General features: G+C 39.3%; 1 protein-coding gene across 1 annotated transcript; it reads left to right on the top strand.

Moving 5' to 3' along the window:
* Window positions 1-20,524: 20,524 nt before the first annotated feature.
* On the top strand, window positions 20,525-56,576 carry FZD6 (frizzled class receptor 6). The gene is made up of 7 exons (XM_059901971.1): window positions 20,525-20,696; window positions 21,663-21,995; window positions 43,088-43,284; window positions 45,240-46,257; window positions 49,094-49,242; window positions 50,424-50,852; window positions 55,067-56,576. The coding sequence occupies exons 2-7, from the start codon at window positions 21,819-21,821 to the stop codon at window positions 55,233-55,235; spliced, it is 2,139 nt and encodes a 712-aa protein (XP_059757954.1). The 5' UTR covers window positions 20,525-20,696; window positions 21,663-21,818; the 3' UTR covers window positions 55,236-56,576.
* Window positions 56,577-72,089: the final 15,513 nt, after the last annotated feature.

Below are 72,089 nucleotides of genomic sequence, written 5' to 3'. Positions count from 1 at the left end.
AAACCCAATATTGAAGGATAAAAAGAAAAATAATGTAAAACAACTTGAAATATTTATTAAACCGTTGCTACTTGGCTAGGCATTCTGCTGAACACTTGGCATGTGCTAGCTCATCTAATCTTTCGAATGTCCATGAGGTAGATAATTACCTCCATTTTACATTTGTAGAAAGTGGGACTCAAAGAGTTTATAAAAGCCATGTAAGGACTAAGTTTCAGAGTTAGGATTTGAACCGAGGTCTGTCTGGCTCCAAATTGCTTTGAGTAACAAGGCGGAGAGGATGTGTAAGATTACACAACATGATAAACAGCTGGTTCTACCTCATTTATGGCACGTAAAGTCTTCCTGAGTGAGTGGTTTAGTTCTCCTGAAATTTGAAACACCAATGAGACAATTTTGCTGAACTGTGATGAGCTTTGCCTTGAGTATGTGCTTTATACTTAAATCAATAAATACTCAGCAATACTCCAGATCTTGGGTATGCACTATGTATTAATTGTGCGACTTCAAAGTACTGAACAGATAGTGCTCCGCTGAGGGCTGTGTTTTCTGTCAGGTGCCTTTAGGCTCTGGGCTTGTTATCGGTGTGAAAGGGAAAATGGTCCATTTCCAAAACAATCAGAGGCATCCTCTGCAAAACATGCTCACTGGGAAGAAAGCAACTGAGTATTAAAGGGACAAGGGAAAATAATGGGGGAAAATCTGTTGATTGCAAATCAGCAACTGTCAGTCTTAAAGTCAGTAACATCTTGTTATAGATTGAATGTTTGTATCAGCCCCAAATTCATATGTTGAAGCCCTAACCCCCAATGGGATGGTATTTGGAGATGTGGCCTTTGGGAAGTAAATAAGGTTAAATGAGTTCATGAGGGTGGGGCCTTCATGATGAGATTAGTGCCCTTGTAACTTATAAAAGGAAACCTGAGAGAGCTCCCTCTCCTTCTCCCTCTCCCTCTCCCTCTCCCTCTCCCTCTCCCTCTCCCTCTCCCTCTCCCTCTCCCTCTCCTTCTAAGCACATGCACTGAGAAAAGGCCATGTGAGCACACAGTGAGAAGGTGGCTGTCTGCAAGCCAGGAAGACAGCTCTAACAAGAAACCGAATCAGCCAGCACTTTGATATTGGACTTCCCAGCCTCCAGACTGTGAGATATGAACTTTTGTTGTTTAAGCCACCTAGTCTATGGTATTTAGTTATGGCAGCGTGAGCTAATACACATCTTAAGTTATAAGAGTGATTACCCACAGGCTAAAGGCTCTTTGGCTCCTGTTTTATTTCCTATTTTTTCCCAAATAGTGGCATATCCTTAAATATTGAGTTTTAACCTTTCTAAGTATTTCCTTGAAATTTTCTAAGTGAAGCTAATGTTAATTGCAATTCATGCATCACTGGATTTATGACATCTTAAGCCTGAGCTAATCAAGCTGGGAAGGCCAGCAATGGGGCCCAGGAGGAGGCATGAGGAATGGGAAAGAAGGAGAGGAAGAGAACTACTGTCTCTTCACCCACAAAGTAACATTTGTTTGGTCCACATCATATGGTTGTTGCAAGAATCAGAGGATCTACATTTCAGCAAGTGCTTTGTATTCACAGTACACCATATAAATGAAAGGAATCATTACTGTTTAATAAGCCAGGGAAACAGTTCACTAAATTATTAGTGGTCTGAGTTACTGTTCAGTTCTTATGTATAGGATCATGCCTAAATGTTCCAAAGAAAATTATGATCTTTGAAAGATTGGTGTGTATTATAAATATAAACTAATAATACAGTCATTAACTGGCATAAATTATCCTGCTACTGTGACTTAATGACATGTCAACAAAAATCTAAAGTACATAATAAAATTTTCTCAATACGTTGACATAATTTGAGACAGAATTGAGACAAGGATATAAAAGCACTTTGTTAACTGGAAAATGCCAAACAGGTGCTAATTATTATTATCAGTTGAACTAAAGTTTTATTTATCTTCCTCTTTTTTTTTTAAGTTCATGTTGAAATATATCAACCAATTTCCAATTCAGTCCCATGACAGTATTTATTGGTGCCATCTGCTGGAAGTTCCTGAAAAATTGATGAGGTTAAGATGAACCAAATGATAAACAGCACAGTACACAGCATTTTAAGTACATGCGTTCCTCACATATTAAAATTCATGTAGGTAAAATTCCTGGCATGCATTTCTTGTATTAAAATTTGCTATGCAAAACATTTTGATGTTGAATAGATGAATATATTTCATAAATTGTAACGTTCAGTCATTGCTTCATTCATTCAACCATTATTTTGAACTCTGGCTGTCTACCAGGCCTTGTGATGAAAACTAGGGATGCAGGGAGGTGTAAGTAACTGTCTCTGCTCACAAGGGGTCAGGTCCTCCATTTAGTGGGGGTATGACAGATCCACAGGCAACTAAATGTAATGCATTGGGCTAAGCAAAGACTCCATGGGGGGAACTGGGGAGGGAACCTCTCCAATACAGGAGGCGATGGTCTTTTTCACAAAATATGGAAATCCACTATCTTTGCATAGGTGGAGGAGAGAAGAAAGAATTATAGAAGAAAAATCAGACTTGAGAAAGTGAAGCCATCAGACAAGCAGAGGTAGGAATAAAAAAAAACAAGCTTCCTCCAATTCTGTGAAACATCACAGGTGTCAAGTGGTCTCCATGAACTTGAGTTCTATTTAAATTCATCTAGCCTTTTGTCTATTAAATGCACCATGGATTTCATTATAGAGTGTATATATTCTGAAGACATATATTTATCATAAAACCCCAGCATAATTTGCCCTGCAATGAATTCAGACAAAGCACAACTCTATGAGCTTTCATTCTCCTCAGAAAGCCCATGCCAATCAGTTCATTAATCCCACAATAATGCAACCCTGCATTTTAAATGACTGAAATTTTTGGACCCCGCTTATGGAACTCTAGGAGGATTTACAGGTATGGATAATAAAAGTTGTCTTTAGACCAGTAGTAATCAACTTCAGTGTGTAGCAAAATCACCTGGAGGGCTTCTGAAAACACAGATCTGCTGGGCTCCACACTCAGAACATCTCATTCAGGAGGTCCTGAGTGGATCTGATAATTTGAGTTTCTAAGAAGTTACTGGTCATTCTGACCAGTACACAGTAGTACCTCATTGTAGTTCTGATTTGCATTTCTCTAATAACTGAGGCTTACTATTGTTGCCAGAACTACTGACACATCACTGAGGCCCAGTGCTGCCACAGCTGCCACCCACTGCAGCAGCAGCTGTGGGCCACTAAAACTGCCTAATGGCACTGGAGTTTGTAGCCATTCTCCCCTTCTCCCACCTCCCATCAGTGTCTTACATTGGCACTGGGAGTTTATTGAAAGGAAATGTAGTTTTCAGGATCTAGAATTCAGCACTGTCCAGTAGAACTTTCTGCAGTGATGGAAATGTTCTATCATCTTTGCTGTCTGATACAATATCCACTAGCCACTTGGGGACTATTGAGTGCTTGAAATGTGGCTGCTATGACTGAGGAACTGAATTTTAAATTGTGTTTAATTTTAAATTAATATAACTTGAAGAATCACATGTGGCTAGTGGTTTCTGTATTGGACAGTGCAGATTTAGCATCCTGCAATGCAGAGCAGATCACGGAAGGGCTAGATTGGAGCTGAGAGCAAACAGGCAAATGACTGGTAGAGGGTCAAAGGTCAGAGAGACCTGGATTCCATCTTGCTCTCTACTTACTAGTGTGTAACCCTGGGCAAGTTACCCGATCTCTAGAAGCCATCTGTAAAAATGGCAATGATAATAGTACTTACCTCCCAGGATTAGAGAGTTATTAGTAGAACCAAACAAGATGACACAACCATTCAGCAAATGCCTGACTCATGTTAAGTACCAAATAAATGTTCATTATAATTATCATCTAAAATAAATATTTCCAAAATTTTTATTGGGAGGGAGAGGGTAAGATACAGGAAGTCTTTAGAGAGATGGTAGTCTAATTCATTTCCCAATGTTTCTTTTAGCTGTAATTCTGTGCATATATTTGCTGAACATTTTCCTTTTCTATGTTATTCTTTGTCTCTTTGTCTAGCAAGAGATTTTAGTCTTTCTGTCCTTCTTATAATATATATAGACTGTTTGGTTGTTTTTTGTTTTTTGTTTTAACTTGACTGATAATTACCATACTATTAAAGCCATACTATTATGGAAAACTGACTTAATTATCATACGTTATAGAAGTTCACAACTATGCCAAAATAACGTTTGTTGGACTTGACACAGTGATAGAAGTTTTGTTGCTTTTTACTGTTTTGTTCCCCGGGGTGATTTCTCTGGCACCACTATGACATGCTATGAGGCTTTAATCACACTTTATTACACTGTATGTTTATGTTTACCTTTTCCTTATCATATTCTGAAAGATTTGTAAATGTTTTATAATAGTTCTAATATGATAATTTATTACAAAATATATTATTTTGTGCCCAAACTAGCTATCTTTCCCACAATCTTTTCTGCTTTTTGATGGTTTGGACAAACAGAGTAACATCTGGATACTTATTTTTTACGCAAATAACATTGATATGGCCTATATGTTGTCAGCTGCTTAGAGAACAATATTCCAGTTGAAAATGACAGGAATTTCACAAGACATAGCCATCCTTGCAAGGGTGTTGGAGGAGCACCTTATCTTGGCTCAAATCAGAAACAGTGCTAATGAGACACACCCAGGAGTGAAATCATTCTCTCATGAGTGTAAAAAAAAAAAAAAATATATATATATATATATATATATATATATATATATATATATATATTTGCTCAACTACATTGTTAAACATGGTACATTTCTTAGATAACTTATGAGGGAGCCCCACGAGGAAAGGGTAAACATAAAAGGAATGTTGAGCTTTAAATGGAACCTAACACAACAGTAGCAAGATGAGGGGGCTGTGATTAGTATTCCCTGATGACATGTCCATGTCACTTAAGCCAGTCAAAGTCGTGTACGCTCTGAATTTTTCCTGTGTATATGCTATTAACACTAGTGGGAGAGCTTTACATTAAGTTAAAAAAAAAAAAAAATCACAGGGTCCCAGTTCTGCCATCCTCCTGTCCCTCTCATGTTAAATCTAGTCCTCACGTCTGGGAGAGTGGTCCTTAAGGACGTCGTTTGCTAAGACTAGGATCAATTTTTTTTTTTTTTTTAAAGCAGTCTAAGGCACTAGAACATAGAAGTCAGTAATTTGCTACAATCTTCCTTTCTAACTCTGAACAACATTTAAGCCAATGGCGGGAGATTAGCCGCAGGTCATCAGTGAGTGTTGTCTTTCAATTTTAAGTTATTTCCACATAGGTTATGCATACGAGACTGTCACTTGAAGAAAATCAGAAGAAAGCACGTGAGAAAATGCAGATGAGATGAAGAGGCAGTCAAACAGTTGTTTTCCTACACTTTAGAGGACACAGAAAGGAAAATGTAAGAAAGCTTATTCAGCATTTACCTGTAACATTTGACAGTGCTATTACCGCTTTCCAAAAGAGACTCTGTCTAGTTGCCGTCCTCTGAGCTACAGCTGCTGTGGCGCCCTTTAGCACTGTGTGAAACTCCTGGCATGATGCCTGGGCAAAAGAGGGCAATTTCTCTCTAACTTTGGCTTTCTAGACCACGATTCTTGATTATCAACAACAGCGTGGCCTGGCACATTCGTGAGGAGCTGAGACTCACAATATGAGATCATTTAATCTTGGAAGGGCTTTGAATTTCCATTTTCTTGCACTCTCTATGGTCATCCCAACACTCCTACATAACTCTACTTCTGATAAAAGGAGTAAGAGAACCTGGAGGAAGGGAATCGCGGGCTATTAGAGCTGCAAGCTATCCTGGGGACCACAGAATCCATCCCCTCCCTTACACATTAAGGTAAAGCTAGAGTGGCTTGACCCAAGTTTTCTTCTGATTCTTTCCATGATGCCATGCTGCACATCATGAAAAAGCATCAAGTAAAATTCACAGCGTCCATCTAGTAGAGAGTGGGCAGTGGAGGGACTCACTAGGCATCAGGCACCATGCTAAGGGTTTTACGTACATTCTCTCATATATTCCTCATACTGAATCTATAAATTATTATTATTCTCATTCTGCAGATTTATAAACTGAGGCTTTGAGAATTTAAGTCACAGAATAGTAAATGGCTGAGCCAGGATTCATACCCAGTTATGTCTGACTGGAAAGGCCATTTATTCAAATTGCTACACCATACTATATTATCTGTGTACAATATAACTCATTCTAAAGAAAGAAGCATTGCCAAGAAGTGGAGAGTAATTTGAGACCCCAGGAGACCGTGAGATCCCAGGAAACATATCCGAGACCGTGAGATCCCAGGAAACATATCCAGGGCTACAATCATCCCTTGATAATAATAATAATAGTGATAGTTGCCATTAACTGAGGGCCTACTAAAGGCCAGGCACTTTATATTTGTTACTTCATTTAATTATCACAACCACCTTGTGAGGTAGAGATATTATATACCCAATTTTCACATGAGGAAACTGCGAATTAGAGAAATTATATAAATTTTCCAAATCACGTAGTCGGCAAGTGGTAGAATGAAACTTTGCTTTAAATATGAGTGCTTTGAAACACCATGCTCTTACTCATATTAAGATGAGTGCCTGGCCCATGGAATCTGTTTCATAAATATTAAATGCATGAACAAGTGAATGAAAAAAATGCATGAATGGGAACTAGAGTATGTACCTGTTATGTAATGCCCAAGTAGGCCTTAATTAGAATCTCTTGAAAACAAATAAGTAATACATACAGAATGTACTGTTTTGCTCCAAAAGGTAGAACTGGGACAAATCATTGGAAATTGCAGACTTCATGTGGCTTCCTGTACAGGAATCTGGCTTCAAAAAGTTCATTGCCTGGATGACCTTTAATTCTGTGATTCAAAGATTCTGTGAGAGTCAGTGTCTCTACAGAGCCATAATAAAGAAAAGCGTTTTAACAATGAGAGCTGCCGGGTGAAACAGTGACCTGCCCATTTTTGAAGGTGTTCCAGCTACATGACCACCTGCCAGAAAATCTGTAGAAGAAATTATTAAATTGGGCACTGTAGAAGATTGTTTGCAAAAAATGGCTGCAGTTATTTTCTTCCCTTTTTCCACTCCCCTTTGCAAGATGACATTGCAGCTCTGCCCATTGAGAGATGGCATTTCCCCACCCCTTGAATCTGGGCTGGCCTTGTGAACTGCTTTACCAAACAGAACGCAACAGAAGCAATACTATGCCAGTTCTGATTCTAGATCTCAAAAGGCCTGGCAGAGTTTCACTCTCCTTCTAGAAATTTCTGAGACCCATATAAACAAACCCTAGCTAGAGTAATCTGCTGGAGAATGCCAGGCCATATGGAGAAGTATCACAGCCAATAGCCATCCAACCCCTGGAAGCAGAGTCACCTAGCTGACCTGTAGCTGATCACAGATACATGAGAGAGCTTAACCTTTAAATTCATGGGCAATAGTGGTTGTTGTGTGTTTCTCAAAAGCACCTCCTGAGATGAAAGGAAGAGACAGGGAATACCCGATGTCTCAATCAGAATAGGTCATGCCACCATCATCTACCTATATTCCAGAAGGCCTCCAGGGGCTTTCTTCAATGGATTTAGTGGTCAACATTAATTGGGCATCTTACTACTCTCCAGGCCATAGTTTTAATGCTTTATGTAAATTAATTCTTAAGCCTCAAAAGACCTAGTGAGAAATGTATTATTATTGAACTGATTTGACAGATATAGAAACCACGCCAGAGAACTGAAGGCACTTATCTAAGGTACAGAGTTAGTACATGTCTAGCCTATGTTTTGAACTCAGGAAGTCCAAAGCTACAGCCCTAGATGTTAGCCACACTACTCTGCCTCTTGCTATCTGACGTAAAGGAGAAGATTGCCTGCAGGAACTATATATAACTTCACAAAACCTGGTAGTTGTAAATACTCCCCCAATGCCTTTCACCAGGCTCTCTTTACAGAGCCTGGGATGTCACCGAATACCCCATTCATTTTCCAGGCCTCTCCCATCTCAAAGTTGTTTTTCTTACTTCCCGTTTCTAAGGAATTTCATTGTTATACTTAAAGTTTAGAACCATGATCAGGAGAAATGTTGTAAAAGACTCATTACCCAAAGCATGGGAGCAATTAGAAAAACAAAAAACAAAAAACCTCCTTTTCTAAAAGAGAATCAATTTTCCAGTATGAGAGTTTCCATCCTACCCAGGAATGAAAATGTGCATAAATTAGGTTTAGAAAAATACATGAGATAGGCTTATGCAAAAAGGCTTAACCAGGGAATCAAATGCTAAATAAAATGACAAAAGCAGATCTAATAATCATGCTTAATGTCCAAGATGTGTCGGGTTTTTTTCCTCCATGATACAGTTTCCCTGCAGCTCATGATATTTACAAAATGTCTTAAATCACTGTTTTTCTTGTTGAATAAAATGGACTGCCAATACTTCAACCATAGGTAAACCAGTCCAACAGGAAAAAAGCCAAGGAATATATCCATTCCAACATTTTTTGCAGTCTGCTAGAGTATAGCTCTTTGGGAGAACTCCAATTGCCAAACTGGATGAAAAATGACCAAGACATACACACTTTTCTAGAAATTTCCTCTGCCTTATCTAATTTTTCCATTAGAGCAGGAGGTAGTACTCATTTCCCTCCCATTCTGTGTGTGTTTAGAGACCTCTCGTGGGAGAGTGGGTAGTCTCTGTCTCTTTCCACTCCCATCCCAGTGCTAGGGATTTGACCCTAGCAGAGTAGTGTGAATGCCTGTGTATCTGCATGAAGACCTTCCTTTTATTTTACCCATTTGTCTAACTAATTATATTATTCTGTAATCTCAACTCCTTCTTGCCTGTGGCTTTTTAAGGTCCCGATAGGGACTCCTAACTTCACCTATCCCTTTAGACTAACCATCAAGCTCTCAAAAGCAAGATTCCAATCTTCTGGGAAGTTTTCCTGGAACCCTTTCTTTTTCTTTTCCTCTTCCTTTCTCTTTTTCTTTTTCTTTTCTTCTTTTTAATAGACTTTATATTTCAGACTGGCTTTAGGCTCAGAGCAAAGTAGAGGGGTAAGTACAGAGAGTTCCCATACACTCCCTGCCCTCACACACACAGCTGCCCCACTATCAACATCCTCGCCAGAGTGGTGCGATTTGTTGCAATTGATGAACCTACATTGACACCATCATCACTCAGAGATCATACTTTACATTAGGGATCACTCTTGGTGTTGTACCTTCAGTGAGTTTTAACAGATGTCTAATGCTATGTATCCACCAGTGTAGTATCATGTACAATAGTTTCACTGCCCTAAAAATCCTCTGTGCTCTTCCTATTCATCCCTCCTTCCCCACTAACCCCTGGCAACCACCGATCTTTTACTGTCTCCATAGTTTTGCCTTTTTCAGAATGTCATAGAGTTGGAATCATACTATAGTTCTGTAGCTTTTTCAGATTGTCTTCTCTCAGTAATATGTATTTAAGATTCCTCCATGTCTTCTCATGGCTTGATAGCTCATTTCTTTTTAGTACTGAATACTATTCCATTGTCTGGATGTACCACAGTTTATTTATCCATCCACCCACTGTCTCAGTCAGCTTGGGCTGCTATAGCAAAACACCATAAACTTGGAGGCTTAAACAACAAACATTTATTTCTCACAGTTCTGGAGCCTGGGAAGTGCAAGATCAAGGCATCAGTGGATTCGGTGCTCTTCCTGGCTCACAGATGGCTGCCTTCTGGCTGTATCCTTACATGGTAGAAAAAGAAAGCTCTGGTGCTCTTCTCCCTCTTGCAAGGAACTAATCCCATCATGGGGGCTCCACCTTCATGTCCTCATCTAAATCTACTTACCTCCCAAAGACCCCACCTCCTAATAACATCACATTAGAGGTTAGGGCTTCAACATATGAATTTGGGAGTGGGGAGGGGACACGAACTTTCAGTCCCTAACACTACTGAAGGACATTTTGGTTGATTCCGAGCTTTGGCTATCACAAATTAAATTGCTGCAAACATCAGAGAGCAGGTTTTTGCATGGGCATAATTTTTCAACTTATTTCAGTAAATACAAGGGGGTATGATCGCTGGATCATATGGTTGTATGGAAAGTTACCGACCAGGATCCCTGGACGCTTTAATCAATAGAAATTGATAAGAGGTCAGACAAGGAATTCAGGCAAGACTTTACTGGGGCTCATGCTGCAGCACGAGGGAGCGAAAACAAGTATGAGGTGCCCTTGCTTGCTCCCCGAGGGGTGGCAGGGGGTGGGCTGGTTCCTTAAATGGGGGGAGGGTGGGAGTGGATTGGTGGGTCAGGCTGGAGGGGCGGCTTAGGTGGTCCACCCACCTCCTCGTGATGCCGTGTGCAGGGATCGCGCATAGTGTCCTGCTTTTGCTCCTGGCACCTCAGAAGTGGCGGTTGGGTTTGGCCTTTTGTATCTTGTTGTTCATGATTTACCCCGACTGCACATGCACGCAGTTATTTTTAGTCCCTTGTAGTTTCTTTGTATTCTGTTGCTCGAGGAGATCTTTGTCCGGGTGCAAGCACTGCAGCAAAGGGTCCCAGGTCCCAGGTCCCATCCTATCTCAGTAAGAGTATGTGTAGTTTTGTAAGAAGCTGCCACACAGTCTTCCAAAGGAGCTGTACCATTTTTCATTCCCACTGGCAACTGAATGAGAATTCCTGTTGTTCCACATCCTTGTCAGCATTTGGTGTTGTCAGTGTTCTGGATTTTGGCCATTCTAATAGATGTATAGTGGTATCTCATTGTTGGTTTTAGTACTGTGTTTTTCTTTTTTCTTTTCTGTTGTATATATACTACATTGTAAGATTTTCCTACAAAATGTTTTTATAAAGATAATATATGCTCTATAAAAGTCCCCTTTGCACATCAGCCTCTGCCTTAGACTCTAATATTCTAACCAGCCACAAGGGACCCAACATCAACAGTTTCTTATACCTCCTTAGAAGTATATCTTTTTATCTCTCCTCTGCATCTCTATCCCTCCCACCATGTCCTGGTCTCACCCAACTCAAGCCTAGACCTGTCAGTGTGTTTTTGTTTTTAAATAATTAAATTTATTTAGGAAAACTTTCTGTAACTTTGATATTTGTTTTATAATTACAGTAAGCCCAGAGAAACGATTTTACAATCTCTGGTGTCTCTGGTTGTCAAACTACCCATGTAATTCTCTTACTGTCATTTTTGCTACAGTGGATTTATTCATCAAATTCAAATACAATATTTATTTTATCCAGAGTTTTTACTAAAATGGAAATATTTTATTCATAAAATTCCTGTTTAAATCACCTCTCTTTTTTAAATAAAATATTATCCTTAAGATTGTAATCCATTCAATTTGAGCAAAAGTATAGTTATTTAAGTAAAAAGTGCATGTTCAAATTAAAAATGAAAGTGATCATATGAAATTATATATAAAAAGAGACTGAAATTGACCCAAATTTTTATTGTGGTTTTAGTTGTTCATTAGTAGGTTTATTTGGAGGCCGAATCCACCTTGAGTGTGGATTCTACTTTCCGATAAGGCAGTGTGGGAAAGAAAATCCACCCAATGGAAGAGGGTGATAACGACCACCTCCCCATCCGCCATCCTCACCCTCCACCTCCACCCCAATGGGAAGAAATGCCTCATCATTAATGGAGAAGGTGAAGGGCCAGGCCAAGCAATGTGGGAGAAGAATTTCCTTTTCCCATGAACTCTCCCTTTGGCAGCAAGGGCCTCTAGATTGGAGGAAGGGGTGGAGGGCCAAAGACTGGCACGGCTTTCCCTGGCTTGAAGATTTCTGCAACAAGAACGGGCATGTACGTGTCCGGCTCAGCACTCCATTTCCCCTCAAATTAATTAATTAATTAAAGTTTTAAGTTTTGCCAAAGTTATACAAACAAAAGTTAACTAGTTCTACAAGGTTTATTATTAATAAGAACATAGGTCAGTAGCCTCACCTCCTGTTATTTCCCCTTACCTAGAGGAAATCAGTTAGACTCTTCTAATTGTTATTAACTGCCTCAAAGTCCACCTGAATTACTCCATTTCTCCCGCCTCCACTATCTTGTTTTCCTTCTTTCAAGAGGAATGAATTCTGATTGTAAGTTTCTTGAACCTTACAAATTTTAGGGACTCTTTTTAAGAGAAGGTCAGATTTCAAATATAAAATTAAATGGAGCTCTCAGGCTTGAGCTTCATTAGCTTCATGGTAAATCTGCCTCTGCCTTCCAGTGAAAACACACAAGGTCTATTGTTTTAAACTATCCTGTTTCCCAATCCACATACCATGTCTGGAACACCAAATCTTACATTCCAGTTGCTTCCGAAAGTCCACCTCCTCTATAAAATCTTTTCTACTGAACAGCAGAAACAGTGACATTTCTTTAATTCTAGTTTCTTTAAAATTTAATTCCATATTTTCCTCCACTTATCACCCTACAACACATACTTATCCCATTTGTTTTAAGTCAATTTTAGAAAATGACATATAGTCATGAGCAGCCCATGATGCACAATTAGGTATAAAGTTGGCTTTGCATATCAAAGGACATTAGTTATTATCTTTATCATTACATTTGAGGCAGAAGCCCTTTTCTAGGTGCAAAAAGATTTAGGGAAATACAATTTCTAGTGTTTGACTTAATATAGCTAATCGGCTAGAAAAAGGGACAAAATATTAAATATTAAAGATGACCAGATGGAAGGTAGTGAAGCCACTAAAAACAAAACCAAGTAGGGTAAAATCACAGGCACAAAATGCAACTCAAAGCATTAGTAGAGCTGAAGCTGGTTTTCGTTTGCATTATGAATCTCTTTACTTGCAAATGACAATACCAGAGCTCCAACAAGGCAATCTTATACATCAAACTGTCATGAAAATATGTGGCTCTTTCCTGCAGTGTCATGTTACTACCAAAATTTTTATTTTCCAGTAATACTGGAGGTAGTAATTAGAAGGTGTATTATTTCTGGCCAACCATAATGGATACAACCACAGCAAAAGGTTAATTGTTATGCTACAAACACTGCAGTAATTAGCTTTTTTTTTTGAATAGATCTTTATTAGAGTATAATTGCTTCACAATACTGTGTTAGTTTCCGTTGTACACCAAAGTGAATCAGCCATATGCATACATATGTCCCCATATCCCCTCCCTCTTGAGCCTCCCTCCCATCCTCCCTATCCCACCCCACTAGGTCATACGGCACCCATGAACCTAATTGCAGAGCAGTAATTAGCTTTTATAGCAGCGCTCGACAGGCAACATACTTCAAGTGAAAGCTTTTAGATAAAGGTTATCCTCAATGTTGTGCCCATAGACTCCCCTAAATTAAGTCAATAAGCCATCAAATTCACACGTGTCACCTGGAGGGACTGGAGCCATGGGGAGAGCTTTCAAGGGTTAGACCAAGAAGAGTTTGGGAGGAAACTTCAGGAGGGAAGGAGCCCATGCAGCCCAAGTTCCTCTCTTTCCTTCTGTTCTTTTCTATGCCTCTGCTCAGTTCAGACTCGTCCAGTGGAGGTCCCCCTACTGCTGTTTGCTCCTCAGCCCCCTAAAGCCTGGGCATCACGTGAGTGGTCACAAGCAGGCCTACCCACATGTTTGTAGGCCCCAGGCAAGAGTACAAAGGAGGGCACCGTGCTCTATTTTTTTTTTTTTTATGGAAGTAGAGTTGATTTACAATGTTGTGTTAATTTCTGGTGTACAGCAAAGTGATTCAGTTATACGTGTATATATATTCTTTTTCATTCTCTTTTCCATTATGGTTTTTACATTCAGGATACTGAATATAGTTTCCCATGCTATACAGTAGGACTTTGTTTTTATCTATTTTATATATAGTAGTTTGTATCTGCCAATCCCAGACTCCTAATTTATCCCTCCCCCACCCCCTTTCCCCTTTGGTAGCCATAAATTTGTTCTCTATGTCTGTGAGTCTGTTTCTGTTTTGCAAATAAGTTCATTTGTGTCATATTTCAGATTCCACATGTATGAGATATCATATGGTATTTGTCCTCTTTCTGACTTACCTCACTTAGTATGATAATCCCTAGGTCCATCCATGTTGCTGCAAATGGCATTATTTCATTCTTTTTTATGGCTGAGTAGTAGTATTCCATTGTGTATATATACCTCATCTTCTTTATCCATTCATCTGTCAATAGACATTTAGGTTGTTTCCATGTCTTGCCTATTGTAAATAGTGCTGCTATAAACATTGATGTGAATGTATCTTTTCAAATTATAATTTTGTCTAGATATACGCCCAGGAGTGGGATTGCTGGATCATATAGCAACTCTATTTTTAGTTTTTTTGGAACCTCCATACAGTTTTCCATAGTAGCTGCGCCTCTATGTTTACATAGTTAAAAGTCATAAATCAAGCTAACAAACTGTTAAATATGTTCAATCTTCCTACCTTTATCCTAAGATAAAAATTTTTGTAATGTATAAAGCTATATTTTAATTAGTATGGACAAGCTATCAGCAATGAAAAAATTTAATTATTATCGTGTGTGTCTGCATAGTCTGGTGAAGGGCTGTAGATGTTTGGATAAGTCATAAAATAAAAATTCACACAACTTACTCCATGAAATTTATTTTCTCCCCTTCATTTCAGCAAAATCATTTAATGATGCTGTTATAATCATGATTTTCATATTGATATAACCAGTGTTCTATTAATAATAATGCCAAATTACATAATATTGTAGCTTTGGAATTTTTAAATTTAATTTTTTGGAGAAACTTTGTTCCGCTAAGGCAGTAGCAGTTGGAATTGTCAATCAAATTCTTAAAACAATACTTATTTTAGAAAATGAAGGATTGGGGTTTCTGGTCTGGCATGGAAAGAGTATAGACACCATCACTCCATCCTAACAAGTAAAAAGCTGAACAAACTGAAAATCAACAACTCTTCTTAGACCTGTTAGAGAATTGAGATCACAAAGCAAACTGCTGCTCCCAAAATTGGAGAGACAAACAGGCAGAAACAGAGAATCACAACTTACTGGGCAGAAACCTCCAGGGGAACCAGTAGGCAGTATGAAAACCTGAACTGTAATAGATGAACTCCTGGAGACTCAGTGCAGAAGACTGCTAGAGTTAAAAACTCCACAGGGACCCAGTCTTTGGGGGATGCCCACACTTTTGTGAGTTTTATTTTCTGAAGCTCTACCAGATTCTCACAGTGAATATTGGAGAAAAAGCCCCTTACATTTCTGGCAGGGAGGAAAAGAAAAGGAAACAATTTGAAATATGTCAGAGCATTCTGTTCTTAACCAGACCTGCTCTTCAGAGAAATTATCTTACCAGAGGCTGATCTATTGGGGTTTTATCAGAGCCTAACTGACCGGGGGAAGAGAAATACCCAATCCCAGCCCACTCTAGCCATACTATCCCACCTAATGGGGATATAAGCTGAGAAGCACTTGTGAAGTTCATAGCCCAAGGCCACAGGCTCACTAAAAGACTGAGACCTAATCATAGGTCTATACAATGCTTCCCACACTACCCCCACCTTAACACCACAGCACTGAAGCCTGGTTTACCCAAGTTCCTTTTACCCAGTACATCATGTCTGACTTTCAACAAAAAGTTACATGGCATACTATAAAGCAAAAAACCCAATTTGAAGAAACAGAGCAAGCATCAGAACCAGACTCAGATATGGCAGTAATGTTGGAATTATCAGACCAGAAATGTAAAATAACTATGATTAATATGCTAAGAGCTGTAAATGAAAAAGTAGACAACATGCAAGAGCAACTGGATAATGTAAGCAGATAAATGGAAATTCTAAGAAAGAATCACAAAGAAATGCTAGAGATCAAAAACTGTAATGGAAATGAAGACTGCCTTTAATGGGCTCTTTAGTAGACTGGACACAGTTGAGGAAAGAACCTCTGAACTTGAGGATATGTCAATACAAACTTCCAAAACTGAAAAGCAAAGAGAGACAAAAGATTGAAAAAAAAATTGAATAGAAGGTCCAGGAACTCTGGGACAACTACAAAAGTGTAACATATGTGTAATGGGAATACCAGAGGAGAAGAAAGAGAAAAAGGAACAGAAGAAATATTTGAAGAAATAATGACTGAGAATCTACCCCAAGTTAATGTCAGGCACCAAACCACAGATATAGGAAGCTCAGAGAACACCAAGCAGGATAAATGCAGAAAATAAACATTACACCTAGGCATATAAAATGCATACTGCAGAAAATTAAAAATAAAGAAAAAATCTTGAAGCCAGAGTGGGGGGAAAATCTTACTTATGGAGGAGGAAAAACAAGAATTATATCCAACTTCTCTTCAGAAATCATGCAAGCAAGAATAGACTGGACTGAAATATTTAGTGTTAAGAGAAAAAACCCACCAACCTAGAATTCTGTATCCTGCAAAATCATCCTTCAAAAGTTAAGGAAAAATAAAGACTTTCTCAGTCAAACATTGAGGCAATTTGTTGCCTTGCAAGAAATGTTAAAATAAGCTCTTCAGAGAAAACGAAAATTATATAGGTCAGAAGCATGATCTAATAAAGGAAAGAAAAGCATTAGAGAAAGAATAAGTGAAAGCAAACTAAAACTTTTATTTTTCTTATTCTTAATTGATTTAAGAGATAACAGTTTGTTCAAAACAGTAATAGCAACTACATATTCAATGATTATAGCTTATGTATAAGTGAAATAAATGACAGCAATGATATAAAGGGTGGGAGGGAGGAATTAAGAATGCTTTGTTATTATAAGGCACTTGAACAACTCCTGAAGCAGTATAGTGTTATTTGAAAGTGGACTTGGATGAGTTGTAAACATATATTGCAAACAATAGGGCAACCACTTTAAAAAAAAAAGTAAAAAAAGAAGTATAATTGATATGCTAAGAAAGGAGAGAAAATGGAATTATACAAAATGCTCAATTAAAACCACAAAAAGCAGAAAAAGAGAGGAAGGAAGAAATAGCAACAAGACCAAGGGCAATGAATAGAAAATAGTATCATAATCCAACTATATCAATAATCACTTTAAACATCAATGGTAAAAATCCACTAATTAAAAGGCAGAGATTATCAGAGTAGATGAAAACACAAACCCCAACAATGTGTTGTCCACAAGAAACCCATTTTAAAAATAAAGACACATATAGATTAAAAGTAAAGGAATGGAGAAAGATATGCCACACTAACACTAATCAAAAGAAAGCTGGAGTAGCTATATTAATTTCAGAAGAGCAGACTTCAGATTTATCGTAGGTATACAAGGCTGATTCAACATTTGAAAATTCATGTAATCCATCACATCAACAAGCTAAGGAAAAAAAATCATATAATCATATCAATATATGCAGAAAAAAACACTTGATGAAATCCAACACCCATTCAAGATAAAAACTCTCAGCAAACTAGGAATAGAGGGGAAGTTCCTCAACCTGCTAAAGAACATCTACAAAAAACCTACAGCTAACATCATCCTAAAAAGCTAGACGCTTTCCTGCTGAGATTAGGAACAGGCAAGAATATTCCTTCTCACTACAGTATTCCTTTTCAACATTGTACTGGAAGTCCTAGCTAATACAATAAGACCAAAAAAAGAAAAAAAAAAGAAAGAAAGAAAGAAAGAAAGAAAGAAAAAGTATACAGACTGGGAGGGAGGAAATAAAATTGTTTTCGTTTATAGATGACACGATTGTCTATGTAGAAAATCTGGAAAGATCTACTAAAAAAAACTCCTGTAACTAATAAGTGATTATAGTATGCTTGCAGGATACAAGGTTAACATAAATCTCATCGCTTTCCTATATACCAGCAATGAACAAGTGAATTTTGAAATAAAAAATACAATACCAATTAAAAACAAACAAATAAGCAACCCCAATACCATTTACATTAACATCCCGAAAAATGAAATACTTGAGCATTAAACTAACAAAATATATATAAGATCAATATGAGGAAAACCACAAAACTCTGATGGACGAAATCAATGAAGAAATAAATAAATAGAGATAGTTGATGCTCAGAGATAAAAAGACTCAATATTGCCAAGATGCTAGTGCTTCCCAACTAGTGCTTCCCAAATCTATTGATCTATAGATTTAATGAAATCCCAGTCAAAATCCCAGCAAGTTATTTTGTGGATATCGACAAAATGACTCTAAAGTTTATACGGAGAAGAAAAAGACCCAGAATAGCCAACACAATATTGAGGAAGAACAAAGTTGAAGACTGACACTACCAACTTCAAGCCTCACTACAAAACTACAGTAATCAAAGCAGTGTGGTATTGGTCAAAGAACAGACAAATAGATCAATGGAACAGAATAGAGAGCCCAGAAATAGACCCATAAAAATACAGTCAACTTATCTTTGACAAGGTAGCAGAGGCAATACAATGGAGCAAAGATCATCTTTTCAACAAACAGTGCTGTAACAACTGCACATGCAAAAAAAGAAATAAATCTGGTCACAAATCTTACACCTTTCACAAAGATTAACTCAAAATGAATCACAGACCTAAATTTAAACACAAAACTATAAAACTCCTAGAAGATAACATAGGAGAAGATCTAGAAGTCCTTGGGTTTGTGATGACTTTTTTTTTTTTTAATTTATTTTATTTATTTATTTCTGGCTGTGTTGGGTCTTCGCCGCTGCACGTGGGCTCTCTCTAGTTGCGGCGAGCAGGGGCCACTCATCGTTGCAGTGCGCGGGCCTCTCACCGCGGTGGCCTCCCTTGCTGCGGAGCATGGGCTCCAGGCACATGGGCTTCAATAGTTGCGGCACGCGGGCTCAGTAGTTGTGGCTCACGGGCTCCAGAGCACAGGCTCAGCAGCTGTGGCGCATGGGCTCAGCTGCTCCGCGGCACGGGGGATCCTCCCAGACCAGGGATCGAACCCCTGTCCCCTGCATTGGCAGGCGGACTCCCAACCACTGCGCCACCAGGGAAGCCCTGTGATGACTTTTTAGATACAACACCTGAGGCACGATCCATGAAAGAAAAAATTAACAAACTGGACTTCATTAAAATTAATAACTTCTGCTCTGTGAAAGATGAGGTCTAGAGAATTAGGCGTTAAACCACAGACTGGCAGAAAATATTTGCAAAAGATATATCTGATAAAGGATTATTATCCAAAATATACACAGGACTCTTAAAACTCAACCATAAGAAAATCAACAACCCAATTAAAAGACAGGCCAAAGACCTTAACAGACACCTCATCAAAGAAGATATACAAATGACAAATAAGCACATGAAAAAATGCCCATATCTTATTTCATCAGGGAAATGCAAATTAAAATAGAGATATCACTAAACACCTGTTAGAATAGCCAAAATCCAGAACAGTAACAACATCAAACCTTGGCGGGGAGTTAAACACCAGGAACTCTCAAGCATTGCTGGTGTGAACGCAAAATGGTATAGCCACTTTGGAAGACAGTTTAGCACTTTTTTTTTCCTTTTATAAAACTGAGTATACTTTTACCACATGATCCAGCAATCTGGTTCCTTGCTATTTACCCAAAGGAACTGAAAACTTACTTCCACACAAAAACCTGCACACAGATGTTTTTTATAACAGCTTTATTCATAAGAGCCAAAACTTGGAATCAACCAAGATGTCCTTCAGTAGGTGAATGGATAAATAACCTGTGGTCCATCCAGACAATGCAATATTATTTATCACTAAAAAGAAATGAACTATCAAGCCATGAGAAGACATGAAGGAATAGTACTGAGTGGCAGTGGCCAGTCTGAAAAGGCTACATACCGTACGATTCCACTGGAAAAGAGAATGTATGACATTCCGGAAAACACCAAACTTGGTGACAGTATGAAGATCTGATGATTTTCAAACGTTAGAGGGAAGGGATGAATAGGTAAGCACTGTGAGATGACGCATGGCACAGCTGGTACTACAAACTGGGTTGACTCCTAAAGCAGTTGAACTTTCTATTACGGTTCTGCATCAATAAACCACAGGACCTGCCAGGGCTGAAATCCCATTGCCACCTGTGCCTCCAGTTGGTGACCAGACTCCCTGAATTAATAAAAGGTTTTTTTGGTTTTTTGTTTTGTTTTGTTTTGTTTTTGTTTTTTTAAGACAGATACCCAGCAAGTTACCCACTCTCCAACTAAGGTCACTTGGGCAATTGACTTTCCAGAGCAAATTGGCCCCGTTTAAGAATTCTTGGCTCCTGAAATTCGGAATAAATTGGGTTCTTCTAAAAGAAGTTTTATTTGGGATTCTAGGCTGAACCCCTCTGCACGGCACATAAGAGACGGCAAAGTGGAGGGGGCTCCCCGGCCCAAAAGCTGGATCCCGACACCGCGACAGCGTTCACCCCAGCCCGGCGGGGCCGGCCCAGAACCAGACCCGGCCGGCACAGCGCGGGCGAGGCCCTGGCGGAGAGCCAGACCCGCCGCTGCCCCCGCGAGCCGTGACCTGCCCGCCAGACCTGGCGGCGCAGTCTCGCGGGATTCCTCAGCTCTCGCTCCCGGTGCGGCTCCTGAGGTGGCTAGAGTCCCGGACACTCCCGGGAGCCGTCTCTGGTCGCGGGGGTACGGTGGGCTGGACGGGGACGGGGAGGAAGGTGCCTTCGACCGCCGCCCGAGGTGAGGGTCCTCGGGTCCCGACTGGGCGGGCGGCCGCGGCCGGGCGGGTGCCGGGGTGAGCGGGGGCGGGCCTCGAGGGGTGCGGGGCGGGCGGGGGGCGCGCGCTTGGAGCCGCAGGTGCGGGGAAGGCGGCGGCGGCGGGACGGTCCGCACCGGCCAAAGTTTTCCCGGAAGTTGGGGAAAGGCGATGCTGGTCCCCGCGGGGCCACGGGCAGGTGCCCGACGCTGGGCCCGGGGCAGGTGCCCGGGGGTGGGGCGAGTTGCCCTGCCTGGCGCTGGAAGTCGGGGCACCGGTGTGTGTTGGGGGATGGGGTGGGGGCGTGCGATTATTCGTGGCTCCGGGCCCACAGCCTCCCTCCCACCGAAACTCCGTCGCCGCCGCGGGACAGCTTTGCTCATTTCCCTTTTCCGTGAGATCGCTACTCCCCCCAGCCCTTGAATACTAGTTTCGCTCCTCCGCAGTAGGAATCCTAGAAGTCTCCCTCTAGTTGGCCTTTTAAAAAACGTAAAAGTATGTTTCCAGAAGAGTGCCACAAAAACTGGCCCTTTAGAGTCTTTAAAGAATTGAAGAACTCATGAGATCTTAAGGAATTTCCCCGGGACTCGGTTTTCTCGTGCGTAATAAGATAGCCAACAGGGGCTTTTAGGTTTTACAGTTCTTTTAGTCCTTCTTAACTTATTCCCATCCCCACCATTTTCTCCATCTCACTCATCCAGTGCCCCCCTTTTACCCTGTGTTCCGTACAGCGCAAGCCTCCTATCATCCGTTCCCTAGAGATGAGACTTCCTCAGCAGGCGATAGATTCTGTGCCAAGGCAGGTGGAAGAGGATCTCGATGGGACGAAATTTTCCGTCGTTTTTCCGGTGTTAGTTACCTAGGGTGAAAAATCTTAACGCTGCACTTTGACGTACGCATTTGAGTCTATGACAAACGTTGCTGATACACCCTTTTGGTTGTTTTTACAGTAATTGACCCAGAACCCATTTTCAGGAAAAAGAGCTTCCTTCAAAATGGTAAAATAATTAAACGAGGAATTTGAGCATTTTATCTTTGGATGGAAATCTGAGAATGAAAAGAGCGATTAATACAAGCCATGTGGTAAAATTAGGAATTTGAAGAGAATGGAAACGTTTACATTTTTGTGGACATGTATGTTTCTACCCCTCGTACGAGGGCACAGTCTTTTCACCTGTGAACCAATTACTGTTCCCAGATGTATGAAAATGGCCTACAACATGACATTTTTCCCTAATCTGATGGGTCATTATGACCAGAGTATTGCGGCTGTGGAAATGGAGGTGAGTAGTCCTTCGTATCTTTATGGAAAAATAGTTTATGCTCTGTTCTGGAATAAACTAAAAATAGGACCTTTTTATTAAAAAAACCACAGACACAGTAAGGGATTTCTTCAAGTTGTATATAAGTCCTACTTTGAATAAATCCCTTTGAGAATTAAATCTCCCTACTAACTTACGCTCGTGTACATCTGTGGCCCTGCTTAGTGGATTTGCTTAAGATCGAGTTCATTTTATACGAAGTATAGTTATGAATGATTTTGCAATGTCTTGCACCTGTCAAATATTTTGCTCTCCTGAGTAAATTATGGTAGTTCCTCTAGAAATGTGAATTCTGAATTTTTCCTAATTGATTGAACATATAATCTATATTGCCTGGACTAAAAGTTCTTGGACTACATGTATTTTCATAAGTAGTTGTTATGTTCACTTGACCCTGTTTTTCTGAAGCAAATCAATGGCTAGAAGATTTTGGGGCTGTAGATAGCGTTTTGCTAAAAAGTGACTTTTTTTTTTCTTTAAGCATAGTGCTTCAGTATTCTTTGTAAGATACCTGTTTAAAAAAAAAAAATAACATCAGGGGAGGAGCAGAGTGACACTAAAGATTGCCTCAGGTGCCTCAGTAACCTGCCTCTGGTTTAGAGATACGCAGATTGCTAGGGAGGTGTGGGAAGAAAGAGTTACCTGTAGAAACCTGTCCTCTCCTACAGGTCTGTTAGGTGGATAACTTTCATGAAGGAAAGAAGACTAATGTTTCTGTAGTTTTTTTCCAGAAAAACTGAGGATGGTAAAGGCTTTTCCCCCTCAGATTGTTTCTAAGAGTTGAAACCCCGGCAATTTTAATATAGACACAGCTTTAAAAACTGACCAGACTTGATTTCGCAGCTTCTAAAGTCTTCCATTGTTGTTTAGTTGAATAGTTGTCCAGCTACCTCATTGTAGACTCATGTCTAAAATAGGAAGGCTTTTGAATACTAAGTAGAAGTACTTTTAAAAGATATTGCAAATTATATTACTATAATCTTTCAATGGTTTTTCAGACCAGTGCAAGGTGGGTGTCTTTTTGAACACTGAACAGATGATGTGGTGAGACTTCCATTGGTTAATCAGAACCATTTTGATTGTTTAATCTGATTAAATAAAGTATGTAGTATGAGTAACTTCAAGGAATAATTATAACCTTCATTCACATTTTTTCTGATAAGTGTTTTATAACTCATATCTTATAGAGTTCTTAAAAATTTTTTTAAATCTGGTCTCCTTTTTGTATAGTAGCTACATGCATTTTGAATGCTGACATTGACCTTATAAATTCAGATAATTTAGAATTCCTTATCATAGAGTACCATTATGAAGATAGGGAGAGATGCATCCCTGCTATTAAATACTATAATTATAAGATGATAAGAACTAGTTTTTGTTCTAGACATGTCTTTTTAAAACCAATTGTTTCTGACCCAAAAAAGGTTCTTTTTCATTTACCTAGCTTCTTTCCCAGGTAGTTTTGTGTCGGGACTTGATATCAAGAAGGCATTTTTGTTCTTACCTCCTTTATTTGATTGCTGACATTACTAATCTCTTCATTATATAATCTACACTTTCTCTTAGCCTTTAATATTAAGTTTTATTCCATAAATCACATTTCAGTTGGTTTAAGGATATAAAAGAAAGCCATCAAGCAGTCATTTAATACCAGCATTAACCTAAGTTTACAAAAAAAGAAAGGGAAATGGAAAGGCAAAATAATATCAACCTAAATCAGACTTTAAATCCCTATAAATTATCTTTTTGGTTCAGTGTATTACGCTTTTCCTATTGCCCTGTCCTTATTTGTCCTTAGCCATTGGCATTCTCTTTTAGTTCCTGTATTGAATGTCCAAAATTCTATAATTCGAGAGTTGTAAGTGACTTAAATATCATGCAGAGCTTCTTATCCTCTTTTGTGCCATTGACCCATTCTCAGAATTTTAAAATTTAAATAACATAAGTAGGATTACAAAGGAAACCAATTATATTGAAATATACATCTATTTATAGCCCAGGTTAGGAAGCTTTGAACCTGTCATTATATAGGTGAAGAAACTGAAGCCCAGAAAAGTTATGATTTGTCCAAGATCTGAGGGCTATAATCTGATGCAGTCTTCTCTGTCATCATGGACCATAATGTCATCTTTAACGGTTTTTGTGGGGTGTTTTTTTTATCCTTGACCTTATTGGATAAAAAAGAAAATATTTCCTAAGATTAGAATGTCCTGTGTTAATTTCAATCTTTGCTGCTTCTTCCTAAACTTCATTTTGATAAAAATTAAGCTGGGAGATTTTTTTTTAACCTCTAATCAGCTCTACCTTTCTGTTTCTCATCCATGCCTTGAATACAAAGTCTTGTCAAAATTTTTAGATCAAACATAAAATCCTTTGGCTTCAGCCTGTCCCCTCTGTTAGTGCCAAAGTGATTTCAGTAAAATGCAAATCCATGCAGTCCACTCTGGGGTTAAAATTCGTCACCATTTTCCTAAAGCTGGAGAAATAAAGACCTGACCAGTGCAGCACCTAAGGTTCTTTATATGAGACCCTGCCTTCCTGTCCAGCTTCCCATCTCGTTGCTTCCCATGTTACACACTCTGCTTCGGCCAAGCTGACCTGTTTGTAGATGTAGAGCTCAGGTCCATATTACTCCCTCTCACTTCCATACAGTTGCACATATTGTATCCACTGCCTCCTGGGCTCCTTACCTACCCTTCTTCATCTGCTCAATTTCTTTACATCTCAATTAAAGCAATAACTCTGTCTAGTGAAGCATTCCTTTCACCTTTCTCCCAAGCATATTTAATCAGCTCACTCTCTACACTCTGACAGTACATAATATATACAACTGTTCTTATACTTACCGTGCTGTATTGCACTTATTTACATGGCTCTCTCCCTAGCTTTTGAGGTTGTTGAGAGTAGGGATATTTATTCATTTCTATGTCTAATGCCTAGTACAGTGTACAGTGCCTCTGAGCATGGTAGATGTTCAATGAAGGCGAAATAAAGGAAAAGAAGATGTTTCTTATTCTAATAAATCATCAATGAGAATTTTCCCTCCACATCTTTACCTTCCACCTTTATCTTCTGCAGAGTCTACGTGAAAGGCACTAATATTTTTATTTTTTATTTTGTTTATTTTTTATTTTTTTAAACATCTTTATTGGAGTATAATTGCTTTACAATGGTGTGTTAGTTTCTGCTTTATAATAAAGTGAATCGGTTATACATATACATATGTTCCCATATCTCTTCCCTCTTGTGTCTCCCTCCCTCCCACCCTCCCTATCCCACCCCTCTAGGTGGTCACAAAGCACTGAGCTGATCTCCCTGTGCTATGTGGCTGCTTCCCACTGGCTATCTATTTTACGTTTGGTAGTGTACATATGTCCATGCCACTCTCTCACTTTGTCACAGCTTACCCTTCCCCCTCCCCATATCCTCAAGTCCATTCTCTAGTAGGTCTGTGTCTTTATTCCTGTCTTGCCCCTAGGTTCTTCATGACCTTTTTTTTTTTTTTTTTTAGATTCCATATATATGTGTTGGCATACGGTATTTGTTTTTCTCTTTCTGACTTACTTCACTCTGTATGACAGACTCTAGGTCCATCCACCTCACTACAAATAACTCAATTTCGTTTCTTTTTATGGCTGAGTAATATTCCATTGTATATATGTGCCACATCTTCTTTATCCATTCACCTGTTGATGGACACTTAGGTTGCTTCCATGTCCTGGCTATTGTAAATAGAGCTGCAATGAACATTTTGGTACATGACTCTTTTTGAATTGTGGTTTTCTCAGGATATATGCCCAGTAGTGGGATTGCTGGGTCGTATGGTAGTTCTATTTTTAGTTTTTTAAGGAACCTCCATACTGTTCTCCATAGTGGCTGTATCAATTTACATTCCCACCAACAGTGCAAGAGGGTTCCCTTTTCTCCACACCCTCTCCAGCATTTGTTTGTAGATTGTTTGATGATGGCCATTCTGACTGGTGTGAGATGACGTCTCATTGTAGTTTTGATTTGCATTTCTCTAATGATTAATGATGTTGAGCATTCTTTCATGTGTTTGTTGGCAATCTGTATATCTTCTTTGGAGAAATGTCTATTTAGGTCTTCTGCCCATTTTTGGATTGGGTTGTTTGTTTTTTTAATATTGAGCTGCATGAGCTGCTTGTAAATTTTGGAGATTAATCCTTTATCAGTTGCTTCATTTGCAAATATTTTCTCCCATTCTGAGGGTTGTCTTTTGGTCTTGTTTATGGTTTCCTTTGCTGTGCAAAAGCTTTTAAGTTTCATTAGGTCCCATTTGTTTATTTTTGGTTTTATTTCCATTTCTCTAGGAGGTGGGTCAAAAAGGATCTTGCTGTGATTTATGTCATAGAGTGTTCTGCCTATGTTTTCCTCTAAGAGTTTGATAGTGTCTGGCCTTACATTTAGGTCTTTAATCCATTTTGAGTTTATGTGTGTGTATGGTGTTAGGGAGTGTTCTAATTTCATACTCTTACATGTAGCTGTCCAGTTTTCTCAGCGCCACTTTTTGAAGAGGCTGTCTTTTCTCCACTGTATATTCTTGCCTCCTTTACCAAAGATAAGGTGACCATATGTACGTGGGTTTATCTCTGGGCTTTCTATCCTGTTCCATTGATCTATATTTCTGTTTTTGAAAGGCACTAATATTTTTATGTGGTTTACATATCATCCACCTTTGATCTGCCTGAGCCTAGTTCTAATAAAATACATCAGTTGATATCCTCTATGTTCTTTCCCATTATTAGCTTGACACATGTTTATTTTGAATTTATTTAAAAGATTAGATTTTTTAACCATTTATATTTATTTATATGGAGTGAAAGAATTAATCTTTTGATTGGACCATTGTATTATAAACTATATGTGTCAGATTTCTTTTCAAACATTGTACTTTAGTACTTAATCTCTAGTCCAGTCAAACACTAAATTATAACTGAATATACCTCAGCTTTTACTTTTAAAAAGTGTTTTATAGTTTCTCTAAAGAACTGATTGTGTTTTACACTTCCAACCCAACTGCCTTTGGCTCCTGCTGGTCCCGGTTGAATTTCCAGTGTTTACTATGAATTAACGTTAGGATGAGGGGCTGCAGAATTATCTGATGATTATGGCAACCAGTTGTGCCTTCTTAGCTACCAAGAATTTCATGTAAGTCAAGAGATCTATTTCCCTCCTCTTTTATGCCTTAGTTTTCATTATGTGTGATGGTTATCCTGGTTTATAGAATTTATAACATTTGTGGTCATTGTTGATCTGTGATTATGTGAGATGGTTTAGGGCAGTGGTTGTCAAACTTTAGTTCATAGACTAGCAGGTTGTGAGCTTGTTAGAAATGCAAGCTCATGGACCCCATCCCAACCTACTGAATCATGATCTGTGAAAGTAGAGCTCAGGAAATTGATTTAACAAGCTGTCCAGGTGTTTCTTATGAGTGTTAAAATTTGAGACCCAGTGGTTTAGAGCAGGGAATGCAGACATTTTCTGTAAAGGGGTAAATAATAAATATTTTTGGCTTTGCAAAACATTCAGTCTCTGTCACAGCTATTCAACTCTTCAATTGTAGCCAATACAAATGAGTGTGGATGTTTCAATAAAACTTTACTTATAAAAACAGATAGTGCATCACTTTTGGCCCACAGGCTGTAGTTTGCTGAACCCTGGTTTAAAGTACTTGAAAATGTTCTTAAGGATTACACACATAAAGCATGTAATAAAAATCATTATTGTGCATTCTTATTAATATGTTACCATATGTGTATGTGTTATTTTCTTTCCAGATAAGTTTTAAGTCAAATTTATCACAAACCAAAGGATCTGACTGAGATATCCTGGTCCTTTAGTTTTGTTCCAGAGATTGCTTGAAATAAGGGACTTTAATTTTTTCCTTATTTTATTATCTGAGACTGAAGTCATTTGTATTATTACAAAGAGTTAATTTACAATTCTGAATAGTAACTTGACTTTGTAATGAAAAGGATGTTGTACAGTCTAACTCTCCCAAGTGGAAAAACAAATGGTTGCTGGTTTCCATTGTGTTGCTTTTTGTTTCATATCTAGAGCATTGTTTCTCAAATTGTGAGGTTGATGTCCCTTGAGAGACTGATTTCATCCAGAAAGAGCTGAGATTGATCTAGGGAAAATGGAGGCCAGAATATTGTATTTTTCTTTTTGAATTGCCTTCATTAAGGCCTAGGCAAAGCTAAGTCGTGTATTGTGTTTGGAACAGCATGTGGTTGTTCTACTTTTGAACAGTCTAAAGGGAAGTGAGCCAAAAAAAAAAAAAACTCCTTTCCTTTCCACCTGTTAATATGCACTAGTAAAATGTCTCTAATCAATTAAAAGTAAAGGGATGGAGAAAAACTGTATAAACAAACTTTAAAGAAAAATTGTTTCTCTTGGTTTTTAAACATATTCATCTGCTTTTAGATGAGTCTAGTGGATCCCTTCCTTTCCTCCTTATTCTCCACTCTTCTACCCCATACAAAAGGAAAGAAAATGTTTAGTGTGACTAACCTCTTTATTTTTCAGGGAAGACTTTCTGAAAATAGGTGTAATTATTCTGAAAGTAAGCTATCGAGTCATTTAAAATGAAATAAATATACAAAAGTATTCCAGATCAGTTGTGTGTATAGTGGCTACTGTTGGGTTTTAAGTGTAGAAACTATAAACTTACCTTCCTTTCTGACATTGTACTGCAGTAGTAGGGAAAGTACCTTGACTAATTCTGAGTCTACAGAATCAGGGTTAGACCTGTATGTGAACAGAGGACAGTATTTCTCCTGGGAGTCTCTGCTGATAGGCACAAAGTCCCTAGGGTCATTCCTTGTTATTCCACAGTCTAGGATATTATTAGTTATGCCTTCAGGAGAGCCTGTCCACAAAGAGACATGGTTCTTTTAGACCATGGGAAGACTGTTGTGTTGTGATTTTTTCCTTTCCTTGAGAATGTGGCATGTAGATAATGAAGTTTTATTAATCTAGTTTGTATATATGTATGTATTCATTCATTAATGTTTGTTGAATGTGTACCTGATGTGAATTATAGTTTTTCAAGTTACAAGTCTTCTTCAAATAAATTCGCTGCCCCTTTCTCTCTCTCTCCTCCTTCTGGGACCCTGATAATGCAAATTGTTAGTATGCTTGATGTTGTCCCAGAGGTCTCTTAAATCAAACCGTCCTCATTTTTTAAAAATTCTTTTTTCTTTTTTCTGTTCAGCTTGGGTGATTTTCACCACTCTGTATTCCAGTTCACTGATCTGATTCTCTGTATTATCTAATCTACTGTTGATTTCTTCTAGTGTATTTTTTATTTCAGTTATTGTATTCTTCAGTTCTGTTTAGTTCTTCTTTATAATTTCGAACTCTTTATTAAATTTCTCACTGTGTTCATCCATTCTTCTCCTGAGTTTGTTGAACATCTTGTGATCATTGTCTTGAACTCTTTATCTGGTAGATTGCTGATTTCCACTTTACTTAGTTCTTCTTTTGAGGTTCTGTCTTGTTCCTTCGTTTGGAACATATTCCTCTGTCTCCTCATTTTGCCAAATTCCTTGTGTTTATTTCTAGGTATTGGGTCGGTCAGTTATGTTTCCCAGTCTTGGCGAATTGGTCTTATGTAAGAGACATCCTGTGGGGCCCAGTAGAACACTCCCCTCTGGCCACCAGAGCTGTATGCTCTAGGGGTGCCCACTATGTGGGCTGTGTGGACCCTTCTGTTGTGACAGGGCTAACAACTGTGAGCACCCTGGTAGGTGGGGCTGGTCCCCAGCCCTGCTGGCTGCAAGTCCCTACCTTGTATGGTGGCTGCCAGAGGTAGTGGTACCCACTTACCGCTAATAGGCTAGAGGGAAGACTCCAAAATGGTGCTTGCCAGTACCAGTGTCCCCGTGGTAGAATGAGCTCCCCAAAATGAATGCTGCCAGTGTCTATTTCCCCAGGGGGAGTCCCGGCCTTCTGCCTCTGTGGGAGCTTTTCTAAGATCAGTAAGAGGGTCTGACCCAGTCAAATTACTGCCTCTGCATTGGGACTTGGAGTGTGTGAAGTTTTGCATGTGCCCTTTAAGAGTGAAGTGTCTGTTTCCTGCATCTCTCCAGCTCTTCTGTATGCAAGCCCTGCCAGCCTTCAAAGCTAGACATTCTAGGGGCTCATCTTCCCAGCGCGGGACCCCCAGGCTAGGGAGCCTGATGTAGGGCTCAGACCCCTGGCTCCTTGGGGAAAACCTCTGCAATTGTGATTATCCTTCCATTTATGGGTTGCCTACCCTGGGGAGGGGGTCTTGACTGTACTGTATTACTACCTCTCCTGCCTGTCTCATTGTGGTTCCTTCTTTATATTTTTAGCTGTGGAAAATCTTTTCTGCTAGTCTTCAGGTTGTGTTCATCAATAGTTGCTCTGTAAAGCTGTAATTTTGGTGTGCCTGTGGGAGGAGGTGAGCTTAGAGTCTTCCTACTCCACCATCTTGGCCACACTCTCTAAGTTACAAGTTTTAAATTAAATAATTGACTCTTCAGTGGACAGATTATTTTGCAGTACCAACCACCTACTATATATCTTTGTCTAATTTCTAAAGGAAAGGTCTTTTGGAGAAATAGTTTAAAATTTGTAGTGCTCGCTAAGAACTACTTAAAAAATAACAAGTTTTCTGTTGTGGAAATAATGCAGATTTCTGTTTTTTATTCTTGTATTGTATTCCAGGCCCTGGTTTGCATTTTTTAAAAAGAAGTTGACTTGCCTGAGATTGGTCACATTCATGATAATAAGTGGCAGAGTTTGTACCACTTGATTATACAGTAGTCCATTAACATTCTCAAAGAATTTACTCAACTCTCCTAACCACTTTGACAGTATTTGCTCTGTGAAGTGTAAACATTTAAGGACCCCTTTAGATCTTTAGTGAGTCTGTTGCCTACCTAAGGCACACCACTTTTTTTTTCAATCATTTTTTTAAACTTCTTCACTTTTTTTCAATTTTCATTACTATCACTAGAGGTTGGCTTTCTTTTTGGTGACATTTTTTTTTTTTAATTCTATTTATTTGTATTTATTTATTTATTTATTTATGGCTGTGTTGGGTCTTCGTTTCTGTGCCAGGGCTTTCTCTAGTTGCGGTGAGCGGGGGCCACTCTTCATCGCGGTGCGCGGGCCTCTCACTGTCGTGGCCTCTCTTGTTGCAGAGCACAAGCTCCAGACGCGCAGGCTCAGTAGTTGTGGCTCACGGGCCTAGTTGCTCCGTGGCATGTGGAATCTTCCCAGACCAGGGCTCGAACCCGTGTCCCCTGCATTGGCAGGCAGATTCTCAACCACTGCGCCACCAGGGAAGCCCTTGGTGACATTTTAAAGTAAGAAATAAAGCTCTTACGACTTCTTGAGAGTTACTGTGTGACACCATGAGTAGAAAGCACAAATCCTGAGATGAGAATCAGATGCTTTACGGTCACTTGGCCTTGGTCACTAGTAAAGTGGCTTCTTCCATGTACCAGGGGGATTCTGATTCATGCTTCAGAAAAGTGACAAATGTCTATATAACCTGCATCTTTATTACTAAGGGAGGCAAGGTGCAGGCAAGATACTGCCACAAGCCCAGTCTGCTTAGACTTAGCTTTATGTATTTTTTAAAATCAAAATATTTTTCTTCTTTTGATCCCTCTCTATTAGCCTTTTAACCCAGAGTTTCTCTTCAGGATCTTATAGCACCGGCAACCCCGGGTCTATACTATGGTCCCTTCCATTATCATGTCATTAGATCATGGGAAGCTAGCTGGTGTGTTTTAAGGAAAAGGTGTAGTATGACAGAAGTAGGCATTCTGAGAGTGTGAGCAGTACGCTCATGCTGCTTTCCCGTGTCTTTAAATTCTACTCCGGCCACTTGAAGAGGGAATGATATTGGCTACACCTGATGTCATAAATAGGTGACTAGAAAACACCCAGTTCATGAGAGGTCTTGGGCTGATTATCTCTAGATGTCCCATAGTTGTGTCCAGTATCTACCAGGAACCATTAGCAGAATCAAAGTGGAAGGTTCCTTTTATTTATGTAGGGTTAATCTCCTCATTGGTACATACCTATGGCCTCACCAGCTTTATGTCCTAATATGATGGGCCAGCGTGATGTCCTGTGAAATAGTGATATGGTTAGAGTCTCTGGTCAAATGAAATTGAGGCACAGAGCTGAAGAGCTGATATTACTCTAAGGCGGTGCTTCTCACACTCTGGTGTGCTTCAGAATCGTCTGAAGGGCTTGTTAAAACACAGATCACTGACACCACCTCCAGAATTCCTGAATCAGTAGATCTGGGGTGGGATGGAGAATTTACTTCTAACAAGTTTCCAGTGGGGCGTGCTGTTGCTGCTTCAGGGACCACTCTTTGAGAATGACTGCTCTAAGGCAAGTTGGGGAAGATGTGTTGCTGTCCTTGTTAGGTGAAAGTAAATTCCTTTTGGAGGAAAAAGCATTGGCCAGATTAGAGCTGCATATGTGTTGCCAAGGCTGTACTGATTTGCTATAGTAAAGAGACCACATCTGGAAAAGTACCTTAGTTAGCCATTTGATTAAGGTTGCTTAAGACAATGTATTAATAACATATCCAGTTAAAATGGACAGGTGCCACCGATTACTACCCCTGAATCTGTTTTTCATGGTGTCACTCATCTCTGAAGGCCCTGTCTACAGTATTGCTTTTGATTTTCTATCATGGTAGAGGGAGACCTCTAATGTTTTTTGTTTTGCCACCCCGACCATAAAAATGTTTATCCAGGAAGCCAATATGGTGATTGTGCTATTGTGAAATACAACTATTTGAAGTATACACACCTGGGCTTGGGAAATTACACTGGGTTGGGTTTGGGATCTGTTAGTTCGCATCCTCCTCCGGAGTTGCCCCTGTGTAATCTGAAAATGACCCCCATACACAGAGGGCAGGGAGAGACTGAAGAAGAGGCAGACCACTCCAGATTGGTAGGTGGCAGATTTAATAAGCAAGAAAACTTACTTATGAGGCTTGTCTTGGGTGGCCACAAGGTGAGTAGATCTCCGCACTCACCTGCCAGAATCTTAAAAGTTTATATAGAGGCCTTCACTGGGCTCAGTCACACATACCGTCCAGGTGATCTCAGCACCACTTTACTATCTCAAGGCTGAGGCCTTGGGCAGCTTGTAGTGCGGGGGAGGCCAGTGGAACATACCTTCCAAGGACAGGAGAGGGGATGAGGGACTTCCGTTTGCCAGGGTCCAGCTCATGGGTCGTGTCCTCTCGATTATCTCCTCCAACAGGGTCCCACCAAGCCCCTGTCAAAAGCCCAGTCTCTGAAGCTAGCACGTTGAATCTAGAATCAGTACACGCCTATCAGTATTAGCACCATCTAAAATTTTGTTCTTTCCTCTGTAATCCAGCACCCTCAAACCAATATAAATGTATAGTGTCTTACAAATAATGTATAATCCTTTTTTTCAGATTTAATTTTGACTTGACCCTCCCAGGGCATGGTGGGGTAGAACACTTCTTATAGATTGAGACATTGAAGCATGGTGGGGATGGGGTATGAGGCTATTTATTTGCTTCTTACAAAGTAAATCTTTCAGATGAGTGCCTCAACAGACCAGGGATGAGGGTCTGCTTTGAGGGCTGGGGGTTCAGAGTCCTCTGTGGGGACTCTGAACCTTGTCATGTATCCCCACTTCAGATCTTGACATCCCACTGCCTTCTTATCACAATATCACTGGATCTCCAATGTGAAAGGGAAGCAAATTTAACTGATATAATTTGGCAACCTGCAGGATCAAACTGTGCCTTTGGTTTTCAACTTCAGCCTTGAGATAGTAAAGTGGTGCTGAGACCACCTGGACGGTATGTGTGACTGAGCCCAGTGAAGGCCTCTATATAAACTTTTAAGATTCTGGCGGGCGGGTACGGAGATCTGCTCATCTCGTGGCCACCCAAGACAAGCCTCGTATTTAAGTTTTCTTGCTTATTAAATCTGCCACCTACCAATCTGGAGTGGTCTGCATATTTTAATCTTTCTGTTTCACTCCACACCTTGAGCCAAGAATTCAGGGATGCCAGTATGTCGCTCTCTTCCTAAGCCCCTAGAAGCACTCACTTCAGCCCATAGTCCTTGAATACATCATGGTCTTTATACCTTTCTCTGCTTGTCTGGCAGCAGCCACTCAGCCTTGTCTTCACTGGGCACATAATTCTAAGAAGTTATTTGAATCTAAGTGATTATAAGGACAATACAATTAGTTGTTTTTCTGCTATATACCATGGGCTGCCAGATTTCCATCTTTAAATACTGACAGAATGTTTGCTCGCTTTTGGCCCCAGTTAGTCCAGAAAACCAGTTCTAGAATTCTTCCCATTTCACCGAGGTCACTTACAACTTGTTCTTTATATAATTTTTATGCCAGTTGGTCTTCTTGGTTGCAAACAATAGAAACCAACTTTGACTAACTGAAGCAGAAAATGGGTGGATGTTGGGTAGCTTGTCGGATCAATGGAGAGGCTGGTGAACCAGGGAGAAGCAAAGGGAACCAGAACACAGCTAAGATCATGCCATAAGATCAGTCTGTCACCAGTGCCAACGCCAGTGGACACTTCCTGAACCATTGTCCCTGGACACTTATTTTGGCACTGTGGGTATTATTGATCCCACTGCAACTGCCTCAAATAATCTGACTGTTCTTTTATACAATAATCTCAATACCTGGAGCATCCAGCTGGCCAAACTTAGATTATGTGCCTATGTTTTTGTTGTCAGGTTGCACCCCTGCATCTGTCCTTAAGCTTCTATAACATCCCACCTACTTTGGGATTCCCCAGAATAGGACTGCTGGGCAGATGGATATGGAAATGTTCACTGTAAAGCTCAGTGCAAGACAGAGTTAGTTAACTAACAAGGAGAAAATTTCATTGTGGTACCTACAGTTGCTTTGAAATTTATGTCCAGCTCTGCTATTCAAGTCTTTGTTACCCTCTTCATAAACTTTCTGAGCCATAAAGTGTCCTTAGAGACCATCCAGTAGTTCATCATGTTCATTTTACTGGTGAATGCTCTGAGACTCAAAGACAGAAAATTATCTGCCAAAGGTGACACCAGCAGTTAATGACAGAGCTGGAACCAGAATTACAATGCTGGCATTATTTCCAGCAAAGGATTATATAAAATACTCCACATATTTTGGTTCTCATTGTCTATATATCATAGTTTGGCTCTGCTCTTTTTCAGAATAGAGGTATAGTTTGCCTTCTTAATTGCCCTCTTCTTCCTTGTCCTTGCTAGTACTGATAGTAACTACCACAGGATTTCTACCAGGAACTGACCATTTTCTTAAAGGTTCCTGCCTTTTATTTCTCTGAGTGTTAAAAGTGTAATCAACAGGAGTATTTTAATTATTACTTAATGCTAGAATTTCAAAAGCAGCATTGATTTTTTTATGCTGTTGTTAGTTACTGGGTGAGTTTCTGAGCCTTCTTTGAGAATAAAATTTGAAAAGGAGAAATTCTTGCGTGAGACCATGAAGGCTCTGGGTTACTGAGAGAGTTGAAGAAGGTGTGTCGTTCAGGGAGGAGAGAGGGAACGGACTGAAGAGCCTAGAAAGTTTGAATCATTGCTCAGTTCATGGGTTTACATAGCACTTACCATGCTAAATACTAGTTTAATAATCTGATATTCTGAGTATAAGATTAAGGACACAAGAAATGTCACAATGAGTCAGGTTAGTAGTCTTTCCATCTCAGTCAAGGTTTGGTTTCTGAGAATGATACCTAGGACATTTTATGGAAGAACATAAAAGATTCCTGTCAAGAATTTTATTTAAACAATTAGGGAAATATGCTCATTCTGTTTTTTCAACCATTTGGGATGAGTTCAATAACAGGCTGACTATCCATTATTTAAAGTGCTATTATTTGTTCTAAAATTACCTGTTCCAGGGAATTCCCTGGTGTCCTGTGGTTAGGACTCCAAGCTTGCACTGCATGGGGCATGGGTTCGATCCCTGGTCGGGGAACTGAGATACCGCAAGCTGCGTGGCGCGGCCAAAAAAATTTTTTTTTAGATAGATAGATAGAGAGATTGATTTTAAAAATTACCTGTTCCAGAATTACCTGCTTCAGGAGGTACATGTATCATCTGAATATGATAAACATAGTTTGAGGTTTTACTGTCTTTGATTAATGTGTCCTGTGAACATTTGTTGAGTTTTGTTTCATGTTAGAAGATTCTCAGTCCTCTTTTGATATCCTTCTTCCCCTTCATTCTTATTGGCATTCCTGCCTGTCTCATGCTTTGGGGAAGGGTAATTTTCAGGGAGAGTTGGGTGGCAACTTAGTATCAGGGTTACAGAGGACAGATCTGGAGTCATTTGGACCCAGGTTCCTATCCTGGTTGCCACTTACTACTTATGTGACCCTATGAAAGGTGCTCTTAGAGCTTCAGTTTCCTCATCTGCAAGGTGGAGATAAGAACATCCCTCTCAGGGACTTCCCTGGTGGCACAGTGGTTAAGAATCCGCCTGACAATGCAGAGGATGCGGGTTCGATCCGTGGTCCAGGAAGATCCCACATGCCGCAGAGCAACTAAGCCTGCGGGCCACAACTACTGAGCCCATGCGCTGCAACTACTGAAGCCTGTGCTCCACAAGAGAAGCCACCGCAATGAGAACCCCGAGCAAAAAGAACATCCCTCTCACAGGATTGTTGTAAAAACAACTGGTATATGAGAAAGCACAGTGCCTAGTTTATGGTAGGTGCTGAATAAATCTCATTTATTATCAGTAGCATTATCTCAGGAATAAGGGCACTTAATTCTAATTTAGGCTAGATTTGGGGATTTCAGTAACAATTTCAGTGAGGAATTGGATTTCATTTTCTCACTTGTAATCTGAGAAAATGGATTAGCTCAGTAGTTTTCAAACTGTGATCTCTGGAGGTGGTTTGAGGTCACCGGTGGGGAAGGGGAGCAGTGAGAGGTGTCTCAGAGGGAGGGCTTCCTGTTCAACCGGAGCAGCTGTGCTTTTATTTATTTAATATATTAAGCTTCTTTGTAACCTCTTAGTTAAAGAAACTGTTCCTTGGCAGAATACACACACACATTTTAAAAACAACAGGCTTAAAAGTCTACTCAGGTCCCTTCCAAGTCTAAAAAAATTTCTTTATGTCTATTAGTTTGCAACGGAGCTTGAACATTAGTGACCCACACTAGATCTGATCTGAAGACATGTTTTGTTTGCCCTGTACATTATTTTAAATGTTTACATTAAAATTTTTTTTAATTTGGAGATTTCGCATACAAATCCAGGTTCTGTTTTCTTATGAAAAATTGAAATACCTAACAGCTCTGTGCTTCCACTCTCCAATAACAGTCCGCTAGAACTGAGTAGCAGCTGCTCCCCAACTACTCCTGCTGTCTTATACCCTTCTGAATTTATCTGCCTGGCCACTGAAGGTATTTGAGTTTTCAGCATCTGATTTATCCCTGCGGATTGCATGAACAGCAACGTTATTGGATTAACCAGTGTTGGCACTCTAGAAGAATTAAACAGAGGATGTGACTTGCCATGTTTGCCCCATAAGAAAATTGTTCTAATATAGCAAAAAGTACTCGTGTTACTTTCATTTTGTCTGCCCTGGACAATAATAGTTCTTAAGTGCTGACCATCAATTTATTTATAGCTATTGTAGAATGGCTTCTGAGTTAGAAGAATTAAACAGTGTGTTTTAATTATTTCCATCATAAGATTTGATTACCAGACACTCAAAATTTGTAGGAACTAGGCTTACTTGGAACAGGAAACAAAGAGGTAAATGCTACCAGTTGCCCGTGCCTCCCTTTATTCCACCTCAGTCCGAGAGGGGGATACTCACACAAGCTGGGCTTTCTCCCCCTCCAGACAGAGAAAACTGGGAAAAGTACCCTACTGTTTGCTCTCCAACAAGCTCTTGTTAGGTGGCAAAGGTTTGGGCCTCAGCACCATTCAGATAAGCGAGATACAGTATACAACCGTGGCAGCCCTGTCTTTGCCCCCATCAGGGCAGGGTGAATTCTCCACTGGTCCAAAAGTCCTCCACAGCTCTTGTCCTCTAATTGTTGGGTGTGCCCTTTAAATGAGACTTGTTAATTGTAGTATTGTAATCACATCTCATATTTACTTATTAATCTTTTTTTTGTCTGCTTGGCCTTTCATTTACTAACAAATATGAATTGAAATTTCTGATTGTGATCATGGAATTGTCCACTTCTCCTTATAGATTTGTTGCTTTTCATTTTACATATTTTATGCTATTTTATTAGGCGTATGCAGTGCTCAGCAATGCATTTTAATGTATATCTGTTGCGGTTTATCTAGAATCTGAATGTTTTGTGGCCAGAGATATTTAATTGGTCACAGTGCTGAAAATAGAAGTCCTCATTCTCCTATTTATTTTTCAGAGAGGTCTCAGTGTTCATAGCTCACTGATGAGACCCTTCCCCTGTTTTTTTGTACAGCTGTAGATTTTCTTTTTTATTTTTAAACATTTTCTCACATTTCAGTGGTATTTGGAAAGGAAGAAGACAATATATAAGTTCAGTGCGTTGAATCAGATTTTTGAATCCAATTTTTCGTCTAACTCTACATGTTCTCTTTGGATAATTACATTCAATTATTTCAATTACTGTTTTTATAATGATGACTTCCTCATCTATATCCTTAACCTAAAGTCTCTCGCCTGCAGAGCTCTATTTGTTTAACTTCCTGTTAGTAGACATCCACACTCACATGTCCCACAGGCACTTCATACTGTCCATCAACGGGTGAATGGATAAACAAATTATGGCATAGCCATACAATAGAGTACCACTCAGCAATTAAAAAGAATGAAGTATTGATACACAGAACAACAGGATGAATCTCAAAATGATGCTGAGTGAAAGAAGCCAGACAGAAAAGAAAATATACTGTATAAATTCATGAAAAATTCTAGAAAATACCACTCTTTAGTGACAGAAAACAGAGCAATGGTTGCCAGGGAAGGTTACAGGTGGGGGAAGAGGGTGTTGATGAGAGGGGAGATAAGAGGAGGGATTACCAAGAGGCAAGAGGAAACTTCTGGTAGTGATGGATGAATTTGTTACCTTGATTATGGTAATGGTTTCAAAACCCGTCAATGTGCGCACTTTATACATGTTCAGTTTATCATACATCGATTGTACCTGAATAAAGCTGGGAAAAAACCCTCATTATTAAAGACTTTTAACAGAAAAACAATAATCCCTGTCCACTGTTCTCTATCCCCACCCAGTCCTCCTCCCCAGTGGCAGCCACTTTGAACTCTTTTAGGTGTTCCTCTGCTACATAGGCCATATTCTACCTAATATGCTTAGTGTGTTATTTGGATTCATCAATTTAGAACTTCAGGCAGTAGACTTTTAGTCTTTCCTTCATTATGGTAGTTGATAATATATTTATCTTACTTTACCACTTTTACTTCTCCTCTCAACCTCCTAATACAATTTTTTTTTCACTGCTGAATCAAGTAGTATACTTTGATTGCATTTATTTCCCATAACCCCCCCCCCACGTAGTTAATACAGCAACTGCATTTTTCCCCATTTGCTTTGTTTTCTGTGTACCTATGGTTAATTTTTTTTTTTAGATGTCCCAGCAGACCTGTTAGACATATAGCAGTAATTATCTCAGATGCTCAGAATATCATATAATCTGTCAGTTCCAATCCTCCACTCCCATCCCCTTGGACAGACCTACTAGAGAATGGACTTGAGGATATGGGGAGGGGGAAGGGTAAGCTGTGACAAAGTGAGAGAGTGGCATGGACATATATACACTCCCAAACGTAAAATAGATAGCTAGTGGGAAGCAGCCGCATAGCACAGGGAGATCAGCTCGGTGCTTTGTGACCACCTAGAGGGGTGGGATAGGGAGGGTGGGAGGGAGGGAGACTCAAGAGGGAAGAGATATGGGAACATATGTATATGTATAACTGATTCACTTTGTTATAAAGCAGAAACTAACACACCATTGTAAAGCAATTATACTCCAATAAAGATGTTAAAAAAAAAAAAAGGAAGAGCAGAATTGGAGAAAGTGGGTAAAGACAACTGTTTTCAGGGTTTTTTCTATAAAGAGGAAGAGAAAAATGAAATAATAGCTGGGTGGGGGTGGGAATGTGGAGTCAAGGAAAGTTGTTTTTTTTTTTTAAATTTTTTGCTGCATTGGGTCTTTGTTGCTGCACGCAGGCTTTCTCTAGTTGCGGCGAGCAGGGGTTACTGTTCGTTGTGGTGCGCGGGCTTCTCATTGCGGTGGCTTCTCTTGTTATGGAGCATGGGCTCTAGGCTCACGGGCTTCGGTAGTTGTGGAACGCAGGCTCAGTAGTTGTGGCTCTAGAGCATGGGCTCTAGAGCGCAGGCTCAGTAGTTGTGGTGCACAGGCTTAGCTGCTCCACGGCATGTGGGATCTTCCCAGACCAGGGATCGAACCCGTGTCCCCTGCATTGGCAGGCGAATTCTTAATAATGCGCCACCAGGGAAGCCCAAGGAAAGATTTTTTTTTATGGTGAGAGATAATAGAATAAGTTTGTATGATGGGGGAATCACTGTAACACAGAGGGGGAAATTACTGCAAGAATAGGAGACAGGACAGTTACCAGAGCAAAGTCCTTGACTAGACAAGTGGGAAGAGATCCAGTGTACAAATGGAAGACTTAGTTGGTTAGGAGTTCAAGTTGTTCAACCGTTGAAATAGTGAAGGCAGAGAATGTGGATAAGCTGCAGTTAGGTTTGGTACCTTTTGTGAGAGAATAAGGAAGTTGTCTTTTGGTTATTTCTGATTTCTCAGTGAACTAGGAACAGAATCATCAACTGAGAGGATGGGGTGTGGAACTGGAGGTTTGAAAAAAGAGGAGAATGTGAGAGAGATCTCTGTAAAAGAGAGTTCATTGACTGATGTTTTAGCCCAGAAATGTTTTAGTAGCAGAATTGCAGTGTGCTGCCAACCTTTTCAGTGTGGAAACTGGTATCCTTCTGTTCTGAGAAATGTTCTTAATGTCTTCTTTGATTATCACCCCAACTCGCATTTTCCTTGTTTCTTTCTGGAAGTCCTTTAGTCAGGAGTTGGACACTTGGAGTGATCCTCCTATTGTCCATCTCTTCCTTCAGCTTTATCTTCTAATCCTTCTATAGAGTTTTTAATTTCAGCTATCTTATTATTTTTAAATTTTCCATATCATCTTATTCTTTTTTAATGGAAGCGATAGCTTCTCACTTAAGTTATTCAGGGTTTTGTTTGTTTGGTGATTTGTTTTCTTCTGTTCCCTGCATAGTCTCTATTTCCTCCAAATTTCCTTTTATCTGCTTGCTTGTTTTGGTCTCTGTCTTTCGTGATGCTTTCTTCAAATGCCTGATGATCCTTGGCTGCCCGTTCATGTTTGTAGGGCCCTGAAAAGCTCTGTGTGCATGAATAGGACTGGTCACCGGTGGGCTTCTTGGTAAGGTGAGCTTGAGGTCAACTAGCTTTTTCATTGTCAATGTGTAGAGAGAAGTCTTTTCTCCAAGACTGTTGGGTTTTTTCAAAGATTGGGGATGGTAGGTGTATGCCTGTTTGCCAGTCTTTTGGGAACAGAGCAGGAAAAGAAGGTGAGGGCTTCCTGTTTCTGTAGGTAGACTCTTACTCAGTCCCCCTTTCGTCACTGTGGATTGTACTTCTGCCCTGCTCTGTGCCTGATAGCCAAGTGCAGAACGTCTCTAGTGCCATCTCTTCTGGAAACAACTCTGGTAGAATGCGGTGGTCATCTGGCTGCCTGGGTGGGGATGGGGGGTGACATAGTGAGGAAGTAATTTGTAAACATTCCTCCAATTTTAGCCTTTTATGCAACTTGGTGCTTCAAAGAACTGAGACTCTCAGATTCTTTAGGACAAATCAGCTCATTCTCATGTGAATCCCTCCACTCCAGCTTTGTCCCGTTAAGTGACTTATCACTCCTCTAATAGCTTTCTGTTGCTCAGAGTTTGGGGCTTTGTTTTTTGTTGTTTTTGTTTCATTTTTGTTCTTTGGAAAACTCAGATATGCTAATGTAGTTTATCTTGTTCACTTACTAATAGATTAGTACCTTTTTTTTTCTTTATTGTCATGTTACTAAGGAAGCAAGGAGGAGGGAAAGGAGATAAACATATGTGCTCAATCTACCATGTTTTTCCAGAACCTGTCCACACTCTCTAAAGGGTAATCACAATAACTAATATTTTTTGAGTACTTACCTGTATGCCAGACACTGTTACAAATGCTTTACATTTATTAACTTAGTATTCATAATGATTTTATGAGACAGGTACTGTTATTATTGCCAGTTTACAGATGAAGAAACTAAGGCACAGAGAATTTAAGTAACTTGCCAAAGTTATAAAACTAGTAAATGTGGAGCTAGCATTCAAACTTAGCTGTCAGACTGTAGAGACACGTCCTGCTTACAACTCTCCCATAGTATCCCACTCCTTATTTTTAAATCCAAGCAATTTAGCATGTCATCCATGCTCTCCACGATCAGGTCCAGAGAACCTCTCCAGTCTCATCTCTCTCTACTCTGTCCTTGACTTCACCTCTTTGACCTTATCTTGTAGTCATACTGGACTTCTTGCCCTGAATACTCCATGTTCTTGTGATCCTCGTGCCTTTTTTCATGCTGTTTCCTCCACCCCAAACATTCCTTTATTCTCTAGAATGTGCAGTGAAGCGTTAAGGTATTTCAGCATATACTTACAAATTAAATATTTGTATGATCTATTTCATCTAGCAATCAAATCATACTTTTGATTTGTTTTGATTTAGCATGTCTTCTTGAAAAATGCATAGTTGAATAAAATAATATTTCACTGTGTTTTAAGGGTTCTTATGTCTAACTAAACAAAATTATCTCCTCAAATTTGATTATATTGAGAGTGAGATTTAAAGATTCTTTTGGAGACTAAGTGAAAAAGTATATACTAAAAAATTCATTTGTTATATTAAAATGTTTTCTAACCTTATCTTACTGTTTTTCTTAATAGCTTTTTCTTCCTCTTGCAAATCTGGAATGTTCACCAAATGTTGAAACTTTCCTTTGCAAAGCTTTCGTACCAACCTGCACAGAGCAAATTGATGTGGTTCCACCCTGTCGTAAATTTTGTGAGAAAGTGTATTCTGACTGCAAAAAATTAATGGACACTTTTGGGATCCGATGGCCTGAGGAACTTGAATGTGACAGGTAAATTATGTTTTCAGCTGAAAGCTACTGATGATATTTCAATATTGGTATTAATTTTCCAGAATATTAGTGACAGGCTTTCATTATTTAAGTCAACAGCTGTTTACTGCACACTTAATATATGTTAGGCACTTACTATATATCAACACTGTAAACAGTGGTGACCAAAACCAGACTTGGTTCTTGTTTTCAGGGAACTTACAGTGGGGTGGGAGGAACAGAGAGTAATCAAATAATCATAAAAATAAATGCAAAATTACAACTGTGTTAATACAACAAATGAGGGTGCATAGTTCTATGAGAATGTGTGATGGTGCCTTTGCCCTAAACTGGGGAGAAATGGGCCTTATTATCAATTCATGGACCTTTTTGCATCTGTCTTGATTAATTACTTTTATCTCCTATTCTCTAGACGTTGGGAGCTTGTAATTTGAAATATTCTACTAACATAATGACACCTCATATAATAAATCTGGGAAGGAAGGTGGCTCTCTTTTTGTTTCTTTATCTGTAGACTGAAGAAACTACAGACCCTTGTGGAACTCATACATTTCTGGTAGATACATAATCACTTTCCAGAACAACTTAATACATAGTAAAGGTGAAGATGCTCATGCCATACATCTTAGGAGATCCCCTTCTATAGAAACTTTTTCACAAACAAGGAATCATATGCAAGAATACTTATTGTAGCATTATTCGTAATTTTTTTTAAATGAGAAAAAGTCTGAAAGTCCACTGTAAGAATGATAAGTAAATTGTGATGTACTTACACACTAGAATACTGCTATACAGTTATAAGATGAATGCAGTTGACCCACATCTGTCAATATGGATAAATCTAAAAATTATAGCATAAGTAAAAAAAAAGTATGATGTATATGGCACAATGTCATTTATATAAAGTTCAAAACCTGTAAAATAATACTATATAACATTGTAGTTGGAAAATAACATAGTAAAATATTTAAAAATGCATGAGGAGAAATAAAAACTGAACTTGTAGTGAATATTTTGGAAGAGAGAGAAAAGAGAATAGGACCAGAAAGGGGTCCAAACTGTATCTGTAATGTTATATTGCTTTATTTAAAAAGATATAAAACAAAACTGACATACCACCTTTTGAAACAGCTTGTAGATACATCTGTGTTGTTTTTATGGGCATATGTTTTATTATTTTCTATTCTTATCTAAAGCATATTTCAAACGCTTTCTCCTTAAAAACCTCCACTAATTTCTAAACTATGTAGATCCTCCAAAATAATTCTGGTGTGTGGAGACAACTCAGTGATAAAGTTCTGCCCAAAACAGCAATATCCCTTTCTATCACTCCGGTCTGCCCATAAACAAGGGAGGCAAACAGCCACACTGCAACAAAATAGTGATGTGAGTTAAGCTCGTCCTCAGCCTTCCTCTTCTTGCCCTTCTTTATGAACTTAGATATCACTTGAACTCTATCCTCTCCATCCGGGAAATGATCTCATTTCAGTCATTTTAGTTGTCATCACCTTACTATGAGGCTGATCTACTTTGCTCATGGACGCTAGAAAATAAAAATTAATTTCCCCAAGACATATTTCAAATGCTTTAACAGACAAGCCAGCATTTTTTTGTCTAGAGAATACCAATCAAGATAAATTCTTTCTTAAGTACTTAGTCTTGAAACCAGAAATTATTTAACAATTATGAATTGATTGTTTTTTGAGTAAGGGAGTTTTCATGTTCACTTGCTTGATAATATATTTGTTAGTGTGTTGGGGCCTCATTAACATCTACAAGTTTTTAGTCAACTTCAAAACTTTTTCCCCAGCTCTAAAGCTGTAATCTGTTTAAGCTCGTATGTCTTCCCATCAGTTATGAATGCATAAGGAAATATTTTATAGTTGGAAAGCAGAGTATTAAAATAGTCACTCAAAAATGTCGACTTCATGTATTATTTTTTAAAATCTTTACAGATTACAGTACTGTGACGAGTCTGTTCCTGTAACTTTTGATCAACACACAGAGTTTCTCAGTCCTCACAAGAAAACAGAACAAGTCCAAAGAGACATTGGATTTTGGTGTCCAAGGCATCTTAAGACTTCTGGGGGACAAGGCTATAAGTTTCTGGGAATTGACCAGTGTGCACCTCCATGCCCCAACATGTATTTTAAAAGTGATGAGCTAGAGTTTGCAAAAAGTTTTATTGGAATAGTTTCAATATTTTGTCTTTGTGCAACTCTGTTTACATTCCTTACTTTTTTAATTGATGTTAGAAGGTTCAGATACCCTGAGAGACCAATTATATATTACTCTGTCTGTTACAGCATTGTATCTCTTATGTACTTCATTGGATTCTTGCTAGGCAATAGCACAGCCTGCAATAAGGCAGATGAGAAACTAGAACTTGGTGACACAGTTGTTCTAGGCTCTCAAAATAAGGCTTGCACCGTTTTGTTTATGTTTTTGTATTTTTTCACAATGGCTGGCACTGTGTGGTGGGTGATTCTTACCATTACTTGGTTCTTAGCTGCTGGGAGAAAATGGAGTTGTGAAGCCATTGAACAAAAAGCAGTGTGGTTTCATGCTGTTGCATGGGGAATACCAGGTTTTCTGACCATTATGCTTCTTGCTATGAACAAAGTTGAAGGGGACAATATTAGTGGAGTTTGCTTTGTCGGCCTTTATGACCTGGATGCCTCTCGCTACTTTGTACTCTTGCCACTGTGCCTTTGTGTGTTTGTCGGGCTCTCTCTTCTTTTAGCTGGCATTATTTCCTTAAATCATGTTCGACAAGTTATACAACATGATGGCCGGAACCAAGAGAAACTAAAGAAATTTATGATTCGAATTGGAGTCTTCAGTGGCCTGTATCTTGTGCCATTAGTGACACTTCTTGGATGTTACGTCTATGAGCAAGTGAACAGGATAACCTGGGAGATAACTTGGGTCTCTGACCATTGTCGTCAGTACCACATCCCATGTCCTTACCAGGTAAAAACCTATCATTTGTGTTATTTCACTATTTAATTTTAACATGGAAAATGTTCCCTGGAAATATCTTTGAATTAGTCATGACCATAAAATTAGATTTCAGGTGAGAAAATCCAATAGACAGAGGGAGTTGTTCCCTACGCCTCAGTTGAAACTAGGGTGAGTGTCCCAAAAGTTCTTTCCTGAAGTTTTAGCTTCAGTTACAATAGTAAAGTGCCTCCTTTAGCTATTCTTTTAAAAATTAAATTGGCTTGCAAAGGCAGATGAATAGTACTACAGAACAGAATCAGAAGAACAGGTCTTGTCATAGGGAGAAAAAGAGAAGTAACTTGCAGGACTTCCCTGGTGGTACAGTGGTTAGGACTCGGCGCTTCCACTGCAGGGGGCCAGGGTCCAATCCCTGATTGGGGAACTAAGATTCTGCAAGCCGAACGGAGCAGCCAAAAAAAAAAAAAAAGAGAGAGAGAAGTAGTTGTTTTTAATTCTTCAGTTGGTTGGGGAAACCCTTATTTGGGTTTATAATAAAATGGTATATATCATCTTATACTTTGCTTGTATATGCTTATAAAAACAGAATTTATGCCGAAACCACCCTGTCATTTCTTATGACAAAGCACACAATTAAAACAAAATATGTTTCATATGTTTCTGATGCTTCTGGTTGGATTAAAGTGTGATTTTAAGATTTAAAAAAAATATCTGAAAATAGAAAATCTCTTAAAGCATTTTAGTTGAGTTTTTTAAAATAGAAACTTTGTTTTTAATAGATTTTATACATTTTCTTGAATATTTATATATGGTATTAACTAATTATATTGAGTGTGAGTGCTGTCATCACAGTGTATCAGATCAAGCAATGTGTGGGCTGAATTATTTTACATAATTTATATTCTAGAAAATTACTGCACTGTAACACAGTGAAATCTATTTTACATACTGATATGTGGGGATAATGGTTTTACCTGCCTTACATCCTGTCCATAGTGTGTTATCCATTGTCTGTTTTTACTATATGATTAATAAGTGAGCTCTCTTAAAGTGATACTGCTGTATTAAATGTCTCCTAGATTCCTCAGTATTTTTGGCAAACTAGGGGGGGAAGGCAACTGTTACATACTACTCAAAAGTTTAAGATATATGATTTTTTATTTTTTATTTTATTTTTTTAATTAATTTATTTTTATTTTTGGCTGTGTTGGGTCTTCGTTTCTGTGCGAGGGCTTTCTCTAGTTGCGGCAAGCGAGGGCCACTCTTCATCGCGGTGCGCGGACCTCTCACTATCACGGCCTCTCTTGTTGTGGAGCACAGGCTCCAGACGCGCAGGCTCAGTAGTTGTGGCTCACGGGCCTAGTTGCTCCGTGGCATGTGGGATCTTCCCAGACCAGGGCTCGAACCCGTGTCCCCTGCATTGGCAGGCAGATTCTCAACCACTGTGCCACCTGGGAAGCCCAAGATATATGATTTTTTAAGATTACGTTTCATGTAAAGAAAGAAACGATATTAGAAGATAAAGTGAGAAAATTCTAATCTTATAGTGGGGAAGGACTTTATGATATAAAATCCAGGAGCTATAAAAGAAAAGATTGCTAAATTTGACTAAGGAAAAAACTTTTTTCAGATTCTGCATGGCAAAAAAACCCACCATAATCAAAGTCAGGAGACCAACTGGGAAAATTTATTCACACATCACATCATAATTGAAGGGCTAATTTCCTTATTTATAAAGAGTTCCTATAGATCAATAAGAAAAAAACCAACAATCTGATATAAAAATGAGAAAAGAATGTATAGAGGGGTCACAAAAAAGGAAAATAAAAAAGCTGTTCTTAAACATATGAAAAATGTTATAAGGCAGATGCAAATTAAAGTTATAATAAAATTATATTTCTGCTTATGACAGGTTTTATAACCACTGCATTGATGAAACTGGCAAAATACACGTTCTAGACTTTGCTGTTCAATTAGTTCAACGTTCTGTGGAAAGCATTTTGATAATATCTGGCATTTAAAATGCTCATACTCTTTGATCCTGTCCTTCTGGGAATTTATCGACAGCTCTGTTCACAAATGTGAGAAATTATATACATACAAAGATAGTCACTGCAACATTATTTGCAATGGCAATAGGTTGGAAATAACCTGAATATCTATTAGTAGGGACAGCTGAATAAATTATAGTTCATCCACACAATGGAACAGCCTTTAAAAAGAATGAAGTGCTCTAGAATGGTCTCCAAGAAATATTACTAAGTGAAAAAAGCAAGATATAATGCATAATGTATAGTATTTTGATACTTGTAACATTTAAAAAATATTTGAAAGTTTATGCTTGAAAGAAAAGTATGATTTAATTTTTAGAAAATTTCCACATTTTTACATTTTACTGATAACTTATTTTGCTCTAAGTTTTTGTAACAAAACATCAACAATGCATAAAGACTCTAAAATAGTATGTTGTTACAATGAGTTTAAATGTATTTTTTTATAGATTATTGTGAAGGAAAAGATAAATATTGAGAGGCAGATATTTTGGCAATTATAAGAAGCTGCTGTACTTATAGGAAAAAAAAATGCCAGATATCAAGCCAAGATGTAAGACGTCCTTCCTAAATATATTTAATAAGTATTTTTCCCTTTCTAGCTATATATTTTGATAAAAGTTCTTTGTTCAGAACTTCTATATTACACTTAAAGCACTTTTCATATTATGTTATATCAAACACTTCATAATAAAACAAACTGATTTATACTTTTTGTTCAAGTTTTGCATTGACTGTATAGACTTTTTTCCACTTTAAATGTATCACTAAAATTCTTATTCATTACTTTTTTGTAGGCAAAAACAGAAACTCGACCAGAGTTGGCTTTATTTATGATAAAATATCTGATGACATTAATTGTTGGCATCTCTGCTGTCTTCTGGGTTGGAAGCAAAAAGACATGCACAGAATGGGCTGGGTTTTTTAAACGAAGTCGCAAGAAAGAGTAAGAATCTATTGAATTATCTGACATTGTTTTAAAATAAATAGATCAAATACCAAATCATTGTACTGGAGTTTCATTATGTCAACTGTTGTTTCAAGTTGAAATCTTTTTCATGGAGAGATATGCTTTATTTTAGCATTTGTTATGATAGTCTTTGACATGTACTATTCTATTGAAATATGAATGAAAAGTTTGTAAAAAGTGCATTTTCTTTCCATGGCTTAGAATATATCCAGTATTATTACTGCTATCTTTAAGTTCATTGTTTTGGGTTCAGAATTTTAAATAATTTTATCCTTTTTTATCAATGATGAAAGGTGAAATGGGTCAAATATATGTAAGGCAGTCTATGGAGTATGATTCAAATGTGATGTACAATCATTACCTTTAAATTTTATTACACATAATACTGACTTAACATGTCACTTATTTGCCTTGCTTAAGATGGTAAAAATTTGAGCTTATGGAATATTCTGTAACAATATAGTAGATTTACATTTATGAGTAAATAGTTCATTTTGTTATTTATATATGTTATACATTGTGTACAATCAACAATGTAGTATAGAGTTTTTTAAACTGTTCCCAATTGGTTTGATTAATGAATTCATTTTGTGGTAAAAATTTCAGAACCTTTTCACAAATAAGTTTTCGTAGCCTGAAGAATTGCATTTAACTGGACTTTAATTTTTTTGAACTATTATTATATCTCTATCCTGTATTTATATACCCACACTAACTTCAGAATAACTTGCTATAACTTGAATGTTAGAAAGAAAGCAATTGCATTTAAACAAAGACCATTAATTATATTCTGTGTTCTTTCTCTCTGGTTTACTTCCATATTTGATATATTTATATATGATACACATACAGATAATCCCCTACTTTATGCTGGTTTGAGTTTTCTTGCCCTCATCTTTTGATTTTGCCTATTTAATTTCTTTCTAGCTTTATGCTGACAAAAGCAACTAACTGTATGCACAAAAAGATTTCATTTCATGGCAATCTACTTATATCTCATAGTATTTATAATCCCAGATTTTATAAATAATGTAAATCATATAGACGTAACTTTAATGAATTAGGATTTTTGGCACAAGATATGTGATATGCTTTATGATTTCTGTTATAACATTTAACGTTTATCAAGTAAACTCTCTCCTTGGATTTTCTTACAGTCCAATCAGTGAAAGTCGAAGAGTACTACAGGAGTCGTGTGAGTTTTTCTTAAAGCACAATTCTAAAGTTAAACACAAAAAGAAGCACTACAAACCAAGTTCACATAAGCTGAAGGTCATTTCCAAATCCATGGGAACCAGCACAGGAGCTACAGCAAATCACGGCACTTCTGCAGTAGCAATCACTAACCATGATTACTTAGGACAAGAAACTTTGACAGAAATACAAACCTCACCAGAAACATCAGTGAGAGAGGTGAGAGCAGATGGAACGAGCACCTCCAAATTACGAGAACAGGACTGTGAGGAACCTGCCTCCCCAGCAGCATCCAGCTCCAGACTCTGCGGGGAACAGACTGATGGGAAAGGCCGGGCAGGCAATGTGAATGATAAGAGCAGTGTGTCTGAAAGTGCACGGAATGAAGGAAGGTGAGCTTGGACTTTGCTATCTTAAACCATGACTCTTGAATACTGCATTACACATTTTTCATTAAAGCATGTCATATCTGGAAAGAAAGCATTCTTTGAGATGACATGTCTATACACTTAATCCAAGGAAGTTTGGGTTTTGCCTATAAATGCTATTTTGTAGTTTAATTCTTAGCATTGAGAAGACCCTTTCATGTTTATTGTTCAAATAGAAAAGTAATGTTCATTTCTGTGGTAATTGTTAACAGTTGCTTGTATATTTAGGGAAATGTTTAAGATTCATATACAATACAGGCCATTAAGTTTCAATTAGTACTACGTTATAGTACTGTCTAAAAGGTATTTGTCAGACTTCCCTAGTGGTGCAGTGGTAAAGAATCCGCCTGCCAACACAGGGGACACGGGTTCGAGCCCTGGTCTGGGAAGACCCCACATGCCGCGGAGCAACTAAGCCCATGCGCCACAACTACTGAGCCGGCGCTCTAGAGCCCGTGAGCCACAACTACTGAGCTCGCGTGCCTAGAGCCCGTGCTTTGCAACAACAGAAGCCACTGCAGTGAGAAGCCTGCGCACCACAATGAAGAGTAGCCCCCGCTCACCACAACTAAAAGCCTGCGCATAGCAATGAAGACCCAACGCAGCCAAAAATAAATAATAAATAAATTAAAAAAAATATATATATATATATATAAAATAAAGAGAAGCAAGAAGAACTACAATCCTGCAGCCTGTGGAACAAAAACCACATTCACAGAAAGATAGACAAGATGAAAAGGCACAGGGCTATGTAGCAGATGAAGGAACAAGATAAAACTCCAGAAAAACAACTAAATGAAGTGGAGATAGACAACCTTCCAGAAAGAGAATTCAGAATAACGATAGTGAAGATGATCCAGGACCTCGGAAAAAGAATGGAGGCAAAGATCGAGAAGATGCAAGAAATGTTTAACAAAGACCTAGAAGAATAAAAGAACAAACAAACAGAGATGAACAATACAATAACTGAAATGAAAACTACACTAGAAGGAATCAGTAGCAGAATAACTGAGGCAGAAGAACGGATAAGTGACCTAGAAGACAGAATGGTGGAATTCACTGCTGCGGAACAGAATAAAGAAAAAAGAATGAAAAGAAATGAGGACAGCCTAAGAGACCTCTGGGACAACATTAAACACAACAACATTCGCATTATAGGGATCCCAGAAGGAGAAGAGAGAGAGAAAGGAACAGAGAAAATATTTGAAGAGATAATAGTTGAAAACTTCCCTAACATGGGAAAGGAAATAGCCACCCAAGTCCAGGAAGCGCAGCAAGTCCCATAAAGGATAAACCCAAGGAGAAACACGCCGAAACACATAGTAATCAAATTGGCAAAAATTAAAGACAAAGAAAAATTATTGAAAGCAGCAAGGGAAAAACAACAAATAACATAGAAGGGAACTCCCATAAGGTTAACAGCTGATTTCTCAGCAGAAACTCTACAAGCCAGAAGGGAGTGGCATGATATACTTAAAGTGATGAAAGGGAAGAACCTACAAACCAAGATTACTCTACCCAGCAAGGATCTCATGCAGATTCAATGGAGAGATCAAAAGCTTTACAGACAAGCAAAAGCTAAGAGAATTCAGCACCACCAAACCAGCTCTACAACAAATGCTAAAGGAACTTCTCTAAGTGGGAAACACAAGAGAGGAAAAGGACCTACAAAAACAAACCCAAAACAATTAAGAAAATGGTCATAGGGACATACACATCGATAATTACCTTACATGTGAATGGATTAAATGCTCCAACTGAAAGACACAGGCTTGCTGAATGGACAAAACCAAGACATATATATGCTGTCTACAAGAGACCCACTTCAGACCTAGGGACACATACAGACTGAAAGTGAGGAGCTGGAAAAAGATATTCCATGCAAATGGAAATCAAAAGAAACCTGGCGTAACAATACTCATATCAGATAAAATAGACTTTAAAATAAAGAATATTATAAGAGACAAGGAAGGACACTACGTAATGATCAAGGGATCAATCCAAGAAGAAGATATAACAATTATAAATATATATGCACCCAACATAGGAGCACCTCAATACATAAGGCAACTACTAACAGCTATAAAAGAGGAAATCGACAGTAACACAATAATAGTGGGGGACTTTAACACCTCAATTACACCAATGGACAGATCATCCAAAATGAAAATAAATAAGGAAACAGAAGCTTTAAATGACACAATAGACCAGATAGATATAATTGATATTTATAGGACATTCCATCCCAAAACAGCAGATTACACTTTCTTCTCAAGTACGCATGGAACATTCTCCAGGATAGATCACCTCTTGGGTCACAAATCAAGCCTCAGTAAATTTAAGAGAACTGAAATCATATCAAGCATCTTTTCTGACCACAACGCTGTGAGATTAGAAATGAATTACAGGGAAAAAAACGTAAAAAACACAAACACATGGAGGCTAAACAATACGTTACTAAATAACCAAGAGATCACTGAAGAAATCAAAGGGGAAATAAAAAAATACTTAGAGACAAATGACAATGAAAACACGACGATCCAAAACCTATGGGATGCAGCGTAAGCAGTTCTAAGAGAGAAGTTTATAGCTATACAAGCCTACCTCAAGAAACAAGAAAAATCTCAAATAAACAATCTAACCTTACACCTGAAGGAACTAGAGAAAGAAGAACAAACAAAATCCAAAGTTAGCAGAAGGAAAGAAATCATAAAGATCAGAGCAGAAATAAATGAAATAGAAACAAAGGAAACAGTAGCAAAGATCAATAAAACTAAAAGCTGGTTCTTTGAGAAGATAAACAAAATTGATAAACCATTAGCCAGACTCATCAAGAAAAAGAGGGAGAGGACTCAAATCAATAAAATTAGAAATGAAGCAGGAGAAGTTACAACAGACACCGCAGAAATACAAAGCATCCTAAGAGACTACTACAAGCAACTCTATGCCAATAAAATGGACAACCTGGAAGAAATGGACAAATTCTTAGAAAGGTATAACCTTCCAAGACTGAACCAGGAAGAAACAGAAAATATGAACAGACCAATCACAAGGAATGAAATTGAAACTGTGATTAAAAATCTTCCAACAAACAAAAGTCCAGGACCAGATGGCTTCACAGGTGAATTGTATCAAACATTTAGAGAAGAGCTAACACCCATCCTTCTCAAACTCTTCCAAAAAACTGCAGAAGAAGGAACACTCCCAAACTCATTCTATGAGGCCACCATCACCCTGATACCAAAACCAGACAAAGATACTACAAAAAAAGAAAATTACAGACCAATATCACTGATGAATATAGATGCAAAAATCCTCATCAAAATACTAGCAAACAGAATCCAGCAACACATTAAAAGGATCATACACCATGATCAAGTGGGATTTATCCCAGGGATGCAAGGATTCTTCAATATATGCAAATCAATCAATGTGATAAACCATATTATCAAACTGATGAATAAAAACCATATGATCATCTCAATAGATGCAGAAAAAAAAATAAATAAAAGGTATTTGTCATTTTATATGAAGATGATTATCAAATGTTTTTATTTTCTGAACATGAAAGGATATTGACATTATCTTTAATTAATTTTTCCAAATGGTCATAGGTGATCCTAACACAGGTAAATATCGAATTAGCCAAAATATTGACAGCTGACTACTTTAAGGTCTCAAGATTGTCTTACCTCATCTCCTCCCAAATAGGCCAAATGTACCTCCAACAGCTTTTGCATACTGGATTATGTATGATTAGATACATGCCTTTATCTTCCACTAGATTTGTAAACTTCTCGAAGGCAGAGCTGAGGTCGGACTCATCTTTGTGCTCCCAACCTCTTACACAGTGTCCGATCCATGGTAGGAAATCAATAAAAAATTTGCTAAACTGAAGGCAGGAATCAAGCTGTCTTATTCCCCACGAGACACCATGCTCAGCCCATACATGGGTGGTGCTTGATGAAGTTTCTGAAGTTAGCAAAAATTGTATTTGAAAATAAATTATTTGTACTTTGAGGAGTTAAGAGTATACATAAAGAGTTAATTATTTCTGATAAAAGTGGATACTGGTTGGGAGTAAAACTCATGGAAAGAGAAACAGCAATTATGAGGACAACTGGCATCACATTTGTGCTTTGGTGTGTATGTACATCAGCTTTTGTTCTTTTACCTAGGGTCACTCCAAAGAGTGATGTCACTGAAACTGGCCCGGTGCAGAGCAACAGCTTGCATGTTCCCAGGTCTTCAGAGCCAAGCAGCCTCAAAGGCTCCACATCACTGCTTGTTCACTCAGCATCAGGAGTTGGAAAAGAGCAGGGCGCTGGTGGTCACTCAGATACTTGAAAACCAGATCATCGTGTTACTAAGAAGTGAATTCCTGTTACACTGGAGGTGACAGTACACTGTCTTATAAGACTCACTGTTATATTCTTCTTCTGCACTTAAAGCTACATTGCCTCCTGTTACACTGGAAACAATAGATTCTGAGAATATGATTCATTTCACATAGAGGTTAATTGACAACAGTATACCCCCAAAACGGAAATGTGCAGGTTAATGATATTTTTTAAGTTGTGTGGGAGGAGGGAGTATTAGAGGAACCTTCCTTTTCTATTTATGAAGATTCTACTCTTGTTAAAAGTATTTTAAGTTGTACTATGCTCTTTCACTTTTATGGTATAAAATCAAGATTTTTCTTTGCTGAAGTATTTAAAACTTACCTTTGTATCTTTTTTTTATATATTTGAAAACAAGTTTATATGTTTTGAGCTTTTTTTAGAAATCCTGGAAAGTCTTTTCAAATATTTTTATTATGTTATTCCAATACCTTATTTTAGCACTGCTTTGGTAGCTTTTACACTGAATTTCTAAGAAAATTGAAAAATAGTGTTCTTTTATAATATAAAAAATAGTTGATACACCAAAAGATGTTATAATGGGAATTCAACTAAAAAAATCCATTTACTCTACCTTATCATCTTCAATGTGTGAATTTTATAAAGTCTAGTTGGTTTAGGAATTTCACAGATCTATTATGCAGCTGAAATAAGGTGCTTACTGAGTGTCCACTGTTGATAATATTATGCTGCTGGCTGGTCCTTCTGATTTTTTTAAATAAAATGTCCTGAAGGATTAGTAGATGAAATGTTACTCCTTTATAAATTAAGCCAAGTGCAATTGATTTCCTTTTTTTACTATATCATGACCACCCAAGATTATGTTTGTATGACCATTTACAGTTGCTTATACTTTTGTTTTAACTTTTGTTTTTTAACATTTAGAATACTACAGACCCTTTGCATTTGTACAGTATCTTTCTCAGACATCAGGTAGAATTCATCTCTGCAGCTAAATAGGATTTTGCTGAACATTCAGAAATGTGCTAGCAGTGTTAGTGCCAAACAAATGGAAAAGAATGTAGTCCTGATAAACAGAATAAAATGTATTTCATATAACATACTTTGAAATATTAAAGAATTTTCTTAATTTTGTTTCCAATGACTATTATTCCTTGAACAAGGTTTTCTTATACTTTTTTTTCTCTATTTAACATTCTGTTAAAGCTTAAAAAGAAAATTATCATGTACTGTATGAAAAAGGTTGTAAATATTAACTTTTCCACATTTTTTAACTTTGTATACAAAAACTTTGTGTGACCTTTTCAGTAATAAAATTTTCTCTGTATATGAGATTGTAGAGTATTCTGTGGTTATGCACAGTGGTTCTGGCCCAGGAAGTGGTATAATTTTTCAGATCAGTGGCTCCATGACTAATAAGCCAGTAGCTTCTTTTTAACTAGAGAAGGAGAAGACAGTCAGGACTTGTGTTATTTTCTCTTTGTCACAGTTTCTTCCCAAAATATAATTATAGAGCTATATTTGTCATAACTTTTTTTCTTTTTTTACTATTTTTTATTTTATTTATTTATTTTTTTGGCTGTCTTGGGTCTTCGTTTCTGTGCGAGGGCTTTCTCTAGTTGTGGCAAGCGGGGGCCACTCTTCATCGCGGTGCGCGGGCCTCTCACTATCGCGGCCTCTCTTGTTGCGGAGCACAGGCTCCAGACGCGCAGGCTCAGTAGTTGTGGCTCACGGGCCTAGGTGCTCCGTGGCATGTGGGATCTTCCCAGACCAGGGCTCGAACCCGCGTCCCCTGCATTAGCAGGCAGATTCTCAAGCACTGTGCCACCAGGGAAGCCCCCTGTCATAACTTTTTTAAGCCAGTTTTAGACCTGGGATATGGGGTAAAGCAAAGGGAACCCAGGACCCTGCTTTCACTCCTGACAGTGGGAAATAAAACAAGATCATCCTGAAAACATTAGAAAAACCTAATAAGATCATGTGAAATTGCCAGGTTAAGATCTGGGAGAAGAGAAATTCATACTGCCAAGCCCAACATTTGGTGCTTCTTTTGCCTAGGGAGCATTTGATGATTTGGAAAAGCTGGCTGAGATATTAGCAGTGCTATTAACAGCCTCAAAGTCTGGAGGACAAGGAGAAGGGAGTCCGAATTTTGACCTCAAAGGGATACATCTAGGAGTAAGATGATCTATATGGAAAGCAACCCTGCTTTGTTACCTGGGTGGACTAGAAAAATCTCTAACCTTGGAATTAGAATACTGTAGTTCTGGATGACTAGTACCCTCAGGCACCAGGCAGAAGCAAATGAAAATCTTCTCTGGAGGAAGAAAATGTCATTTTACATACACTGTGAATACTTTTTCAAATGTAATGTCCATCATATAATCAAACGTAGTCAGGTATGCAAAAAGACAATACATGAACAAGAATTGGCACAAGCATCAGACAAGAGAAAAAGATCCAGAGATGCTCCTAAATTACCAGGCATAGGTTCATTAAACTCATATAACTTAAAAAGATAGCAAAGAAAACCATAATGAGATACTGCTACACACCTATTAGAATGGTTAAAATCCAAGAAATTGACAACATCAATCTCTGCTGAGGTTACAGAGCAACAGGAACGCTCCTTCATTGCTGATGGAAATGCAAAATGGTATAGTCACTTTAAAAACAGTTGGGCGTTTTCTCACACAACTAAATAAGGTCTTACCATATGATCCAGCAGTCACACTCCTACGTGTTTATCCAACTGATTTATAAAGATATGCCACCCTTGAGGTGCAGTATAAGACCCTCCACTCCTTCAGTCTAGACAGCACATAGTGACTTCCTCCCAAAGAATACAGTATGGGAACAGGGTGGGGGAAGAGTATTTGTTACAGTAGAGAAACTTGACAAACACTACCTCCACCAGGTAAAGGTCAATATCAACAGTAGTAAGTCATGTTGAGAGTATGTACCCTTCACACTGTGTGCTGAAAATGGCACTTGACCTCTGTGATCTTCCTCCCCAAAATCTATAACTTCACTCTAGTCATGACTTGTCCAGTCACATAAATCTAGGCAGATGGACATTTTACAAAATACTCCTCAAAACCAGTACTCCTCAAAACTATCAAGATCATCAAAGTCTGAGAAACGGTGACAGCCAAGAAGAGCCTAAGGAGACATGATGTAAATGTAACGTGGTATCCTAGAAAAGAAAAAGTACATTAGATAAAAACTAACAAAATCTGAGTAAAGCATGGGCTTTAGTTTCGTCATTCAATTCAGTGGAATATTCTTGAATTATGTATGTGATAAGTTCCTCCCTTCTGCTTGCTCTTTGTCTCTGGAATTCCTTTTCATCAGCTGGATGGATGCTCCAATTTTCTTATCTTTCCTCTCCTTTTGTTCATCTCTGAATTTTTGTTCTCTTTCTAAGAAAATATCTCAAACTTTTCTAAATTTCTATTGAATTTTTATTTTGGCTACCATTTTTTAACTTCACAGAGCATTTTATCTCCTCTTTTTAAGTAGTATCTTCCTGTTTTTATGACTCTTTTATATATATTAAAAGATATATAATTTACTTTTTAAAGGTCATAGAAAATATATTAATGTTTAATTTTTATTTTGTAACAAATGACTTTATTAAAGTCCCTTAGTCCCTAATAATTTTGTAGTTGATTTTTCCTGGACTTTCTAGGTGGGTGATCTTTTCATATCAAATAATGATAATTTCATTTCTCACCTGTTGAAGCCAGTGATCATTAATAGTGGTAGCAGCAGGCATTCTTGTTTATTTTAATGAAAATGCCTGTAGTACTCCATCATTAAGAATGATGTTGGCAAAAAAAAAAAAAAAGAATGATGTTGGCATTTGATATAAGGTAGATATTTTTAACAAGTTAATAAAGAATCCTGTTCCATTTGACAATTTTTTTAAATTAGCAGTAGGTGTTGAATTTTATCAAATGCATTTTTGTTATCAGTATTAGTCAAGGGGGCTAATTGCTCTAGCAAACCTCAAAATTTTAGTAGCTTAAGAAACTGTTACCACTCACACGACAGATGCAGATGTCCTTGAGGTAGACTTCCAAGTGATTATTCAAGGACCCATCTCTTCCATCTTGTGACGCTGCCACCCGTTCGGGCTTCAGATTCTTCTGCAGGATTGTCTGCACCCAGCCAGCAGGTGGAGGCAGAGAGACAAAGAGTAACCGACTGCACACACAAAAATATGGGTGGAGCGGGAGCTGGCTCACATCATTTTCAGCTAACATTCCATTTGACAGAACTCAGGCACGGATCCATACCCAAGTGCAAGGGAGGTTGAGAAATGTGGTCTAGGTGTGTGCCTGGGAGGGCGAAGAAACAGGCTTAATGAGCAACTGGATAGCAATGTTTCAATCTACAAATGTGACGTAGTCAGTACTTTTCCTAGTATGTATAATGTCATCCTTTCATGCTTTGAATAACTGTAATTGATCATGGTTTATCATTTAATATGCTGCTGGATTTGATTTGTTAGTGACTTGTTTAGGATAAAAATTTTCATCTATAGCCACCTATATTCCAAGTGATGTCTCAACCATGGGCATAATTTTTGTAATCAGTAAGCTTGAATTTTTTTAAGTATTCATTTTTAATAACAAACTTCAAAACCATCATCTAATTCAAAAGAAAAGGGCAGTTTCTCTTTTTCGTGGGATGAGAGTCTTTGATGCAAAAAGAGCCTGCTATTTCAGAGCTGGTGACATTAATTTTTATAAGAATTTACATAGCATTTTTTAACCAAGAACGTTTTAACCTAAATTACATAATATGTTTACATTTACAATGACAAGGTTGGCATGAGCAATGTGCAGCTGAACTCAACAGCAGTAAAGATGTGATAAAGCAGCATTTCACTGCTTTTTATGACAGTCAGCCACAGATCCTCAACAGAACTTTATGGAATGCCATCTTTCAAAAAAACTCAGTACCTCGTTGGGATCCATCACTGCTGGGCTATTCGTGGTACTGAAGGAACCTGGCCCTAGACTCTCCTTGAAAAACTGGCCCGAAAACAGCTTGTAACTGCCACCCATCATCAAAGTCACAGTTTTAGTGTTTCCTTACTTCTCAGAACTATACCACTGGTGAGAGTTTCCAGTTACTACTGCTGGAAAGTTTTAACACTGCCAAGGCAGTTAAACACTGGTACTCTCAGGAAATGAAAGATATAATATTTTAATAACCACAGGAGCCCTGCTGTTACTTTGCTGCATGGAAAGCTTAATCTTTAATACCTCACTGCTCACACCGCAGGTCAAAGACTTAAAATTCCAGATGCTAAAGGTTTTAACAGTGGCCACTGGGGTTTATCATGTGCAGAAGAATCATACTTTCATTAACTCACAATAGCAGTGAATCAACAAAGAGAAAAGAGAAGAAAAGGCTAATCCAAAAGTATCAAAAAGACACTGGGACCCAGAGCTAAACAGTAATGAAAGTGACATAGTAAAGTTTGTTGTGAACACAACTGGAGGAGTGGAAACCAAAGGAAGCAGTATGAAAGAAGGGTGATAAAAGAAACAGAAGGCGGAACTGGAAGTTGTAAACACTAGTTAGAAATGAAAACAAATGAAAAAATGATTGCTAGTTGAACACATTTTAGCAGGCAAATTGCAGGTTTTTATTTTCCATCCCAAGAAGAAAAAAAGGGAAAACCAGGAAAATGTTCTAAGTAGGTTTTCTAATTCTCCACCACAAAAGGAGGGGGTGAGAGGGGGTTAAGCTACTTAAGTTTTCATAGAAACATCTTAGAGAAATTTTTTCCAATAAACTATCTTCCAAATGCATGCCATAGTTCATTTTCATTTACAGTGGTCCTATTTTAAATAATTCCTACTTATTTGGTTTCACTTATACCGGGGTTTTTTAAAATTAATTAATTAATTAATTATATTTATTTTTGGCTGCATTGGGTCTTTGTTGCTGTGCACGGGCTTTCTCTAGTTGCGGCGAGTGGGGCTACTCTTCGTTGCGGTGCGCGTGCTTCTCATTGTGGTGGCTTCTCTTGTTGTGGAACATGGGCTCTAGGCACGCAGGCTTCAGTAGTTGTGGCACGCGGGCTCTGTAGTTGTGGCTCGTGGGCTCTAGAGCTCAGGCTCAGTAGTTGTGGCATACAGGCTTAGTTGCTCTGCAACATGTGGGATCCTCCTGGATCAGGGATTGAACCCGTGTCCCTTGCGTTGGCAGGTGGATTCTTAACCACTGCGCCACCAGGGAAGTCCCTATACTGGGTTTTAACATACCTAAGTGCAAAGCGTTTATTAAACCCTACGTTTAATACCTATGTTTATAAATACACTATTGCATACTATTACATTTAGGATATGTTGAGAAAAGAGGTATGAAATCAACAGAGATTAAGAAAAACTGTTTCCTAAACTCGAAAGGAAATAAAATATCTTAATATCTTCTCCATTTTATCTTCCAGAGTGCGAACCAAAGCAAAACTGTCTAGTTGTGAGTTTATTTCCTTGGGGGCCTATTCTAGGAGCTAATTAGTTTCACGGTCAGGAAATATATGAATCTGAATATATAGACTCCAGATTTTATCTGGGAAAAGTCACCAGCAAAGTACAAGCTCCCTAGCAGTTTCAGTCCTTCTGAATGGCCAGTCCAGTGCCTCCATGAAAACTTTCATAAAACAGGAACCTCCAGAGCCTGTAAACCAAGCTGACCACTGGCAAAACCCCTTGCTGGCATTTTCAGCCTCTTAGCTGCCAACCCTGTTAGTTCAGAGTCCAAGTGAAGAAGAATAACACACTGTGTTTCTAGAGCTGACCTTGTTGGCAGGCTGTGTGCAAATAAAAAGTACAGTAGAACACAACAGGAGGACTGTGTTTCCTCAACTGACAGTCATCACTGCCTCTTTGTCACTGTTCTGAGACTCCAGGTAGGGCCTTCCAGGCTGGCCCTGCAGACACTGGGAGATCCAAAGGTTTTCTTTATGAAAGCAAAGACCAAGAGAGGGGCGTGCAGCACATCCAAAACCGGGGTGTTACCGACCAGGGTTCTCAGAGTCCTTAATCAATAGAAATTGCTAAGAGGCCAGACGAGGAATTCAGGCAAGGCTTTTCTGGGACTCACGCTGCCGTATGAGCGAGGGAAGACAGGTAACAGGTGCCCTTGCTTGCTCCCCGAGGTGGGGTGAGCTGGTCCCTTAAATGGGGTGAGGGTAGGAGTGGATTGGTGGGTCAGGCCAGAGGGACGGCTTAGGTGGTCTGCCTGCCCCCGGGGGGTGCCGTGTGCAGGGATCATGGGCAGCCCCTGCTTTTGCTCCTGGCACCTCAGAAGTAGCAGTTGGGTTTTGGTCTTTTTGTACCTTACTGTTCATAATTTGCCCCAACTGTGCAGGCATGCAATTATTTTCAGTCCCTTATAGCAGTGGTCCCCAACCCCCGGGCCGTGGACCGGTACCGGTCCGCAGCCTGTTAGGAACTGGGCCGCACAGCAGGAGGTGAGCGATGGGCGAGTGAGTGAAGCTTCATCTGCCGCTCCCCATCTCTCCCCACGGCTCGCATTACCTCCTGAACCATCCCCCCCCGCCCCCATGGAAAAATTGTCTTCCACAAAACTAGTCCCTGGTGCCAAAATTGTTGGGGCCCCCTGCCTTCTAGATTCTTTGTATTCCGTGGCTCAAAGAGACGTTTCTCCAAGTGCAAGCACTTCAGCAAAGGGTCCCAGGTCTTAGCCTGTCTCGGGCAGGTGCCTTGGGGACTTTGGAGGCAGGGCAGAGTCTGGCTACCCTGGACACCCTGAAGAGACCAAAGCCAGTATAAGATACTGTCCCTTCCATTCAGCAAGCATAGAGTGTGACGGAAGGGGCTGACTTCACACATGCAAGAGGTAAGAACATCGAAAGAATTAGCAGTTACAAGGCATGAAATCTAAAGGCACTGACATGGAAGGCTTCCAAAATATTGCTCAGCACAAAAAAGCAAGTGGCAAAACAATACTTACAGGATAACAGCACGTATGTGAACAACCCCCATGCCACAGAATAATGCTGTATGCTTTCTCTAGTTACATAAGCAGGGACTCTGGAAAATGTGGTAACGTGGGTTATCTCTGTGGAGGGGACCAGCATCGTAGGTGATGATCAAAGCAGACTTTAGCCTGATCTGTAATGTTTAAATTTTTATAAGGAAGATCTATTAATATATCACATGGTATAATTAAGAATTAATTTTTTAATAGAAGATCTACTAAGCACACGTCTAGCTAATGGTGACACAGTGGGTCCACCCACATCTGGCTGCAAGGGTCCTTGCGTCACTGATGTGCACACCTACAGGCCAGGGAGGGGCGGCCGCCCACACCAATGAGATCTGGAAAGGCCACCAGCTCATCCAGTTCAAACTCCCTTTGCTTCCTCCCTCCTGTGCTTCTCTCTGTCCCTGAAACAACCTTTAGCTGGCAATCAGCATACGGGCTTTGAGAATGTCCCTTCCCCAGACTCTACTCCCATCCCCACAAATAAAGCTTAGGCCTGCTGACTTGATCCAGCACTGAGAGACAGAGGACCAGAGGACCAGCCCCACAGAGTGTGATACGGGGGGACACGAGGAAAGGAGGAGAGGCTGCAGTAGGCTGAATTCAGCTGAACAACCACAATGGCAAATCCTTTCTATCCACCACCCCTCCACCCTCCCACCCCCCTACACACAGACCACCACCACCTCAAGCGCTCCAGCAGTGGGTAATTCAACATACAATTTGTTTCTGTGTTCATGAATTTCAGGTTGAGAAGCTGGTCAAAAATGAATGTGAGAGTCTGGGATCTGAAAGTCAGGGAGAGTCTAAGGCATTTGTGGCTTTCTGAAGAAGGCAGACCCCCTGCTTTTCTCTAGCGACTCCCCCCGTGTATTCACCCACCCCTTAGAGCCCTGCAGTTGGCCCAGGCTCCTGAGTCCTGGGCTGAGGGATTGGGGCCCACGGATCTGAGAAAGAAGTTGGCTGTTTGTGGCTGGCTCTGTCCTAGCAGCCTGGCTAGGTCCTCTTGGGACCACCTAGTTTTGATCAACCGTTCCCAGCTGGCTCAGTAGTTCCAAATTCAGGCTGGACTGTGCAGGGAATAATTTTCTTGTCTGTACCTTCCTGCCGCCTCAACTGCTAAGGGATTAGGTCTTGATTTTAGCAATTGACATGGTCTTTTCCCTCCAGACCAGGTGAGTCAACTTCTCCTCTTAACATGTTTGCCAGGAGCAAAAATAACCTTCTTAACCACCTGACACTTAAACCAAAGATTCACTAAATGTGCCAATAGGAGTACTATATGCATCAGCCAAAGACAAGGCCCAGCTGTGGGCCATGAGAGCCTCCCGCTGCTGCGTCTGCCATTCAGCTCCAGAAACAAGCCAAGAAGAAAAGGTAAGTTATGTTTTGGCAAGATTACGCACACACTGTAAACCTGAACTCAGGGACTCCCAGTAGCTATTTTGTTTGTATGCTTTGGTTCAGTTTTATGGTTTCTGCAAAACTAGAGGCTGGTGTCCAAGTTGGATTGTGTTCCTCCCAAGAGGCAGGTGCTACAGTCCCTCCTTAGCATTTCCAGGTGGTGGAGGTGAGGTCCCAAAGGCAGCCATTGTCTGGACCCCAGGCTGCAGGCAAACTCCTCCTGGAATGGGACTCCAGATACGCCAAGGAGTTAACATCGTGTGTCTCACACAAAGAACAGGGGTCCATGACAGCAATACAACTTTGTTTTTTCTAATATTTTGCTAAGACACTTATTCCATATCACTTTGGAATTGGAAACAGGATCATTTCCTGGTTGTAAAAGCCTATTCATGAAGGAAAGCAAAGGCTGCTCTTGGCATTCCAGTTTAAAATGGATAAGTATTAAATGTGGGGGGGTGTTTGGGGGGTGATGGGAGTGGGTGTAAGCTTGGGAACCTCTAAGAAAACCCCACATCAAGCCTCCATCGTGCACACTCAGGCAAATGAGTCTGTGCTGGAAGCTCCAGTTTTCCCTTGGGTGACCTGTTCTGAGGTGTAAACTTTGGAGGTTCAGGAGGCAAGGAGCACAAGCGAGCCCACGTGGCTCTCACAATAAGCCACATCCTCCAGTAGGTGTTTAATGTTAACAAAAGTAGGATTTTTATCTTCGTCTGTCTGACTTCTGTATCAATCTCTCAGTTGCTTTCAGACGGAGGTATCATTTATTAGAGACCTCCGAAGACAAAAATTTAGCCTGCAGTCTTGAAAATTAAGGAGGTAAAACTAAACAAGGAACCACTCAGACAAGCCATAGAGATTTTGGTAAATCAAATGGAAGAAGACAGGTTTTGCTTTCTTGAAACCCTGTGTTGCTAATCAGGGTTGGCTAGGTCAAAGTAAAGATTGAAACAATTCACTTACTTCAACAAATGGTGCTGGAACAGCTGGATATCCACATGCCAAAAAAAAAAAAAGAGCCTAGACATAGAACTTACACCCTTCACAAAAATGAAAATGGATCATAGACCTAAATGTAAAACACAAAAATGTTCTTGAAGATAACATAGGAGAAAACCTAGATGACCCTGGGTTTGGAGATGACTTAGATATAACACTGAAGGCATGATCCGTGAAAGAAATAACTGATAAGCTGGATTTCATTAAAATTAAAAATTTCTGCCCCATGAAAGACAGTCAAGAGAATAAGAAGACAAGCCACAGACTAGGAGAAAATATTTGCAAAAGATACATCTGATAAAAGACTGTTATCCAAAATATACAAAGGACCCTTAAAACTCAAAATAAAAGAACAAACAACCCAATTTACAAAATGGGCAAAAGACCTTAATAGACACGTCACCAAAGAAGATACACAGATGGGAAATAATCCATCGGATTCCATCAAGAGCAAAGGAGTCTAGGGATGTGAGTGACTGAACGTGTCCTGCCTCCCCACCTACCCCATGCAGCCAGATAAGTTGTAAAAAGGAAAGGAGCTGGGTGGGGGGTGGAATGCCAGAGACCTGAACTGGTTCCCAATTTTCAGACTGGAAACTTTGAAGGTTTCAGAGAAGCAAATCTCCAAAAGGGCACTGCTTAGGCAGAAAAGAGTTCTAAGTGGCTAAGTGAGGGAACTAGGCAGGGAGAGAACAGAAGTAGCTACCTCCCCCCATGTTCCCCTCAGCTTTCATGCCTCGTGGAAGGGATCTAGAAATGTCCAAGTGCTCCCAGTAATAACAACAAATAATATTAACTCTCCTGGATGCTAGCAATATAATGAGGAACAAGAGACAAGCCCCTGCTTTCATGGGGCTCATATCCCAGGGGGTGTCAGACTATAAGCAAGTAACTGAATAAACCATCAAGGTAAATTCAGACAGGGATAAGCTTTATACTAGAATATTATTCAATGATATTAATTGATGCATCATTTATAACAGAAACTTAAGTGTCTACAAATATACAACTGGTTATATAATTCATTCCATTGAATGGAATACTGTGAAAATATTATAAAGAACAAGGAGGGGGCTTCCCTGGTGGCGCAGTGGTTAAGAATCCGCCTGCCAATGCAGGGGACACGGCTTCGAGCCCTGGTCCGGGAAGATCCCACATGCCGCAGAGCAACTAAGCCCGTGCGCCTCAACTACTGAGCCTGCGCTCTGGAGCCTGCGAGCCACAACTACTGAGCCCACGAGCCACAACTACTGAGCCCACGTGCCACAACTACTGAAGCCTGCACGCCTAGAGCCCCTGCTCCGCAACAAGCGAAGCCACTGCAATGAGAAACCCACGCACCGCAATGAACAGTAGCCCCCGCTCGCGGCAACTAGAGAAAGCCCGGGCGAAGCAATGAAGACCCAACACAGTTTGTTAAAAACAAACAAACAAACAAAAACTATGTTCAGTAATATCCCTTTAAAAAAAAAAAAGAACAAGGAGGAACTCTAAATATTCATAGGGAAAGAAGTCCAGGGGGTATCACTGGTGAAAAAAAAAAAGCAGGTTATAGAAAATCTGTTCCAACGTGGGTGTATTTTCCACACCACCAAGCAGTTAATTCAATTCTGACACCGGCTGTTTGGAGACGGAAACAGGTTAAGGCTTCAGTCCCGGAATTCCCCGGCAGACCGGTGGTTAGGACTCTGAGCTTCCACTGCCGGGGGCCCGGGTTCGATCCCTGGTCAGGGAACTAAGATATCCCACAAGCTGCGTGGTGTGGTGTGGCCAAAAAGAAAGAAAGAAAGAAAGAAAATTATTGCTCACCAGATAAATATTCCTTTTTTTTTTTTTTCAATTTTGTAAAAGACACAATATGCTTGTTTCTACATGCATGAAAATTTCCTACATGATGTAAATTTTCATTCATTCCACGTTTAATATTAATGTATAAAATACGTAGTTGATTTTACTTCCTACTGTAACTTGGTTTGGAACTTGACTTTGATGAGTGATCTGTATCTCCAGATAGAGATCTTAGAAATAGTTGACATGTTTTAGTCCTATACTGAATTCTAAGTTAAATATTTCAAGATGGCTTTGATCAGCCAAGCTGGACGGCTGGTATGCAGACATGAGCAAATCACTAAGAAAAACAGTTAAAACCCTGACTTTGGATATTCAGCTTGGAGACCGGCATATCTGTTGAATGTATTAACAGTGACTCATGACCACATGAGTTAAATATACTAAGGAATTAAATGTTTAGCTCATAGTTCTGGATGTGCTGAGGTCTAGGATTACTGTCACACCAACAGAAAATTGGAATTGAAATAGATATACTGGACTTGACTCCTAACTTCAAGGCCAAGAGTTTGCTAATAATGTACCCTGCTGAGTTGAGACAGGAGGGGAACCTCCCTGTCTCCCTCTGCCTTCTGTTTTCCAGGACTCTGTCAGGCAGGAGGGGAAAAATTCCATTGCAGCTGCCCATGGTATAACTTGGATTCTTGCTCCTGATGCAAAGTCCAAAAATCCCAGAACAAAAGGAGCCCTGGTGACAAGTTATAAGGAGAGGGATATCTGTACTTTCTCACCTTCTTAGGGAATCCCCAGGAGTTCCCTGGGACTTGCATCTGGTCCCCCTCCACCGGTGGAAGCAGCTCACTGGCACACTGTCGTCTGCTCTCAGCACATTCCTGGCCGCGGGGGTCATCCCTCTGCAGTGGGAACACCCCAGAGCTCCAGCCCCTGGGGCCACATCCTGCTCTCTGGAAAGGAGCTGATGCACTCACTCATCCTAAACTGTAAATGATGATGGGGTATAATCTCTGATAAATGGATAAACAAACCATGGAATTTTGCTCAGTGATAAGAAGAAACAAACTACTGATTTTGTAATAATAGATGGATCTCAAAAATATTATGCTGAGCAAAGGCAGCCAGAGCCATGAGTACACAAAGGGTACATAGTCTGAAGGGGGTGAGTATGAGGCTAGGCCTGCTGAGGGGTCAAGGGTTGTGCTACAGGCATTTCTAGCATCTCCCCGTAGAATGTGCGGGGGTGTGTCCTCTACTCAGGCTTCATCCAAAGTTCTGAGGAAAAGGGAACAGTCATCTTTAGCATCCTGTTATACATACCTGTGTCCTCAACCAGAAGCTGTTGGTTACCAACTCAACATTCATTCCCCTATCTGTTTTCATTACCAACTACCCCAATTTACTCACGTAGCAATTCTATTCTACGTGGAGAGTCTTCTTGATTTGCTGAAGTCTATGGTGGTTATCACCTTTCCCTAGTTAAAGCCTATTTTAGGGTTGAGTATGTGACCCCCTTCTGGCCAATGAGATGTAAAAGGGCTGGGGGCTGCTGGGAAAGATTCTCTTCCTCCTAAAAAGGAGACATCATGAGAGATGGTCCTTTTCTTCTCTCGACATTGTTGCATGCAGCAGGGACACTTGGACTGGCTCTCTCCCCAGGGTGGGTGATGACGTGAGGACAAAGCCAAAACCCTAAGAGTAGCAGAACAGAAAAATGGAGAAAATCTGAATCCTTGATGATGTGTTCAGTCACATGGAACAGCCTTCCCTCTGAACTTCATGTTAATAGAGAAAAGAAATTTCCTTATTGTTTACACCACACAATTTTCTGTTACCTGCTGCTGAAAGCATCTTAACTGATATAAGAATCAGCTCCTTGGGGGTGATACATAGCCCCCCAACACAAAGTGTCTATCACACAAATGATGCTCAATAAATGTTTATTGAAATATTATAAGAATGTATATATCAGACCTCTGATGATCTCAACTAGAGTTACATCATTCCACCCAATACGACTGAATTTGAGCTTGTTTATGCTGCAAAATGAGTTGCAAAGTAAAAGGACATGGTAGGGTTTATGCGGAGTGAGCACATCCAGGGATCACTGATGGTCAGGAGTCAGCAGGGAAGGCAGCAGTAACCAGCTGGCTGAGGAAATGTGGTTTATGCCTTCAGGGACTTCAACCTTCAGTATGAAATCCTTGAAAATTCTGCTATAAACATGGGGGAATGATGGCAGAGCAGAATAATAACTGGTAAGCTGAAAGCTTTTCCCAATCTGAGGTCTGGTGAGAAAAAATGAAACAGATACAGAGCCTTTAGATGACAGGTTTAAAGCTTTTGGCTATGCCCTGAGTTCCTGTACTCTTTTGTACATACTTAGAGAAATGCCACTCCATACAGATCTGCTTTGCACATTCAAAGTGATTTTTGCAAAGGGGGAAATGGCAATTCTAGGAAGACTTTGTTCAAAAAATGATCCAGAGCCATAAATTCATGGGGACCTTATTCAACACGATACTACTCTACACAATCATACCCAATTTAACAACAAAACAAAACAACAGACTTTTTTTTAGAGCAGTTTTAAGTTCACGGCAAAGTTGAACAGAAGGTATAGAGGTTTCCCATATACCGCTTGCCCAACGCATGCATAGGCTTTCCCATGATCACCATCACTCACCAGATTGGTACATCTGTTACAACCGAAGAACCTACATGGTCACACCATTGTCACCCAAAATCCACATTTTATATTAGGGTTCACTCTTGGTGTTGTATATTCATGGGTTTTGACAAATAAATAATGTCATGTGTCCATCATTATAGTATCATACAGAATAATTTCACTGCCCACCATATCCTCTGTGCCCTGCCTATTCATCCTTCCCTCCTCCTCTGACCCTGCCACTCCTGGAAACCACTGATCTTTTTACTTTTTCCATAGTTTTGCCTTTTCTAGAATGTCATTTACTTGGAATCACGTACTGAAGAGCATCTTGGCTGCTTCTAAGGTTTGGAAATTATGAATAAAGCTGCTATAAATATCTATGTGCAGGTTTTTGTGTGGACGTAAGTTTTCAACTCATTTAAACTCATGTAAACACAAAAGAGCATAATTGCCGGCTCATATGGTAAGAACATGTTTAGTTTTGTAAGAAACAACCACATTGTCTTCCAAAGTGACTGTACTATTTTGCATTCCCATCAGCAATGAATGAGAGTTCCTGTTGCTCCACATCCTCATCAACATTCGGTGTTGTCAGTGTTCTGGATTTTGACCATTCTAATAGGTATGTAGTGGTACCTTACTGTTGTTTTAATTTGCAATTCTCTGATGACATATGATGTGAACATCTCTTCATACACTCATTTGTTATCTATAAATCTTCTTTGGTGAGGTATCTGCTCAGGTCTTTTGCCCATTTTTTAATAGGGATATTTGTTTTCTCATTGTTGAGCCAAATTTTTAACTTTATTTTGGTGACAGATTTCAAAAGAGATTGATCCTCATCCCATCTATTTTGGCTACTCTGGAATCATAGGAAGGCAAGGCTAGAATTTCAGTTCAATATAATGCACATTATTTAACATCTATTATGTGTCCCCGCACATTGCTTTAAGTATTGTCAAAGATACAAAGACATGTCAGATACAATCCCTGCCATTTTGGCAATCTTTGGGGGAACCAAAAATATGGCTATAAAAAAATTAGACAACACTGAAGGACATAAAAGGTTAATTGCCAGATGTGTGTTATCCCCTCTAAGTACTTACCATGAAACTTTTTGATCTAATTAAAACTCAAAGTTTCTATCTACATACATTTAAAAGATATTTTATGAAAGGTGATGATCAATTAGGCAGGTGTTTTACTGAGAACTATTAATTTATAAACTTATAAATGGCATAGACATATCATTTTTACTGATGCACTGAACTACAGCAAGCAGAGTAGAAGAAGGAATGGAGCAATCATCTTATACCTCTTTCAAATAGATAAATTGGTGGAGAACTCTGTAAGTGGAGAAAACATCACAAGGACTCATATTTTCTTCTTTGGTGAGGAAATAACGACCACATCAGTGGAAAAAAAGACTAGTGTGGAAACAACCAACCAGTGAGCTAAAGTACAATAGTGGTTATTATAATAGAGGCATGATAGCAATCATTAATAGTAATTTGGAAACTAATGCCTAATAACTGAGTTTCTACCAATGGACCAATCCTTCAGGAACGTGGAGACTGTAATGAGCCTAGGAAAGAAAATGAGCATCAGGAGAGAGCCTAAGTTTCATCTGAGGCATTATCAAGAGACAGTAAACTACCCATGGAAGAATGACTGACCAGAAAACCTTCACTTGTCAGTGACATTTCCCAGACTTACACAGGCTCTTTGGAAAGTGGGGCCCCCCAGATGATCACCCCAGAAGGAAAAGGCACATTCCTTTGAGATTAGAATTACTGTGGAGGGGGGAAGCAAACATTCCAGACAAGACACTGAGTAAGCAGAAAAATGTGTGCAAGCTTCTTGGACTTTGCATAAACCACTCATAAAAATGGATCTTCTCAGGAACATTCCATTGCAACCACACTGAGA

This window comes from Balaenoptera ricei, chromosome 17 (genome assembly GCF_028023285.1).
Source record: "Balaenoptera ricei isolate mBalRic1 chromosome 17, mBalRic1.hap2, whole genome shotgun sequence".
NCBI classification, from domain to species: Eukaryota; Metazoa; Chordata; class Mammalia; order Artiodactyla; family Balaenopteridae; genus Balaenoptera; species Balaenoptera ricei.
The sequence above is the reverse complement of the archived record's forward strand: the minus strand, read 5'-3'. Positions and strand labels throughout refer to the sequence as shown.

What these genes read in the sequence shown, in the direction of transcription:
- FZD6 (XM_059901971.1), top strand. Translation starts at nt 21,819, where the DNA reads ATGGAAACGTTTACATTTTTGTGGACATGTATGTTTCTACCCCTCGTA. An exon ending in TTGCGGCTGTGGAAATGGAG is followed by an intron (nt 21,996 to 43,087) that starts GTGAGTAGTCCT and finishes TTTTCTTAATAG; the next exon opens with CTTTTTCTTCCTCTTGCAAA. An exon ending in ACATCCCATGTCCTTACCAG is followed by an intron (nt 46,258 to 49,093) that starts GTAAAAACCTAT and finishes ACTTTTTTGTAG; the next exon opens with GCAAAAACAGAAACTCGACC.